We start from the raw sequence: 71,478 nt of genomic DNA, 5'->3' as shown, positions 1-71,478 counted from the left end.
AAATGACCGTCTGCTTCCTATACACACTACACTTTGTATGTTGAAGTCAAGAAAAAACTTTGTTGTTGAGAGGTCCGAAATTCGTTAAATAGAGGTAAATAAGCAGCAAAAACTCTAAAATGTCATGGGACCAGGTAAAAATTTGTCGTGTAGAGGATTTCGTTAGGTGGAGGTTTGTTATAGAGAGGTTCGACTGTATATTAGTTTGTTCAACATCTTACAGTTTATAATAGACAGGCCCTTATTCACAATTACTTGTGAATAGCTCCTCGAATAACAATGTTTTGAAATACTATTGTTCACGTAGGCTTCAGCAACACCTTTCTGCAAGAAGGGCGTTGGCAGTTGTGCGTGTGTCAAACTGGTTGGAATCTACAATCTACAAATTGACACCCTGGCTCACTAGAGCAACTGTTCAAAGGTAGTTTACAAAGAATAGCTGTCACGAAAGGCAATTCATTCATTTTAAACAAAGACAGCTCATTATTTGACATTGCAGTTGAGAGCGTATTGGAATATCAACATACAATATGATAAACAATATAAAACTAAATTTCGTATTAGGTGGATAAAACAATTCTTTTAGACTCAGTATGAGAAGCAGAAGGTGATATAATTGAAAAAAATAAAATATCCCTAATTCCATGTGCTAAAAATTTTTGTTGGAGAAGATGGAGATGAAGCCCTACCAGACTGTTCTAGGGTCCCAAACTTTGTCCAGGTATTCTATTGTCTAGGCCTACTAGGGGTGGATGCGTTTGTAATCGTGTTATCATGGTTCACTGCAGTTATCCTACAAACTTGTCCTGCACACTCGCACAAGCGCCAATTACAGAGCGGAGGTGCTCAATTAATTAAATTATTAATTAATTAATTCACACCTAATTTACTAATTATTAATCAATTATTTATAATCAATTAATTAAATTGAGGTGACATGGTCAATCACTTTATTATACAATTTTCGTTTGGAAAACTATTTATAAACCTTAAAGATAACAGTAAATCTTTTAATTACCATTGTATCATAAAATCAGGAAACGGGTATTCTACTTTATATGGTTATGAAATGTTTCATAACTATTAGTTCGGAGAACAGTAGAACTCGCTACACTCACTAACATTTATACTCATACACGACTGCCTATTCACACACAAACACACATACAAATTGGATTTAGAGTATGATGATATATGCAATAGGATCGGTGGAGAACGCTGAGAAATAGAAGTTCTCTACACTTTTGAGCTTACAAGCACGATTGGAAAGATAAAAAATCTTACAAATAGACGAACGCTGATTGACTTGAAACATAGAATTCGCTTCGCTCATTCAATAAACATACCTCAATCTGGTCTCCAACCCATTCCAGCATATTGCAATTCCAAACAAAAACCTAACCCCCTAAGCTACCCAACTCTAATTTTTCAACACAAAAATCTGTAACATCAACATGCATGAGCATAACGCCCACACAGCCGCACACAATCATGAATGTTCTATTCTATCTGGTACGATTTGTAAGGTGAAAAAACATACTGTAATACCACGATAAATATGAAGTATTAAATCACTTATTTGAAATATGAAAATATAAAGATAAAACTAAGTGAAAAACATCAGTGAACAACAATATTTACAAAAAATATGCACATACTCTATCACTACGCTTGGCCCTTGATGGAAAAGCTTCCTTCTGACTTGAACGGTCTTTGGCCAAACCAAAAACCTATAAACCCTATAACCCCATTTTTTAGGGTTTGTATGCATAAGAGAAGTCCAGAACCAATTTTCGCATGCAAAATTTCCTTGTACAGAGTGGCCCAAATACCTAATATGTCTGGTTCATTCTCCAGTTCTGAGCTATTACAATCAAATCCAGTCATTGGACAAAAAAAATCCTCTCCTTTTTTACTGTTTTACTGTATATAAAATTCAGAATAAAATGGAATCATTCAGACCTCTATAACTTCAATCAGTTCTATCCTACAGTTTTTCCAAAACGAGTAGAATTTCATGGAAAATCAATTTTGATAAATCCTATAGTATTCAATCAACAATATCTTCCGATTGTCACAATTCAAAAATGTATAATTCAACATCCTACTAGGCGTAATTTTGTGCTCTACAATCTGAGAACAGGTAGAACGCTCTATCTCAAAGATTTTCAGGACACCTCAAGGATCGAAATTTCATTCATAACTTTTGATACAATGTTCGGATCTTCCCGTACGCTCTTTCTTTTCGGCTTGTCAAGGTACCTAGTTGGAAATCATATATCATGAGTCAAGTTCCTAAGAGAAATGGGAAATTTTTTGTTGAGTGTACACTGTACTTCAACCCATATTCCATACACAGAATAACGACAATTTATTTATTCAATGCTGCATATCTTATGAAATAATACAGATATAAAATCAAAATCTAGTCAAGGATGTGAGGAATTTCCTCCTCTTCTCACTCCAATCAACAATACTTTCGATTTCAATACCATTAGAAAGTTACAACCGATTGAAAAAGTGACGATTGAAGTTTTACCATTCTTTCTCAATTTTTAAGTTCAAAATCGCAATATTGTGGATTAAATTAGATTGATTTAAATTTTTTCAATTATTGAATTGAAGTACATAATGTAATAAAGTTACAAAATCTGGCCACTCATTCACTTATTGTTTTCTAGTTCTTGTTGATTAGAAATAAAAATTAATCCTCTTTGTCACTGGAGAAGCAGCGTTCATGCGATCTGGAGAGTTGAGAGTAGCAAGTGATTAGAATAAGAAAAATGAATGTCTAGTCTATGTACTATTAGCAAAACAATGACATAGACATACATGCCTCAAGCCACAAATGCTGTCAGCAGTTGTTTTGCTGGGGGGAGAGAGTGGTGTGAACTGGTTTGTTGGAGAGGGAAGTGTAGGATGCCAATGACTCCCCACTACGTCCCCCTACTACAGTACTAACTCAGCTCAGACAGAAATCGTCATTTGCGTATACAAGCGCTTTCTACCGGTATAAGTGATACTACACATAAGGCGAAACAATAGTCGGTAAGAATGTTCCCTCTGATCCCTTCTCTGTGGAAAAGGCTTAATGCAAGTTGTAGCAGTGTGACGTAGATAGCGATGGCAGCAAACATGATACAACCAACGTGATACTGTATCATTCGACAGGCAACAGATGGGAAAAATCGCGGACACTAAGGGGCGATTGCTGAGATCGGGTCTGGCTAACCCGGCGCAACGTTGGTCTAGCGCAACTTTGGTCTTCTATTCAATTCAAATTCATTTTATTTTCAGAAAGTACATTTTACAATAATTATATTCCCCTGAAAATTACTCCTCTAATATGGAACAAGTCCTTGTTTAGAGGAGGAGTTAATACAACATTTAGTACAATTTGCAACAATTGGTACAATACAAGAAAGAAGTGGTTAATCTTCTACAGCTGTAGTTTAAGCCCAGGCCACATCAAACTCGCTCCCGCGGCGGTAGCGAAGTTAAAAAACTCGCTTTCCATGTTATTAAAATTGAGCAGGCCACACCGAGCTCGCTCCTGCAGAGGGAGTACCTCGGCGGTAATTTCACTTCACCGTGCCAGGCGAACTTTTGAAACATCTGCTGGTGGTACTACCGCAGAGGTAGCGAGCTCGGCCTGCCTTGCACAATTGAATAACATGGAAAGCGAGTTTTAAAAGTTTGCCTTCGGTAGCGCATGCGCAGGATACCTAGACTCACACTTGACAATGAGTCATTCGCATGTCACATTATTTCTAAGTAATTTTAGGTCTGTTCTGGCCAGAGAACTCGAATTGTAGCGCCAGAATGCCAGACTGCAGTTCTGCCAATAGTAGGCTTGTGTTTGCGCCAGCGCAGACTGTCCTGCTGCTTTGGCCTTGCGCCAGAATGCCAGACTGCAGTTCTGCCAATAGTAGGCTTGTGTTTGCGCCAGCGCAGACTGTCCTGCTGCTTTGGCCTTGTCGTCCTAGTTTTGTCTGTCTTGTCTCGTCAGCCTGTCTTGTTGCAAGACCAAAATTGTGTTTGTCATGTAATTTCGATCGGAAATTTCTTGTAAATAATTGTTTGAGTGTTGTGTGTGTGAATTATGAATATAACAGCGTAAATAGTATTGAATTGAATTAATTTGAATTTATAAAGAATCCAGTTTGAGCTTTGTTCAAAACACAGTGCATAGCCTGCAAGTTGAATGCGAAAAGGCAGCCCGGAAGCCAGAACCTGTCTTTTCCCAGACTTTGTCCCACCCTGAATTTTGACCAAAACACCTAATAAAGGCTTCAAAGGGCAAGTAGTCAAGATTGGAATAAATTTGGTGAGTTTTGCTCTTTTTTATTGTTCATTAATGCAGAGTTTAACTGTACAAATAACCTGGCTCAAATTGAAGATTAAATTTTGCCCCTTGTTTGTATTTGATTATTTAAATAGTAAATTATAGTCCTCTGGTAGCTCTAGCCTGAGCTTTGTTCAGAACAAGGTTGCTCAAATTAATTAGCGTCATGTCCACTGTCGATCACTTCTGGAGGGGATGTGCGTAAACTTGTGAAATTATACATCAAATTGGAGAGAATTTTATGCTCTATAAGCTCATGATCAGCATGTATTTTTCCCATCGATATTCAAAAAGTTATAAGAGCTAAAATAGCAAAAAATTGAGGGAAAATGTGTTTTTTTTTCAAAAATGTCACATCTCCTAACCTGGCGCCGCAGTGCAGGATGGTTTCTTACAGCTTGGCGTTGTTGTCATTCGAGATGGATGTCTGGCTTGGAAGTGTTTCGGCCGTATTGCAGGATGACAATGGTTGCCGGAAGATCAACAGCTGGATTTTTTTCGTTATTTTTTGTGATAGAGAAATTCTGATTGCAGATTCGTTCTCAGCAACCCCAAGTTTAGCCTAAAGGCTCAGAATGTCAACAATGTTTTTAAATAATTAAAAATCATCATGAAAAGTCATTAATATGGTAGTACACCACGTTTCTGGAAACTTTTTACTGGTGACTGGAGTTTATAGGCAACACAAAAATAAAAATAATTGTGAGAAAGAAAACTGCTGATGAACGCAGATAAGACCGCCACTCCATTGTTCTATTGTCTCGGCTGCTTGGCTGAGCCTGGCTGGAGGGATCAAATAACTGACTGGTTTGATCTTTCGTCTGTCCGCTAGGCGGAACTACGCCGACCATTGCTGGGTGGAAGATGTTACTGCGGCCGCTCGCATTCCCACCAACGCTGCTATTACTTGCTGTCTCAGCGCCTAGTCCGATTCAGCCAAGCAACCAGCCTGCACTGCAGAGCTAGGTTTAGAGCGGATATCTCGAAAAGTGAAAGAGATATAGAAAAAGTTGTTCAATATTATAGGAAATTATGTAAGCTTTAATTTCTTACAAATAGTCATGTCTGTAAAATGCATAGTTTTTGAGTTATATGCGAGAAACCGAAAAATGGTACCTTTGAACCACCCCCACCCCCTTAGCACAAGTGGTAGGGGTGGGGACTTTTGATATGTTTACCTCCTCACTACCCTAAACAGAACTGCGGGGTCAAAAATTGTCTTCCAAACTTTTCCCTCTACAACACTTCGTTGACTGGGCTAATTATCAAATAAAACACTAATATATCATGTTTGTACATTGTTCAATGTACATTATTAAATTTTAATATGCCAGTTGAAAAAAAAACAATTTAATGCAAAGAGAGTTGTTTGTTGTAAGAAATTTATTTACTCTACATTATAACTAATGAAGCCTACATTAGTAATTAGATTTTCCTGTTCTTTTTGTCAGAACATCTGTTGATAACGCCTTCATTATTTATTGTTACCGTATGTCATGATGAACAAAACAAACATCATTGCCAGTCCATTGAGCCTTTCTTCTACACTTCTCAAACATAGGTATGTCTTCAGTAGCCTGAGAGTTGAGAATGATCGTTCTGCACTTGCAATACTGAGTGGAAGAGTGAGAAGAATCTTGAGCAGAGATGTTATTAGTGGGAATAAGATTGGGTGGCAGATTTCAAATGCATTCACTGGAGTAGATGGGACACTACGGCCATTTTCAACTTCATGCTTCCATTTCACACTCCACTGAAAATGCTCAGCTTCCAGTTTTGTTACAAATTCTTCTTGATCCTCAATACCAATCACGCTGGCAAATCTTGCAAAATTTCTGAAATCAGATGTTAATGGTGAAGGGTTAACTGGAACACCAACATTCTGTGCAACAATAGTGGCAGGTAGAAGAATATTTAGTTTGAAAACATCAAGCACATCATCAGAAAGTCTTCAATAATCCAGTCAAGTAAGGGAACGTGAATGTTTCTCCTGTAATACTCCTCATGATTTGTAGATGGAGCGTTAGGCCGGTTCTCTGCCTCTGAGTAATTCGTGGTACCGTAATTTAAATTCCACACCTAATGATTAGGCAATTTCAGTAGCTCGCTCTATTGTACACAATGGTGAAATCCTTTACGACGTTGGTACATTTATTCATAAGAATAGATTTTATGTTAGATATTGCATTGGAAGCTGTCTGAACATCAAGATCTTTAGTTTGGAAGAGTGTACTTAAATTATGAGTGAGAACCAGAATTTCATTCAGACAACACAGAGCAGCAATGATGCACTCACTATCAGTGATGCTCACAAGTAAACTTTGGGGTCTTGGTGGTGATGTATCCCCTTGTACATACGACCAGTTGGACACAATCTCAAGGGCAGTGGTAATTTTCTCTGTGTGTCTAATGAACTTCAAAACTGCATCATGACGTTCCACCCAATGCGTATCACATAGATGAGTAAGTTGGCCCTTTAACACAGTTTTTAGAACCATCATAATTTCTTTTTGATGATCCATTAAAAAATGTTATAACCTCTCCCAATATTCCAAATGCATTGCGTACAGATTGATGGTGATTATAGCAAGGGCATCTTGCAGCATAGACTGCAACTTTCTAAATTTCTTGGATAGCTCCAACAGTTGCATAGACTGTTTCTCAGTACCGTAGTGTATTGCTCCCGTAGTGTATATTTGCATTGCTCCCGACTTTTGTTGATCTTAGGACAATCAGGCCGCTTATGTGAAGGGTCACCACAATTATAACAATAAATCTTCCTTTTATTGAAGTTTTGTGATGTAGTCTTCTTCATTATTGGTAAATAAAGCAGAAGTATTCATTGATTCACCAGCTCTAACATGGCGACGTTCACTTTCATTCATCAAGACTAACTTAACCTCTTCTGATGAAATCCTTTCTTCAGTTTGTTGATTGATTGAATATATTAAAGCTTTGTAATTTTCATAAACACCATTCATCATAATAAATGCTATCCATTTATCATCAATTGGCACATCAATGTCTGCTAGTTTTTGAACAGTCACCAATATATCTGTGAGGTATTCTTCAATCAACAAGAAGTTGTATTGTTTAATATTAAACAATTTTTGAGTTACTTAAAAAATACTAGCCATACTCCGACCCTCATTTATGCTGTCTTGAGGTTGTTCCAAGCTTCAAATGATGTTTTGGCATTTTGAACATAGATAAAACAGTTCAGCTTGATAGATAGATAAATTTTAGCTAATGCACTTTGATCACATAATTTATCAGTTTGCGAAGTAATAGTAATAGTTCCACTCACATAATCAAAAAGATGTTCAAGTGTAAGAAACATTTTCATTGTGATGCAATGCATGTGCTCCGCACAAATGGCAGTGGACTTGAGAAAGAATCAGTGTTAAATTAATTACAACTGGTGCCACTGGGGAGCTGAGAAACTGTACCAAACATTTATCAATTGCTCATTTTAATTTTTTCTTCTTATTTTGGACGATTCTTTCGAGATTTCCATCTTGCATTTTATATTTTCTCAAATTATTGATTCTGTTTTGTTAGAGTGGTACGACTGTCTGATCGAGCTTTCTTCATCAGAAAGCTATAGAAAATAACTTTATATCTTCATTAGAAAATATATAGAAAAAGTTGTGAGATAAATATTGTGAGAAATTATGTAAGCTTTAATTTTGTATTTAACAGTCTGTAAGATACATAGTTTTCTAGTTATATGCAAGAGAAACCAACAAATGATATCTCTGAACCACCCCCACCACCTTAGCACAAGGGTAGGGACTTTTGATAAATGCTTACCGCCTTACTACCCTGAACAGAACTGCGGGGTCAAAAATTGTCTTTCAAACATTTTTCTCTACAACCTTTCCTTGACTGGACCATCATAGTTTATGAAATCATCCAAATGATATTATTAGAAATTACAACATCTTCAATAAAATATTATTTAATTTATAGTTTTGTATGTGTCTATTATTTATTTCACTTCTAAATATATCCTAGAAACGTTTTCAACAATTGAATCAAACCATAGTCAATAATGCAATTTCAGTATTTTAATTTGGTACCGTACTACTCTGACACATCTTGAGCGGCATTATTTAAATTCTCATGTCATTCAATTTTCTAATATTACAATTTATTATTACTACACCATGAATTTTCCATAGTTGTGTTGGTTAATTTCCGAAAATATTAATTTTCTTTACATTTATAGTAAATTTTATAAATTGTATTTTCAAATATTATGTATATTTTATTAGTTAGATTGCTTGTTTGTATTTTAATGAAAATAAAATTCATCTGTTATTATTTATTTAACATTCTGTGATCTTAACTGTGAATACTGTAAAACATCTTTATATATTTATATCAATGCTACTACATTATTCCACTAAACCTCTTCCACAAAACATTTTTTTGTTTAGATTGTTTTAATTTCCAAACAAACCACCTCTGCTTCTTAGTAGCAATGGATACCACCAACATAATATCTACTATCTTCCCGACCAGCTTTTGTGTATTGCTTTAGTCCATGCTAAATCACCATCTCGATTATTTTTCGTTCATCTCGATATATCAAATATCCAATGGCTTGATGAAAATAAAACACAAAAATATAATCACTATAGTCTGTGCAAACCTTAATTGGCAGCATAGAGCTTTATGGCCATGCTAATCCTTACAAAAATAGGAGCGCTCTGATGCCGTTTTTCTGTCAATTCTATCAAAATGATAGAATTCTCTTTCTCCCACTCTAGTTCACAGGCTTTCTAACAGCACTATACTCCATTGCAGTAAACTGCAATCCAATGCCTAGGTAGTCCACATATTGGTCCAGTCGCTGGCCTAGCCTGGTAAGCTTGGCCGCGTTGGTCTTGCCATCCACACTGCGTGGCCAATTCAAAATTGCAAATTGAGAATGGAGTTGAGAACTGAACATATTAACTAAAAGGAACTCAATAGAGGAGTAACACAATAACAATCCACAGAAAAACCAGCAGAACAAACGACAAAACAGGAAACAGAACGCAATGGTTGACTAGTGTGGATGTGTGGTTTGCCAGTGCTGGCCTTCATTGGCCTACACTGGACTGGCCTCCGCTCAGGACAGGCCAATGGAGGCCAGCGCTGGCAAACCAACCATCCAAATATTGGCACAGGACAACGTTGGCCTTTATTTTATTGTGTTCCTTCCAGTTAATATTTTCCAATTCTATTTTCAATTTGCCATTTTGAATGCGGCGCTCTGTGTAGTGAGCACATGCCAACGCTGGCCTTTCTTGGGCATGCAGTGTGGACGGCAAGACCAACGCGGCCAAGCTTACCAGGCTGGGCCAGGCCGTACCATTGCACACTATCATTGGTTATTGGTTTATTATACATATCATGGATAGTGACGGGCACCATATCAACAATAGTGGTTACAATAATAGAAAAAAACAAGATATTGATACACAAAACAATCAAAATTGTACATAATAGAACAACTCTCATCATAATACAAATAAGTTATATCTAAGACCTAGCCAACATTCATATCTAATGTAACATATTCAATGGTCGAGGATACTTCGCCACTCATGAAAACATTCTCTAATAGCCAACATTTTAGATTAGTCTTGAAAGAGTTTAGGGTTTGGGCAGCTTTTATATTCTGGGGTAAACAGTTAAATTTAGATAACAAAGTGTATGTCATGAAAGAACAACTGATGGAAGTGGAAACGTCTATAAGAAAGAAAGAGAGGATCAAAATGTATTAAGAACAAATTTCATAAATGCAATTGAAAAAGGAAATAATATGAGTAAAAATAAAATTTTTGAAAGATCCAAAGAAGATATGGAACTGGTGGAATCCATTTTAAACAAATTGAAGAATGAGGATGCCATTATCACAAAAGCAGACAAAGGAATAATTACTACAGTTATCATAAAACAAACAGATTATAATGATAAAGTAGAGAAATTCATTAGAGATAACAAATTTGAAAATTAACAAAAGATCCAACTCTTGAATATAGTAAAAATATAAATAATATCATATCTAAATGTAAATCAATCTCCAGAGCAGAACAATTCAAAATGAAGATGATAAATCCTTTATCTCCAATGTTTTGAGGCCAACCAAAAGTACATAAGGTTGGAATACCAATAAGGCCAGTAGTAAATTACCGTAATGCACCTGCATATAAAGTTTGCAAATATTTGAATAAAATACTACCTCAAAAGACAATAATGACAGAAAACCATAGTATAAAAAACACATATCAGTTAGTTCAAAAAATTAAAGATATAAAAATTCCAACTGATGCTATTATCCTAGCATTTGATGTAACCAACATGTACACTAGTATTTCAACAGATGAAACAATTAGTATTCTGAAACAAAATTTGATAGATAATAATATAAATAATGATGAAATAGAAGATCTAATATCATTGACAACAGTATGTGTAGATCAAAATTATTTCAAATTCAATGAGAAAAATTACAAACAAAAGGAAGGTTTGGCAATGGGATCTCCTTTATCAGGTTATTTGTCTAACATAAACATGAACAATTTAGAAAAATCTAAAATAATGAATGATAATAATCCTCTAAAGAAAAATATTATTTATTGGCGAAGATATGTTGATGATATAATATGTCTGTATAATAATGAAGATAAAACACATGAAGATTTTGAATTATATTAAATTCAATATCACCTTCTATAAAATTTACGATGGAAGCTCAAGAACATGAAATAAATTTTCTTGATTTAACGATTAGTATGAAAGATAACAAACATGATTTTAGCATTTATAGAAAACCCACACATTCTGATTGCAGATTCGTTCTCAGCAACCCCAAGTTTAGCCTAAAGGCTCAGAATGTCAACAATGTTTTTAAATAATTAAAAATCATCATGAAAAGTCATTAATATGGTAGTACACCACGTTTCTGGAAACTTTTTACTGGTGACTGGAGTTTATAGGCAACACAAAAATAAAAATAATTGTGAGAAAGAAAACTGCTGATGAACGCAGATAAGACCGCCACTCCATTGTTCTATTGTCTCGGCTGCTGCTGAGCCTGGCTGGAGGGATCAAATAACTGACTGGTTTGATCTTTCGTCTGTCCGCTAGGCGGAACTACGCCGACCATTGCTGGGTGGAAGATGTTACTGCGGCCGCTCGCATTCCCACCAACGCTGCTATTACTTGCTGTCTCAGCGCCTAGTCCGATTCAGCCAAGCAACCAGCCTGCACTGCAGAGCTAGGTTTAGAGCGGATATCTCGAAAAGTGAAAGAGATATAGAAAAAGTTGTTCAATATTATAGGAAATTATGTAAGCTTTAATTTCTTACAAATAGTCATGTCTGTAAAATGCATAGTTTTTGAGTTATATGCGAGAAACCGAAAAATGGTACCTTTGAACCACCCCCACCCCCTTAGCACAAGTGGTAGGGGTGGGGACTTTTGATATGTTTACCTCCTCACTACCCTAAACAGAACTGCGGGGTCAAAAATTGTCTTCCAAACTTTTCCCTCTACAACACTTCGTTGACTGGGCTAATTATCAAATAAAACACTAATATATCATGTTTGTACATTGTTCAATGTACATTATTAAATTTTAATATGCCAGTGAAAAAAAAACAATTTAATGCAAAGAGAGTTGTTTGTTGTAAGAAATTTATTTACTCTACATTATAACTAATGAAGCCTACATTAGTAATTAGATTTTCCTGTTCTTTTTGTCAGAACATCTGTTGATAACGCCTTCATTATTTATTGTTACCGTATGTCATGATGAACAAAACAAACATCATTGCCAGTCCATTGAGCCTTTCTTCTACACTTCTCAAACATAGGTATGTCTTCAGTAGCCTGAGAGTTGAGAATGATCGTTCTGCACTTGCAATACTGAGTGGAAGAGTGAGAAGAATCTTGAGCAGAGATGTTATTAGTGGAATAAGATTGGGTGGCAGATTTCAAATGCATTCACTGGAGTAGATGGGACACTACGGCCATTTTCAACTTCATGCTTCCATTTCACACTCCACTGAAAATGCTCAGCTTCCAGTTTTGTTACAAATTCTTCTTGATCCTCAATACCAATCACGCTGGCAAATCTTGCAAAATTTCTGAAATCAGATGTTAATGGTGAAGGGTTAACTGGAACACCAACATTCTGTGCAACAATAGTGGCAGGTAGAAGAATATTTAGTTTGAAAACATCAAGCACATCATCAGAAAGTCTTCAATAATCCAGTCAAGTAAGGGAACGTGAATGTTTCTCCTGTAATACTCCTCATGATTTGTAGATGGAGCGTTAGGCCGGTTCTCTGCCTCTGAGTAATTCGTGGTACCGTAATTTAAATCCACACCTAATGATTAGGCAATTTCAGTAGCTCGCTCTATTGTACACAATGGTGAAATCCTTTACGACGTTGGTACATTTATTCATAAGAATAGATTTTATGTTAGATATTGCATTGGAAGCTGTCTGAACATCAAGATCTTTAGTTGGAAGAGTGTACTTAAATTATGAGTGAGAACCAGAATTTCATTCAGACAACACAGAGCAGCAATGATGCACTCACTATCAGTGATGCTCACAAGTAAACTTTGGGGTCTTGGTGGTGATGTATCCCCTTGTACATACGACCAGTTGGACACAATCTCAAGGGCAGTGGTAATTTTCTCTGTGTGTCTAATGAACTTCAAAACTGCATCATGACGTTCCACCCAATGCGTATCACATAGATGAGTAAGTTGGCCCTTTAACACAGTTTTTAGAACCATCATAATTTCTTTTTGATGATCCATTAAAAAATGTTATAACCTCTCCCAATATTCCAAATGCATTGCGTACAGATTGATGGTGATTATAGCAAGGGCATCTTGCAGCATAGACTGCAACTTTCTAAATTTCTGGATAGCTCCAACAGTTGCATAGACTGTTTCTCAGTACCGTAGTGTATTGCTCCCGTAGTGTATATTTGCATTGCTCCCGACTTTTGTTGATCTTAGGACAATCAGGCCGCTTATGTGAAGGGTCACCACAATTATAACAATAAATCTTCCTTTATTGAAGTTTTGTGATGTAGTCTTCTTCATTATTGGTAAATAAAGCAGAAGTATTCATTGATTCACCAGCTCTAACATGGCGACGTTCACTTTCATTCATCAAGACTAACTTAACCTCTTCTGATGAAATCCTTTCTTCAGTTGTTGATTGATTGAATATATTAAAGCTTTGTAATTTCATAAACACCATTCATCATAATAAATGCTATCCATTTATCATCAATTGGCACATCAATGTCTGCTAGTTTTTGAACAGTCACCAATATATCTGTGAGGTATTCTTCAATCAACAAGAAGTTGTATTGTTTAATATTAAACAATTTTTGAGTTACTTAAAAAATACTAGCCATACTCCGACCCTCATTTATGCTGTCTTGAGGTTGTTCCAAGCTTCAAATGATGTTTGGCATTTTGAACATAGATAAAACAGTTCAGCTTGATAGATAGATAAATTTTAGCTAATGCACTTTGATCACATAATTTATCAGTTTGCGAAGTAATAGTAATAGTTCCACTCACATAATCAAAAAGATGTTCAAGTGTAAGAAACATTTTCATTGTGATGCAATGCATGTGCTCCGCACAAATGGCAGTGGACTTGAGAAAGAATCAGTGTTAAATTAATTACAACTGGTGCCACTGGGGAGCTGAGAAACTGTACCAAACATTTATCAATTGCTCATTTTAATTTTTTCTTCTTATTTTGGACGATTCTTTCGAGATTTCCATCTTGCATTTTATATTTTCTCAAATTATTGATTCTGTTTTGTTAGAGTGGTACGACTGTCTGATCGAGCTTTCTTCATCAGAAAGCTATAGAAAATAACTTTATATCTTCATTAGAAAATATATAGAAAAAGTTGTGAGATAAATATTGTGAGAAATTATGTAAGCTTTAATTTTGTATTTAACAGTCTGTAAGATACATAGTTTTCTAGTTATATGCAAGAGAAACCAACAAATGATATCTCTGAACCACCCCCACCACCTTAGCACAAGGGTAGGGACTTTTGATAAATGCTTACCGCCTTACTACCCTGAACAGAACTGCGGGGTCAAAAATTGTCTTTCAAACATTTTTCTCTACAACCTTTCCTTGACTGGACCATCATAGTTTATGAAATCATCCAAATGATATTATTAGAAATTACAACATCTTCAATAAAATATTATTTAATTTATAGTTTTGTATGTGTCTATTATTTATTTCACTTCTAAATATATCCTAGAAACGTTTTCAACAATTGAATCAAACCATAGTCAATAATGCAATTTCAGTATTTTAATTTGGTACCGTACTACTCTGACACATCTTGAGCGGCATTATTTAAATTCTCATGTCATTCAATTTCTAATATTACAATTTATTATTACTACACCATGAATTTTCCATAGTTGTGTTGGTTAATTTCCGAAAATATTAATTTTCTTTACATTTATAGTAAATTTTATAAATTGTATTTTCAAATATTATGTATATTTTATTAGTTAGATTGCTTGTTTGTATTTTAATGAAAATAAAATTCATCTGTTATTATTTATTTAACATTCTGTGATCTTAACTGTGAATACTGTAAAACATCTTTATATATTTATATCAATGCTACTACATTATTCCACTAAACCTCTTCCACAAAACATTTTTTGTTTAGATTGTTTTAATTTCCAAACAAACCACCTCTGCTTCTTAGTAGCAATGGATACCACCAACATAATATCTACTATCTTCCCGACCAGCTTTTGTGTATTGCTTTAGTCCATGCTAAATCACCATCTCGATTATTTTTCGTTCATCTCGATATATCAAATATCCAATGGCTTGATGAAAATAAAACACAAAAATATAATCACTATAGTCTGTGCAAACCTTAATTGGCAGCATAGAGCTTTATGGCCATGCTAATCCTTACAAAAATAGGAGCGCTCTGATGCCGTTTTTCTGTCAATTCTATCAAAATGATAGAATTCTCTTTCTCCCACTCTAGTTCACAGGCTTTCTAACAGCACTATACTCCATTGCAGTAAACTGCAATCCAATGCCTAGGTAGTCCACATATTGGTCCAGTCGCTGGCCTAGCCTGGTAAGCTTGGCCGCGTTGGTCTTGCCATCCACACTGCGTGGCCAATTCAAAATTGCAAATTGAGAATGGAGTTGAGAACTGAACATATTAACTAAAAGGAACTCAATAGAGGAGTAACACAATAACAATCCACAGAAAAACCAGCAGAACAAACGACAAAACAGGAAACAGAACGCAATGGTTGACTAGTGTGGATGTGTGGTTTGCCAGTGCTGGCCTTCATTGGCCTACACTGGACTGGCCTCCGCTCAGGACAGGCCAATGGAGGCCAGCGCTGGCAAACCAACCATCCAAATATTGGCACAGGACAACGTTGGCCTTTATTTTATTGTGTTCCTTCCAGTTAATATTTTCCAATTCTATTTTCAATTTGCCATTTTGAATGCGGCGCTCTGTGTAGTGAGCACATGCCAACGCTGGCCTTTCTTGGGCATGCAGTGTGGACGGCAAGACCAACGCGGCCAAGCTTACCAGGCTGGGCCAGGCCGTACCATTGCACACTATCATTGGTTATTGGTTTATTATACATATCATGGATAGTGACGGGCACCATATCAACAATAGTGGTTACAATAATAGAAAAAAACAAGATATTGATACACAAAACAATCAAAATTGTACATAATAGAACAACTCTCATCATAATACAAATAAGTTATATCTAAGACCTAGCCAACATTCATATCTAATGTAACATATTCAATGGTCGAGGATACTTCGCCACTCATGAAAACATTCTCTAATAGCCAACATTTTAGATTAGTCTTGAAAGAGTTAGGGTTTGGGCAGCTTTTATATTCTGGGGTAAACAGTTAAATTTAGATAACAAAGTGTATGTCATGAAAGAACAACTGATGGAAGTGGAAACGTCTATAAGAAAGAAAGAGAGGATCAAAATGTATTAAGAACAAATTTCATAAATGCAATTGAAAAAGGAAATAATATGAGTAAAAATAAAATTTTTGAAAGATCCAAAGAAGATATGGAACTGGTGGAATCCATTTTAAACAAATTGAAGAATGAGGATGCCATTATCACAAAAGCAGACAAAGGAATAATTACTACAGTTATCATAAAACAAACAGATTATAATGATAAAGTAGAGAAATTCATTAGAGATAACAAATTTGAAAATTTAACAAAAGATCCAACTCTTGAATATAGTAAAAATATAAATAATATCATATCTAAATGTAAATCAATCTCCAGAGCAGAACAATTCAAAATGAAGATGATAAATCCTTTATCTCCAATGTTTTGAGGCCAACCAAAAGTACATAAGGTTGGAATACCAATAAGGCCAGTAGTAAATTACCGTAATGCACCTGCATATAAAGTTTGCAAATATTTGAATAAAATACTACCTCAAAAGACAATAATGACAGAAAACCATAGTATAAAAAACACATATCAGTTAGTTCAAAAAATTAAAGATATAAAAATTCCAACTGATGCTATTATCCTAGCATTTGATGTAACCAACATGTACACTAGTATTTCAACAGATGAAACAATTAGTATTCTGAAACAAAATTTGATAGATAATAATATAAATAATGATGAAATAGAAGATCTAATATCATTGACAACAGTATGTGTAGATCAAAATTATTTCAAATTCAATGAGAAAAATTACAAACAAAAGGAAGGTTTGGCAATGGGATCTCCTTTATCAGGTTATTTGTCTAACATAAACATGAACAATTTAGAAAAATCTAAAATAATGAATGATAATAATCCTCTAAAGAAAAATATTATTTATTGGCGAAGATATGTTGATGATATAATATGTCTGTATAATAATGAAGATAAAACACATGAAGATTTTGAATTATATTTAAATTCAATATCACCTTCTATAAAATTTACGATGGAAGCTCAAGAACATGAAATAAATTTTCTTGATTTAACGATTAGTATGAAAGATAACAAACATGATTTTAGCATTTATAGAAAACCCACACATACAGATTGTATAATTCCTAGAGATTCAAATCATACTTGGCAACAAAAAATTTCAACTTTCAATGCAATGATATACAGACTAATAAATATTCCCATGTCAAAATGTAATTATGGATAAGAGAAGAAAATAATAAAATATATGGCAATAAGAAATGGATATAATACCAAAACTATTGATAGAATGATTTACAAACAAAAAGGAAAATTAATACAGAATAGAACTCAAAATAATCAAGGGAATGGAGGAAATAAAGAATATATTTGTGTTCCATATAACACAAAATTTAATAAAGCTATAAGAAAAACCTTTACAAAAAATAAATTCATTCTAGGTTATAGGACAACAAATAATGCATTCGAACTGATAAAAAAGAAATCAAATTTAAATGTACAGCAAGATAAGTTCAAAAAATCTGGAATCTATGAACTTAAATGTAGTGATTGCGACAAATTCTATATCGGGCAAACGGGTAGAAATTTCCATATCAGGTTTCGAGAACATAATTATCCAAGCACTAAAATCTAAAAATTATACACAAAAGTCGGCATTTGCTGAACACTTGATAGATTCAGGCCATAATTTTACAGATATAAATTCCAATATGAAAATTCTCAATTATGGTAATAAAAGTCAAAAACTGAAAGTCAAAGAAGAATTTCATATTTATAAAGCAGAAAATTAAACAGAGATAAAATAATAAACTTAATCCAATTAGACACCAATAACCCCCATTTTTGATAGAATCATGCGAATTTAATCCCAAAATTTACTAGTTTATAAAAACATATGAATACACTAACATATGATCAAAATAAGAATCTTCCATTAGTATTTATTTATTTAATTCATATCACTTGAAAATGGCATAAATGACCGAAACATGTTGTGATAAAATATTTTAAAAAAAGGGTACTGAGATTTTTATTTATTTTCTTTATATTTATAATAGTAATGAAGATAACACAATTTAACATAACTTATTGGATTTTACGAATGTGGAGCTGATTGTTCAGTATGGCGCATGATACTCTCGACTTTGGAAGCGGTTTCACGGAGAGCATCAGACAACTCTGGCAAATCAGGCAAGTCGAGTGTGATGTGTGCCGACAATCGCTTGTACACGGACATAGTAGGCTCCTTCTTTTGCCTGTCACAGAAATACATTTTCAACACTTTGAGAGAATATTCTCTAGCCTATAGGAGAAATGTAATGATGAATTACAACAATGAGGAGGAGTACTAAGGCAACATTCTTGGTATAGTTATCAAGTAAGTCTAAGTCCCTAAGTAAAACCAGTTACACGGTCCAGTTAAACCAGTAAAATCAGTCATTGATTTTTTGACATACAATTTTATGCTGTCCTTATAATGTTTTTACTCACTTGCAAATGACATTATTGTTGAAACATGTGAGTAAAATTAAGAAAACGGTACTTGGCTTTCTTATTTTTAGATAAAATATATTTATGTTTGTAGCCAATATGATAGAACTACTATTACATACAGAGCGCATGCTCTAACATGAGTGTTTGTGTTTCCCTCTCAACTGTCCCTTGAGATTGAGCATAACTTGACAAACATATATCATATTATATTAAGCGAGCAATTTCTATATATATTTATATGGTTATTCATCTATGTCCAACGGATCTCGAAAACGGCTCTAACGATTTTCACGAAATTTGGAAGATAGTAGGTTTATGATATGAAAATTCGATTGCACTAGGTCTCATCGCTGGGAAAACTCGCTGATGGACATGAAAAGGATAATAATTATTCATGCTTGGAAAAACAGATGATAATTTCGTCGTCTGTCGATAACAGAAGATGAGTGTGCCTGTGTGGGAGAGAGACAGAATTATGTTCAGCTGTGTAATCAATCAGCTCATCTCACGAGAAATATATAGAAATTTTAATCAACTTGATCAAAATAATCTGATTTGTTGATATGACATGGTTTATCATTCTAAATTAGAGTATATCATCATTTTCGAAGTTAATAATTATTTTACAGCTTTAAATGATTAGTGAGTGTTATTTTGTTAATCAATTTAGTTTATAAACAATCTAAATTAGAAAGTTTCTGTTTTCAAATTTTTGGACTGGAAATTGGACCTGAATTCAAGTGTATGGAACATAATCTACTTTTTGGACTATTTATAGAGTACAAATCGAAATTCGGGGAAGAAACAGTTTTGGGCTGTGCCTGTTAGTCCTTCCCCAATCATTTTTAAGAATTGTGTTCTGTATATCAATAAAATATCGGGGCACCGATCTTCACTCGTTATTTTTATTTATTGATAAACAGAACACAATATTCTCTAAAATGATCGTGTTTATTTTACAGCTGGCTATACGTCAGCTTATGAATTTCGGGGATGCCATATTTTGATTTTCCACAGAATCAATCACTCACTTTTTACTATCCACAGACGACGAAAGTCTCAGCTGTTTCAGCCAAGGATGAATTATCCTTTTAATGTCGTTCAGCGAGTTTTCCCAAGGATGAGACCTAGTGCAATCGAATTTTTATATCATAAACCTACTATGTTTTAAATTATGGAAAGTTGTGAATAAAATTTATAATAAGAACTCTAAAGCTGAAGTCTTCCAGAGTGAGCATAGTTCTGAAGTCTTCAATGATTTTTTCATTAATAATATAAATAGGATAAGCAAAAACATACATGTAAGTGATAAGGATAGCAGATATTACCTAAATAAGTGTCAATCTAATTCTAAGAGACTTTTTAAATTTAATCATGTAACGGTGGAAACTATGTATTCAATTATATGTTCCTTGAGCAATAGTAAATGTTACGACATTTATAATATTATTTGATATTGAAGATAGCTTCTCCTTAGGCCTATATATGTGAGGTACCTATATTTATTCAATTAGTGTATTGATAAAGGCGTGTATCCAAGTAAGCTGAAGAATGTGAAGGTATTACCTATTTTCAAGAAACGAAGCAAAAAGGATTTAAATAATTATAGACCAATACATATTGTACCTATTTTTTCTAAGTTATTCGAGTCTCTGTTGCATAATCAACTCTCTGAATTTTTTTAAAGAAACAATTTGTTCACTGAAACTCAATTTGGCTTCAGACCAGGTAGGGGAACGAGTCATGCAGTTTCTTCTCTTATCAGCTCTGTTGTGTCTGATTTGAATCAGGGGTCGAGTGTTGGATTCAGATCATACGATATGACAAAGGGATTCGATACTGTAGAGCACAAACTTCTGTGCAATAAGCTTAAACATTATGGTTAGATACAACCTCAGTTAAAACTAGCTTATCATACTTGAGCAATAGAACGCAATTTGTGTATGCAAATGGTAGTCTTTCTAAAGGTCGACACATAAGTTATGGAGTACCTCAAGGGTCTTCATTGGGACCTATACTCTTCAATATATACATTAATGATCTTCCTGACTCTATTGCAAGTGAATCTCATTCTGGCTTTTTGTTTGCTGATGATTTTGGCTTAAAGGTTAAAGGTAAGACAAATTCTGAAGTTGAAAATGCTCTATCCAATTACACACCTGATTTAAAAGATTGGTGCTCGGCGAATAACCTTTCATTGAATGAGGACAAAATTAGTGATATCTATTTCACGTTTAGAAAAAATGATGATTCCAGTAACTGCCCAGTAGCAATCAAGTTTCTTGGTATCTGGATTGACAGACACCTGACATGGAATCATCATATTAACTATGTAATAGTCTCAAACGGTCTTTATCTTATTAGAAGGTTGAGCACATGTGTAGGAGTTGAAATATTGCTCAATGTTTATTATGCCCATGTACACAGAGCCTCTTTGTTACGGTGTTATGTTCGGGGGGGGGAATAATCCTTAGACAATTAAATCATCAGGTTGTAAAAAAGATAATGAGGCTCCTATGCAATGCAGAATACCGAGAAAGCTGCAAACCTTTGTTAAAAAAAATGAGAGTGATGACATTCCCAGCTCTCTATATTTATTTCACAGTTGTATATGTACTCTTTAACATTGAAAAATTTGATGTGAATAGAAACCACCGTAATTATGCAACAAGAAATGAAAATAGGTTAAGAGTTCATAGGTATCAGTACATCTCAGCACAGTACATCTCAAAAACTAAATCCCTATATGGCTGTGAAACTTTATAACTATTTGCCTGCCACTATAAGATATTTATGTAAAAGCGCTTTTAAGTTGAAAGTAAAGGAAGCTTTAATAGGAGAAACCCCATATAAAATAGCCGACTATTTTTCTATAAACTGGAAAATGTATATATAATTAATATTATAAATGATATATAAGTAGTTGATAAGTGATTGGGATAGATAATTGATACCTAATTTAGAGTGTAATGGATGTATTTAAACTTTGTAAAATTGACTATGAGTGCTTGTTGCAGGCTCATGTTTGCCTTGTATTATTTACTAGAGTTACCAACCAGAAATTTCTAGCTTAATATAATAGGATGAATAAAGAGCGAAGCTCGGTGCTTCGATATTTATCAAATTATACATTAACATATCATATCACATGTGTTTGTCAAGTTCCATTCAATCTGGTAGAATTTATAAGAACAGCGGAAAATCGTATGTCCAATAACAATGTGTGTGTAACTGGCTTTACATCTGGGGCCTCCATTTTAGAACACGAAGTGTAAAGTTAATCACCAGTAGTCCAGTCACTAAATACATTGGTGCTTGCAATATATATTGTAGTTCTGATTTTTTAAAATATATTATTTGGATACATGAGAAAAGTCTAGAACCAATCTCTTCATGCAAAATTTACATGTGCTAGTTACAGATTGGCCCAAAACCTCGTATTTTCGGTTCATTTTCCAGTTTTCAGCTATTTCCGCCAAATCCATTAATCGGAGAGAAAAATTCTGAATAAAATGAGATCATTCGGAACTCTCTATATATAATGAGTAGTGAATTATAATTTTTCAAAAAAATGAGTAAAATTCAAGGAAAAAATAAATTTTTATGAATTTTTGTTTTTGATCAACAATATCTCCAGATTGTCACCATTTAGATGTATAATTCAAAATCCCTCTAGGACAGAGGTTCCCAAACTGTGCGCAGCATCGCCCGGGGGCGCCGCGAGCTAGTGCCAGGTGCGCCGCCGTTGTCTATCAAAGAGTCACACTCTTTAAAGAAGAAGAAGAGGAAAACATTATGACTCAGCACTTATTTAGAGTACAGGGACATTTTGAAGACTACCTGCCAAAAGATGAAATAAAAGCGCAGCAGTAGGTAAACGACCCTACATACAGTGTAGTCTACAGCTGATTGACATTTCAACGGACTTGTCATTGAAATCAAAATTTCAGTAGCTATCTCTGAGTTTTGAAAGTGAATTTCCAGTGTTGAGCAAGAAGGCTTTGCGTGCCGTTATTCCACTGGCAAGTTCTTACCTTTCCGAATGTGGGTTTCCCGCTGTTGCAGTCATAAAATCAAAATATAGAGCAAGGCTTAACATTGAAAAGGAAATTCGGGTTGCTATATCAAAATTTACTCCCAGGTACAATAAACTTATCATGAAAGCCAAACAAGTGCATCCCTCCCAATCAGACTCATAACTGCTGCCATGGACTTTGCTCATTCAAGTGTAACATTTTTCAAGTAAGCACTTCATTTTTATGTAACTTATATCATACAATTTCTCAAAAAGAGAGCCATGTTTTTCTTATGGGTGTTTCAAGTTGATGTTTTTTCCAATAAATCAAGTACAATACAACCTGTGTGTTTAATGTTGTTTATTAAATCCTGAGGCATGTATTGTTGGAAAAATAGTAAAAATCTTAATTTACAATGTTATGTAAAGTATATCAATTAACAAATACCTTTTAAGAATATAAACTAAAAATTTGATTTTAATGAATAATGCAATGGAAAACAAGTTATACTAGGTGCGCCGCCAAGCCATTCCTGTGATCAAAGGGAGCCGTGGGTGAAAAATGTTTGGGAACCTCTGCTCTAGGCGTATTTTTGTGCTCTTCAATCTGAGATCAGGTAGAGCACTCTATCTCATATAGATTTCCAGCTACACCTGACAACAAAACAATGCTCCCTGTATTGTGAAAAACACCTCATTTTCAGCTTCATACATCATCACCAACTGCATTGTCCTCACTTTGATATTTCGCACAATGGTATAAGTTTATGAGATTATGTTCTATGAAAATCACCCGTTAGATGCACATAATTTCAGTATTTCTTAGAAGAGAGGCGCCCTTAAGGACACCTAAAGGATCAACATTTTACACAATGCTCGGATCTCACCGTACTACACTTCATTCTTTACAGCTCGTAAAGGCGGTTCAAAATCATTCATCATAAGTGAAATTGGGTAAAACAAAAATAAAAATTTTTCTTTTGAGTGCTCTCAAGCTCATATTCCATACACAAAAAATGGCCAATTTTAATATTCAAAGCAGCATATCTTGTGAAATATACTTCAGATAAAATTTCCAAATCTTGTGAGGATTTAAAAATGTTCCTCTTCTTCCAACTCCAATAAATAATACTTTCGATTCCAATAACATTCGAAAGTTAGAAGATTTTAGTTTTTTCGTGACTCTACTGTTAATCAAGAGTTTCTAACGAATCTGATAGATCATAGAAACTCACGATTGATTTCAAATTGTAGATAAATTCATCCTCCAGAGCTCATCTGCCTAAAATCCATCTTGAATCACTTTTGCCTATCATACAACTACCAATACCTTTAATATGATGAAAATATCTACTATTTCCAGGTTTTTTTCAACAATTGAAACTTACTTTACGAACATATTTTTTCATGAAACGTTTACAGCAAATAATAGAAAAAATTCTATTGTACATTTCAAAATCAAGTAATGTTTTTTATAATAACGGGATACCGAGATACATAGCTTTGAATATAGAAATATGTCATTTTTCTGTATATTGAAATACCATTTGAAGAACTGTCAACAATACATTTTCCATTTTTCAACCGAATCTCTTTTATGATGTATGATTTTAAACCGCCCAGACGAGCTGAAAAGAATGAAGTGTAGTACGATGAGATCCGAGCATTGTGTCAAAAGTTATGAGTGTTTGAAATGTTGATCCTTGGAGTGTCCTTATGCGCGCCTCTCCTCTAGGAAATACTAAAATGAAGTGCATCTAACGATTGATTCTCATAGAACATAATCTCATGAACTTATATCATTGTGCGAAATATCAATGTGACGACAATGTGGTGATGAGGGTTGAAGCTAAAAATTGGGCGTTTTTCACAGTACAAGAAGCATTGTTATCAGGTGTACCTGGAAATCTATATGAGATAGAGCGCTCTGCCTGATCTCAGATTGTAGAGCACAAAAATAAGCCCAGAAGGATTTTGATTGAATTATACATCTAAATGGTAACAATCAGGAGATATTGTTGATTAAAAACTGAAATTCATCATAATTGATTTTTTACTTAAATTGCAATCATTTTTGAAAAATTATAAATCAGTATTCATTAGAGATAGAGAGTTCCGAATGATCTAATTTCATTAAGAATTTTTTAATCTAAAAAAAGGCGAGAGCAAATTTTTCTGTCCGATTAACGGATTTGGCGGAAATAGCTGAAAACTGGAAAATGAACCGAAAATACGAGGTTTTTTGGCCATCCTGTATCTAGTACAAGGAAATTTTGCATGAAGAAATTGGTGTGGACTTCTCTCATGTATCCATATGATATATAAAAAAACCCAGAACTACAATATATATTGCAAGCACACCCCCTTTTTATGGTTCCCTACCAATACTCTAGGGCAGGGATGGCCAACTTCTTCTGCCCCAAGGGCCACTTCCATACTTCCGCTAAAAGCAGGGGCCGCACAACAACTTAAGGGAAATTTAGGCTATATAAATCAATGTATAAAAAAATTCTATGGTTATTGAACATACTTTAATGTTAAAATAATATATACTAATTATACAAGAGTTTAGCAGAACAAAATCAACAATATTCTACTGAAAAAACCACTAGAGAGAACAGGCACTGAGGGCGGGCACAATCGTTCACAAATTTGTCAAAATCAATTCTTGTCGTGGTGGTGGCCACCTTAAGCAAATATTGAAGATGGTTGTTTGTTACGGTGAGTTGATGAGTTGGCCATCCCTGCTCTAGGACATTGTTCCTGGGTAATAAACTTATCTAAATATCATATTTAAATTGTCCGGAAGTCTTCAGTTACTCACACAGTGGCCATTTTACTTTTTTACTGATTATTTTTTTCTAAATGATGGTTAGACATACAAGATTGAAATTTTGCAGAATCATTTATAACAACTAGACAATGCTACAAAAAATTATTATAATATTTCAAATTTATTGAACAAGATTAAAAATTTGAAATTTGGTTTCTCAAATAACTCAGAAACCGATGGTTTTACGAAAACTTTACATGAATAACTTTTTTTAGTGAATTTAATTGCCTATCGATTGGTACCAAAATTTTGGACCAATATTAACTGAGATATGGCAGCTTTAGTGGCTGGTGACCAATCTTTAGAGGGTTATGTAAAGTTTTCTATTGTTTGAAATGACCTAAAATCGCATACTATTAACATGCAATGCGAATAGAGATTGTTGCATCATTGAGGCGAATCTATCTCAGGCTGCCATAGCTCAGTTAATATTGGTCCAATCTGAAAAATCAGGTACTGATTTTTAAATATAAATAGGTAATAAATAGGTAATTAAATTTACTAAAAAATTTATTTTTGTATTTTTTTGTAAAACCAACGGTTTCGGAGTTATTTGAGAAACAACATTTTAAATGACCGCCATTTTGTTTTATGAATTAGAAAAATTATTATAATTATTTTGTAGCTTTGTCTAGTTGTTATTAATGATTGTGAAAAGTTTCAATTTCGTATGTTCAACCATTATTTAGAAAGAAAATAATAATTGAAAAAAGCAAAATGGCCACTGTGTGAGTAACTGAAGACTTCCGGACAATTCAAATATGATATTTAGATATGTTTTTTTACCCAGGAACAATGCCCTAGAGTGTATTGGTAGAGAGTTCGTTAACACTCTGTATATTGACTGGACTACAGTACAAGTATGTATTGTTACTAGTATAGGTTAGTACATAGTTTAGGTTAGCATATAGTTTATATGTTAGTATATACGTTAGTATATAGCTATAGGTATATTAGTATTTTGTAGTTATCGTCTTTCAAAGAAAACAAACCATAAAATAAATTCTGCAACAATCTTCGAAGGCATCTAGGTTCACAACTTGAGAAGTGATTATCCCTTACTAGCCCTAGAAAAGAATTCATTGACTAAATCATAATGAATGCAAAATCATTATCAAAAATAGGAAAAATTAAAACATGATCAGGATTACTGAAACAGGAAAAATTACTACAAAAACTACACAGAGTGTTTCAGAAGTAGTGTCGAACATTTTAGGGTATTGTTCCTGGATGATAGGATACTACAAATGTCGTATTCTAAGTGTCCAAAACTCAGCGGTTATCCTTATAGCTGCCATTTTGTTTTTTTCACTTGAGAATTTTCATCTCAAGAACGAAATGATGTATTGATCTGAAATTTGGCATGAATATTTTACGTTATCGTAAAGCATGCATGATCATGAACAAACAAGATAATCTGAAAAACATTGTAAAATCAGCTGGATGGCCATTTGGAGCCATACCGAGTTTCAAAGCTTCATCTTAAGATACAATAATTGGAATTAAAAATGTAGTATTGATGTTTAAATTGTGAAAAGTGGCCATGCATGCAATACGAAAATAATTCATTTCTCTGTTATTCTCTGATCAATCTTAATAAATGAGGTATTCTTGAAATCTTGATAAAATTTGCTAACTTTTTTGTCTCATGTGAATTTTCTATAAACTGAACAGTTTTCGTGAAATTTGCAATCAATAATTTAAAATGACCGCCATTTTGTTTTATGAATTAGAAAAATTATTATAATTATTTTGTAGCTTTGTCTAGTTGTTATTAATGATTGTGAAAAGTTTCAATTTCGTATGTTCAACCATTATTTAGAAAGAAAATAATAATTGAAAAAAGCAAAATGGCCACTGTGTGAGTAACTGAAGACTTCCGGACAATTCAAATATGATATTTAGATATGTTTTTTTACCCAGGAACAATGCCCTAGAGTGTATTGGTAGAGAGTTCGTTAACACTCTGTATATTGACTGGACTACAGTACAAGTATGTATTGTTACTAGTATAGGTTAGTACATAGTTTAGGTTAGCATATAGTTTATATGTTAGTATATACGTTAGTATATAGCTATAGGTATATTAGTATTTTGTAGTTATCGTCTTTCAAAGAAAACAAACCATAAAATAAATTCTGCAACAATCTTCGAAGGCATCTAGGTTCACAACTTGAGAAGTGATTATCCCTTACTAGCCCTAGAAAAGAATTCATTGACTAAATCATAATGAATGCAAAATCATTATCAAAAATAGGAAAAATTAAAACATGATCAGGATTACTGAAACAGGAAAAATTACTACAAAAACTACACAGAGTGTTTCAGAAGTAGTGTCGAACATTTTAGGGTATTGTTCCTGGATGATAGGATACTACAAATGTCGTATTCTAAGTGTCCAAAACTCAGCGGTTATCCTTATAGCTGCCATTTTGTTTTTTTCACTTGAGAATTTTCATCTCAAGAACGAAATGATGTATTGATCTGAAATTTGGCATGAATATTTTACGTTATCGTAAAGCATGCATGATCATGAACAAACAAGATAATCTGAAAAACATTGTAAAATCAGCTGGATGGCCATTTGGAGCCATACCGAGTTTCAAAGCTTCATCTTAAGATACAATAATTGGAATTAAAAATGTAGTATTGATGTTTAAATTGTGAAAAGTGGCCATGCATGCAATACGAAAATAATTCATTTCTCTGTTATTCTCTGATCAATCTTAATAAATGAGGTATTCTTGAAATCTTGATAAAATTTGCTAACTTTTTTGTCTCATGTGAATTTTCTATAAACTGAACAGTTTTCGTGAAATTTGCAATCAATAATTTAAAATGACCGCCATTTTGAAAATTTACATCGAAAATGTTTTATTTTATTTTCTAAAGTTGAGTCTTTATAGCATAAATATTCATGCCAAATTTCAAATCAATTCATCATTTCGTTCTTGAGATAAAAATTCCTAAGTGAAAAAACATAATGGCAGCTATAAGGATAACCGCTGAGTTTTGGACACTCAAGCTACGTTTACACCAAAGTAATCTTCATAGATTCTATTAGATTGAATATAACTTATCATACACATGATGAACACATGCGTTTGACAAGTTCCGTTCAATCTAATAGAATCTATAAGGATTAAGTTATTAACATTTTGTTAATAACTTTGGTGTAAACCCAGCTTTAAAATACGACATTTGTAGAGTTTCTCTACAAAAGTGACTATCTCCAAAATTATCGTTTTTGAGTTATACATCCAGATCTATAGATTTTTTGACGGCGAATCCGAATTTGCTATTAGTTTCTCACAAAACTGACGATTAACATATAAAAAGTCATGTTGAAAATAGCGATTTTTTACAAAAATGACTATTTCCTTCTAGAAAAACTGAATGATTCTCAACAAAACGTACGTTTTCCTTGTTCGATCAGTATATGACAAACATGACTTTTTCCATAATCAAGTAATTCGGATAGCTTGATTTCTGACAAAACGAACTATTTCCAGTACAGCTGACTAAATTTTATATTATTTCCCCCGCTGTTTCTGCCAGTATTGATACCATTATTTTTATAATATAAAATATTACGACTAGCAGTCAATTTTTACAATAAAAAATTCATTCACTCGCTATGACAAATTCATTAATTGTAACTACGGTACCGGTAGTCATCATATTTTATACTATAAAAAATCTGGTGTGGAGCACTCACACAACTTTCCTTGCCGTTATGAAAATTGATCACCTGACGCTAGTGTTCCCGCGCATCTCAAGTCTACTACTATTCAAAGAGCCAGCTGGTGACAGGACAATAACGCTATAGACACACGAGCTCTGCTATCTCTTCATAGTGAATGATTTAATAGAATCAACAGTTGTCAACAGTTTGCAAATGAAATAATCACATTTTCTCGAATTTCGAGCTTATTTTCAATTTTAGGTGAAAATGTTACTGAACATTAATTGTAGAGATTTTCATGCTCAATCTTTTCCACTTGAATTTTTCGTTTAAATTGTATCTGAAGCCTGATAATTGGGAATCTAAAATCAAACTTAGCCTAGATGGGACGGAGCTCCTGAAATTTTTACAGATATGGGACTCATGGCAGTTGATAGAACCTATCAATGACTAATTGAGGTATGAATCTGATCAAAATCGTTGGAGCCGTTTTCGAGAAAATCTCGAAAAACCCTGTTTTCGACAACATTTTCGCCATTTTAGCCGCCATCTTTAATTGAATTCGATCGAAATTGTTCGTGTCGGATCCTTATATTGTAAGGACCTTAAGTTCCAAGTCATTCCGTTAATTGGGAGATGAGATATCGTGTACACAGACGCACATACACTCATACACACACACACACACACACACACACACACACACACACACACACACCAGACCAATACCCAAAAACCACTTTTTGGACTCAGGGGACCTTGAAACGTATAGAAATTTACAAATTAGGGTACCTTAATTTTTTTCGGAAAGCAATACTTTCCTTACCTAGCCAAGGAAAGTAAAAAAGTGTCAAAGCAGTTCATGATGGAAACCAACAGTTAAAATTTTTTTTATAGTGAAGCAAATAAATGTCTACGTCAACTATATAACTTAATCATAATATTATAATACTTTCATTCATATTTAAATGCGGTATGTTGTTTCCAGCTTATAAGCTTCAAAATATTGGTAAATTTCAATTTAGTATCCAGTTTAAGTTCTTGTAGAGTTTTCAATAAAACAAACTATTATTTCTGTTTGTTTTTCTTTTCTTGATAAAATCGGTTCCCTACAAGTCAGTCTGTGGAACAAGCAGAAGTATTGAGAGTGAATATTCTCAAAGAATTCGAATTGAGAAATAATGGATTTTATACAAAAACTATTCAACGTACCGTCATAAAGCATCATAATATTCTCAAAGAATTCGAATTGAGAAATAATGGATTTTATACAAAACTCTTCAAAGTACCGTCATAAAGCAGTGTAATCTTCTCAGTACCTAGCTAATAATTGTCATCAACTGCTATTAATATTTATAAAATGAAGACAGTTGAATAAGTAATTTCATTGAACATTATATAATTGAATAAATATGATACATCATAATGAATCTTATTTTCAACCAGAAAGACACCATAAGCACCGCATGACATATAGGTACAGCTGATGGAAGCTTCAAGGGATACATTAGAGTTAGATAACTTGAGCTATTTTTTATTCATTATTATTTGTGCAGGCAAGCACATAATAATTATACAGAGTACAAAATAATGATTGCGAAAAATAGCTGATTCTATGCTGAAACTCTACCAAGTTGGTATAGTAATGGTAAATACTAGAATTTTCCAGGAAATAGTCATTTTTGTCAAGAGTAGAATTTTTAAATGCCTGGAAAAGCATTCTATTTTCATTTTATAATCACTGATTTTTTTTTAAAATTTCTATGAAATTTGTTATATTTCAAAGCTACTGAACTACCATAAGACCATTTCACACTTCTGGGGTGTCATAATCGTTTTTTGCTTCTCCCTGAGAAATTACGTTTTTGGAGATAGTCACTTTTGTAGAGAAATTCTACACATTTTTAGTCTCCTATCATCCAGAAGCAATACACTAAAATATTCGACTACTAAATATACACTACTTCTGAAACACCTTGTATATTCACTGAGAAGTTATTATTCAACATTTTATGTTAAAATACTTGTAGTATAGCAACCAAATGACCAAAATTGGAGTTCTGATTACTCAAGATAACTCATTAACCTTCATCTTTAATTTCATTTCTTTTCAGAATAGCTTGAAAATTTTCACATCCAACTCAGATGAATTGGTTTTTAAGCAAATCATATAAACTGCTCATTCGAGAAAAGCAAATTTTGTAGTGTTTTACAAAAAAAATTCTCAAACATCAATATTCAGCATTCAAAATACATCATTTTTCTACAGTAAATTGAAAATGATTAAAAAGATACGGCATCACTTTGCATAAACAAAATTGACTCATTAATGTTCTGATTTTGTGTAACTTGAAAATATTAATAAATTGAAATGGCCGGAAATCTTGCATAAGCAAGTCATTCAAGTATTCTGCATATAAATTACTCAAACTAATATAAAAGTGAGCTAAATTATCATCTTCATGCAAAAATCAACATATTCTTGATAAATGCTAGTGGTCACCAGTACCACTGTAATGTGTAGACCTATGACCGCTACCGGAGTGGCACAACTTTTAACCCGCTGTTAAATAATTATTGAAATTGTTGCCATCGCCGTCCTGCAACGCAACGCCTTGTGTGCACTACACAAGGCTTAATACTGATTTCAACTATTTATAAATCTATTTGACTGTGAACACTTTGAAAAATGAATTTAAAAGAATGTTGAAAATATAATAATGTTCACCTCCTTGATTCTTCGTACTTGAGCTGCTGTCTCAGAAAAATGGCATTTCTTAGTAGATCTTGGACGTCGAGGAATGTCCGGTCAGCACTCTCCATTGATTTCACAGCGCTGTAAAAATAATTCATTCATGTACAGTGAAGAACTTCATGTGATTATTTGATGATACTTTTTTCACACCATTATTTTATTATTTATTTTTAATAATTCATCAAAGACAAGCAAAAATATCATAAAATTATTGGAAATGAAAAAACAACTAGTTTTTATTAAACTTGAAAATGATTTCAACTATTTTTTTAATCTATTATAGCACCTAGTTAGACAGAAGCTATTCTAGTTTTACCAAAATTAAATTTATTTCCACAAAGAATTATAAGACATGTACAAAATACATTGGTTACAATATAATAATAAATGGTAAATTACATTACTGCATTTATTGGGAAACCGAGCTTTGCTCTCGAGTACAAAAGCATGGGAAATTTATCACAAAAGAGGAAATCATAATATATTTATAGTTTATACACAAAGGTTATAAACAGAGATTGCTCGTTGAATAGTATAGAATTGTAACAATATTGAAAAGTGGTTTTCCCCAGAAGACTATTCGTCTGTGAAAGGGCCAAATATAGTGTAGTAATAGGATGAATGGAAAAATAGTAATAAACGAAATAATAGATATAGTAAGTAAAGATAGATAACATAATGATAATGAGTACAACCTACAGACTTGTACACCCCTACTATTTTTGTCACTAACTCATTTTTTTGGAGAGTGTGTGATCAAGATAAAAGTACCTGAAAGGAGAGATAGAGAAAAAATAGCAAGAAACAATATAAACAAAGCAAGAGGACCCTAGACCGTGATGATGTATTTATTAAATTGAAGAAATTCCAGAACTGCTTTGCCAAGCATAGGAATGGAGTAAGCTCTCGGCTCCAACCCTACCTATGCCAATGAGCTATTTCACAAACCTTCCCTCATACACCACATCGCTGCAACTCTCAGCCCCCCCTGGTGTCATTAGGCAAGTTTCTATAAAAAAAAACTGTGCTAGATACTGAGGTGACCTGAGCTCTAATCCGTGATATAATGAGGTGTTGAATATCCATGATTATTTCTGTTTGGTCTGATAGTTATGTTGAATATTGGTTAGTAGTTCACCAATATGACCCCCAGATATTTCTATTGATCTACTCTGCTAATTACTCCACAGGAGTGATCCGTGGTCTAGTGGATAGAGTGCTTGCGTAGCAGCATAGAGATCCCGGGTTCAAACCCCACTGAGAGCCAAAAGTTTTTTAAACAGATCACTCCCGTGTTATCGGATGGGCACGTTAAACTGTCGGTCCCGGCTGAAGTATGACAGTCGTAAGGCCCATTGACGGCTTAAATTATATATTCAGGCGGTGGAACATTCCCGCAAGGAACTCCCCACCAACAAAAGCCATACGAATTGATTTTTGATTACTCCACAAGTACAGGCTAAAGATACAACATCCTCACATGAGTGCATTTTTGCTTTTCCTGTCTTATCCCTGGGTCTTGTTTCTTGTAACAACTGGCAAGTACTTGGTTTTGTCATATAGAAACAATAGCTTAAGTAGATATCCCATGGTATAGGGCGTTTATGTCGCAACTTTTACTGTTATCTCAAGCCGATTACTGTCGATTTTTACTGTTTTGACCGGGTAAGAGTGTATGAACGTCACAATATGAGAGACTACCAGCGTCATAAAGCTCCACAGGAAAGAACTACGTGGATTATCAGCTTTAGATAACAGTAAAAGTTGCGACATAAACGCCCTATACCATGGGATATCTACTTATGCTATTGTTTCTCTATGGTTTTGTCTAAATTCACTGTGAGGTTATTTCAGATAGATCTTTAGTGGAAAGCTCTTCCAATTGAGATAACCACTTGTTGAGATAACCACTGTATCATCGGCAAATGGGAATATCCTGCTTGTAGTATTGAGCCGGGAAATATTATTCATGTATATCAAGAACAGTACCGGACCCAGCGTACTTCCTTGAATAACGCCATAGTCTACCCTAACAATCTCTTCTCCATCAAGCTGAACATATTTTTACGTTTACAAAAATAACTCCTAAACCACTAAATAGAAGTGTCTTTAACAACAAATGATAATGATATTATTTATAAAGGTATGACCCATTGGTTTAGTCTTCAATATTAGTTGGAGATAAAATTATTGATTATCTTCAACAAATTAGCACTAAACTAATTTGTGCAGTTTTCTGCGTTGAATCTTATCTTAATCCATGTATGTTGAGCAGCTGGATTGCTTCCTCGTTCACATGTTGATACAAGCTTTTCTGAAAATCTTTGCTGATTTCACTGATGGCTGACGTCACTACAGAACCTCCAGTTAACTACAAGCATCTACAGATGGCCTAACGAAAATATTGACTTAGATTAAAATTGACTGAAACTCCTGCAATTCTATCTTATTGAATTTGTGTTGGTTTAGATTTTCTCTTAGAATAACCGCACTTCCGCCTCTAGCGCTGTTGTATAGCCTACCAAATTTGCATTCTAAAGAAACTATTGTACTGAAGATTTTGCTGTACCTGATTGCATATTCAACATCGTAACAGTGGCCCTGCAGCCTTTGATGCAGGCGAGCTACGTCGACTCTCTTCTCGACCATTGGCGGTAGGGCCTTGCGAACATGCTCCTGCAGTCGGTAGAAAGCCAGTGATGGCTCATTCGCCACTATGTGCATGTTTTCACTGATTCGTTCAGTTGCTGCAACAAATCAATTGCTCTATCAATACCAGATAAAACGTTAATTACTGTACCACTGTATGCATATTCATGTAATTCCTAATACCTTTTTCTTCATCCACATTATCTGTGGGATCGAGTAAAACCACAAAGAATCCTATAATATTAATCGAGCAATTTCTGTTTAAATATCTGTATGTCACCGGATATCAAAAACAGCTTTAACGATTCTCACGAAATTTGGAACAAAGTAGGTTTATGATATAAAAATTCAATTGCACTTAGTCTCATCCCTGGAATAACTTGCTAAAGAACATTAAAAGGATAATTCATCCTTGGAAAAACAGCTGAAAATTTCGTTGTCTGTCGTTAATGGAAGTGAGTGAGCGAGTGCGTGTGTGACTCAGCAGTTGAACTATTGCATTCAATTTACTGATCTCAAGAAAAATATTATCCGGCAAGAAATTAAATGAATGAATACTTCACAATAGTTGTGAGCTACATGTTTACTTCAAAAAGTCCAAGATGCTATTAGTGTAGAATAGTATACACATTGTATACTATACATTATACATTATACTATACATTATACACAATGTATAATAATATACATTGTATATTAACAAAAATATTTAAGTAAACATAGTAAGTTATATCATTCTTAATATAATAAACTACAAATATATTATAATTTCGTCTTTTGTTATCAATTTTTCATGATTTTGTACTCCAGAGCAAAACTCGGTCCTCAAATATTACTACATGATCAGTGTATGAGCACAAAAGAAGGAAGTGGTCCCCTAGTGGTAAGAGGTTTTGAATCTTGGTGTCAAACCATAAAATTCACCCTTCATAACCTTCTGCCGCTTTAGTTTATTTCTATAATACAAATAATAAATTAAACCTTTCAACCATAAAACGTTCTACTAGTTTACATTATCTCAACTATTCAGTCATGTTTATTCAGTCATGTCATATCATTATTCAGTCATGTCTGAGACGTCGCCGAGGAAGGTAGCTAGAGTTGAGCGCTCCGTTATCTGTGTTCAAGCCACAACTTGACTATTGTGTATTATGTTCAATTCGCTTTGATAAGAGTGCTGTCGGTAGAATTATGCTATTTCTATCGGTCTGTTCCTGTTTGAATCTGTTGTATTGTTTCTCGTCTATTTTAATTTGACAATTTTACTGCGATTTTTTTGCTGAATTCGGTGGTCGTAGTTTTTTGAATTATAAACATGTCTTCTAACTGTGTTGAATGTAAATCGAAATGTGCCGCACGTTCATCGATTTCTTGTAGTGACTGCAGTAGTTTCTGCCATTTGAAATGCGTGAATATGACCAAAGACGAACTGGATTTTATTATAAGTGAAAAACAAATTTGGCGTTGCCCACCGTGTGCTGCATCAAGAAGATCAAGTATGCAGGCTGTGAGTGATGCTGAAAAAGGTAAGGCCAGTATCTCACAGGTTATATTCATGTTAGAGGAAGCAAAGAATGATCGTAAACGTATGGAGAAGGAAATGAACACTTCGTTTGAATTTTTACATAATCTGGTTAAGGAACAAAAAGAAACGTTGGATAAACAGGCTATGAAAATGAGTGAATATATTGCAGTTATTGAAGAACTCAAACAGGAAAAAGTTAATTTGTCAAAGAAGGTGAAAGATTTGGAACTTAAGCTGGACGAGAGCGAGCAATACTCTAGATCTAATAACATAGAGATTCATGGTGTTCCGGAACAAGGAAACGAAGATTTGTATGAGACAGTCGCGGGTGTTTCGGCAGCTCTAGGTCACAAAGTGAGTAGGGAAGCCATAGACGTGTGTCATCGGCTGGGTAAGAGGAGTGATAACGCTGGTCCAGCAATAATAATTGCGCGATTCGTGAGGCGAGAAGATAAACTGAAAATATTGGAAAAAAGGAGAGTCAAACGTGATTTCAGTACTAATGACATTGGTCTCTCTTGTGCTACTGCTCCTGTTTACATCAATGAAAACCTCTGCTATGGACGCCGAAAAGTTTTTGCAGCTGCCCGACTAGCGAAGAAAGAAAAGAACTATGCGTACTTATGGATACGTAACGGGAAAATCCTAATGCGGAAGGAGTCATCATCCCCTGTACGTGAAATTCTATCTATGGAAGACGTTGCCAAACTGTGATGAGGGAGGTCAAGTAAGCTGTTATGTTTAATTGCAAGGTGACGATTTATGTTTTTCATTTTATATATTAATATTCATTAATATGTCAACTGACTAATGAGTTCAATAAGTGATGATTCATTAATATCTTACCAAAATATAGATGACTCTTTTATTTTGATGAATTATTTTCTTTCTAATACGTGCGCAGATGGGCTAATTATCATGAATCAAAATATCAGAAGTCTGAGAGAAAATTTTGATCTTTTTTTAATACACCAAAATTAAATTTATTTCCACAAAGAATTATAAGACATGTACAAAATACATTGGTTACAATATAATAATAATGGTAAATTACATTACTGCATTTATTGGGAAACCGAGCTTTGCTCTCGAGTACAAAAGCATGGGAAATTTATCACAAAAGAGGAAATCATAATATATTTATAGTTTATACACAAAGGTTATAAACAGAGATTGCTCGTTGAATAGTATAGAATTGTAACAATATTGAAAAGTGGTTTTCCCCAGAAGACTATTCGTCTGTGAAAGGGCCAAATATAGTGTAGTAATAGGATGAATGGAAAAATAGTAATAAACGAAATAATAGATATAGTAAGTAAAGATAGATAACATAATGATAATGAGTACAACCTACAGACTTGTACACCCCTACTATTTTTGTCACTAACTCATTTTTTTGGAGAGTGTGTGATCAAGATAAAAGTACCTGAAAGGAGAGATAGAGAAAAAATAGCAAGAAACAATATAAACAAAGCAAGAGGACCCTAGACCGTGATGATGTATTTATTAAATTGAAGAAATTCCAGAACTGCTTTGCCAAGCATAGGAATGGAGTAAGCTCTCGGCTCCAACCCTACCTATGCCAATGAGCCATTTCACAAACCTTCCCTCATACACCACATCGCTGCAACTCTCAGGCCCCCTGGTGTCATTAGGCAAGTTTCTATAAAAAAAAACTGTGCTAGATACTGAGGTGACCTGAGCTCTAATCCGTGATATAATGAGGTGTTGAATATCCATGATTATTTCTGTTTGGTCTGATAGTTATGTTGAATATTGGTTAGTAGTTCACCAATATGACCCCCAGATATTTCTATTGATCTACTCTGCTAATTACTCCACAAGTACAGGCTAAAGATACAACATCCTCACATGAGTGCATTTTTGCTTTTCCTGTCTTATCCCTGGGTCTTGTTTCTTGTAACAACTGGCAAGTACTTGGTTTTGTCATAGAGAAACAATAGCTTAAGTAGATATCCCATGGTATAGGGCGTTTATGTCGCAACTTTTACTGTTATCTCAAGCCGATTACTGTCGATTTTTACTGTTTTGACCGGGTAAGAGTGTATGAACGTCACAATATGAGAGACTACCAGCGTCATAAAGCTCCACAGGAAAGAACTACGTGGATTATCAGCTTTAGATAACAGTAAAAGTTGCGACATAAACGCCCTATACCATGGGATATCTACTTATGCTATTGTTTCTCTATGGTTTTGTCTAAATTCACTGTGAGGTTATTTCAGATAGATCTTTAGTGGAAAGCTCTTCCAATTGAGATAACCACTTGTTGAGATAACCACTGTATCATCGGCAAATGGGAATATCCTGCTTGTAGTATTGAGCCGGGAAATATTATTCATGTATATCAAGAACAGTACCGGACCCAGCGTACTTCCTTGAATAACGCCATAGTCTACCCTAACAATCTCTTCTCCATCAAGCTGAACATATTTTTACGTTTACAAAAATAACTCCTAAACCACTAAATAGAAGTGTCTTTAACAACAAATGATAATGATATTATTTATAAAGGTATGACCCATTGGTTTAGTCTTCAATATTAGTTGGAGATAAAATTATTGATTATCTTCAACAAATTAGCACTAAACTAATTTGTGCAGTTTTCTGCGTTGAATCTTATCTTAATCCATGTATGTTGAGCAGCTGGATTGCTTCCTCGTTCACATGTTGATACAAGCTTTTCTGAAAATCTTTGCTGATTTCACTGATGGCTGACGTCACTACAGAACCTCCAGTTAACTACAAGCATCTACAGATGGCCTAACGAAAATATTGACTTAGATTAAAATTGACTGAAACTCCTGCAATTCTATCTTATTGAATTTGTGTTGGTTTAGATTTTCTCTTAGAATAACCGCACTTCCGCCTCTAGCGCTGTTGTATAGCCTACCAAATTTGCATTCTAAAGAAACTATTGTACTGAAGATTTTGCTGTACCTGATTGCATATTCAACATCGTAACAGTGGCCCTGCAGCCTTTGATGCAGGCGAGCTACGTCGACTCTCTTCTCGACCATTGGCGGTAGGGCCTTGCGAACATGCTCCTGCAGTCGGTAGAAAGCCAGTGATGGCTCATTCGCCACTATGTGCATGTTTTCACTGATTCGTTCAGTTGCTGCAACAAATCAATTGCTCTATCAATACCAGATAAAACGTTAATTACTGTACCACTGTATGCATATTCATGTAATTCCTAATACCTTTTTCTTCATTCACATTATCTGTGGGATCAAGTAAAAACACAAAGAATCCTATAATATTAATCGAGCAATTTCTGTTTAAATATCTGTATGTCACCGGATATCAAAAACAGCTTTAACGATTCTCACGAAATTTGGAACAAAGTAGGTTTATGATATAAAAATTCAATTGCACTTAGTCTCATCCCTGGAATAACTTGCTAAAGAACATTAAAAGGATAATTCATCCTTGGAAAAACAGCTGAAAATTTCGTTGTCTGTCGTTAATGGAAGTGAGTGAGCGAGTGCGTGTGTGACTCAGCAGTTGAACTATTGCATTCAATCACTGATCTCAAGAAAAATATTATCCGGCAAGAAATTAAATGAATGAATACTTCACAATAGTTGTGAGCTACATGTTTACTTCAAAAAGTCCAAGATGCCATTAGTGTAGAATAGTATACACATTGTATACTATACATTATACACAATGTATAATAATATACATTGTATACTAACAAAAATATTTAAGTAAACATAGTAAGTTATATCATTCTTAATATAATAAACTACAAATATATTATAATTTCGTCTTTTGTTATCAATTTTTCATGATTTTGTACTTCAGAGCAAAACTCGGTCCTCAAATATTACTACATGATCAGTGTATGAGCACAAAAGAAGGAAGTGGTCCCCTAGTGGTAAGAGGTTTTGAATCTTGGTGTCAAACCATAAAATTCACCATTCATAACCTTCTGCCGCTTTAGTTTATTTCTATAATACAAATAATAAATTAAACCTTTCAACCATAAAACTTTCTACTAGTTTACATTATCTGTTGTCTGAAAAATAATTAAAAATCAATAAATAACCAAGAAAACTGTAATTTTAATGTAGCTAGCAACAAATTAATAAACAGTCACTTTGCCCAATAAACTTGAAGCTTATTCAATTAGCTACATTTATTGATAAAAAAATAATAAATAAATTATGCTGGTATAATAATAGGGGGGCACTTTAGTTTATGGGCCACGGAATCTAGCATTGAGACCTACATAGATCGATAGAGGGGGTCAGATCAAGACGAGATCAACCATGTATAACATTGTTGTCGATTTCCATGGATTAGCCTAGCTGAAAAAAACATGGCGGAAAGTTTAAAATTTGTATATCAATTTTAATTTTTAATAATTTTTTTATGGCTACAATATGTTTAAAACTAGTGCAATCTTATGTAAAATTTGACGAGGAATCCAATGAAACTAATTTCAGGTTCGTAACTTCAGTAGTTTTTGAGATATTCCAAAAATGTGCAGAAAAATGCAGATTTTTTGCTTTAAAAAAGGTTAACTTGTTTTTATGATGATTAATAGGTATTTTAAACTATTGGATTTAGTAGAATCATAAATTTTAAAGTAAAAATGTTCGGTCACTTGCTAGCCTAAACTCAACATTGTTCAAGATATTTGGGAAAATAAAAAAAATTGCACACTCAATACTCTTCAATTCTCATATTTATTTTTTTTTTACTACTTTTAGTGACTACTAAATTGGCTAAATCTCATTGGGATTTTTGCAGGGAATTCATTAAAATAGATTTGAGTTTAGAAAATTTTATAGATTATTAAGATATTTGAAAAAAATACAAGAAAATGTAGTATTTTTGCTTTAGAAGAGTTCTAGATGTAGGCATAGTGCAGACCGATATTTAGGATCAAATTTTATTCAGTTCCAATGCAATTCAGAAGCTTTAAAAGATTGTAAAAATAATTGAATCAAATCAAGCTTTTCCTAACCTAAGCTTTTTCCCAATGTAAGCTTTTCCTAACCCAAGCTTAACCAATCTTACCTTTTTTCCTAACCTTTTTTTCCTAATCTAAGCTTTTCCTAGCCTAAGCTTCCCCTAACCTAAGTTTTTCTAACCTAAGCTTTTTCCTAACCTTAGATTTTTCCTAATCTAACCTTTTCATAACCTAAGATTTTCCTAACCTAAGCTTTTTCTAATCTAAGTTTTACTAACCCAAGCTCCTCCAAACTAAGCTTTTCTCAGACCCAGCTTCCCTGAACCTAAGCTTTTCCTAACCTGAGCTTTTACTATTCTAAGCTTTTCCTAACCTAAGTTTATCCGAGACCCAGCCTTCTCTAACCTAAGCTTTTCCTAACCTAAACTTTTTCCTATCTGAGCTTTTCCTAACCCAAGCTTTCCCCAACCTAAGCTTTTCCCAAACCCAGCTTCCCCTAACCTAAGCTTTACCTGACCCAAGCTTCTCCTAACCCTCCCAACCTCAACTTTTTCCTAACCTAAGCTTTTCCTTATCTAGGTTTTCCTAACTCAAGCTTTCTCCAACATAAGCTTTTCTTAGACCCAGCTTCCCCTAACTTAAGCTTTTTCTAATCCAAACTTTTCCTAACACAAGCTTTCCCCACACCCAGCTTCCCCTAACCCAAGCTTTTTTTAACCTTAGCTCTTTCCTTAACTATGCTTTTCCTAACCTTAGCTTTTCCTAAGTTGAGCTCTTTCTAATGCAAGTTTTCCTAACCCATCTTTCCCTGACCTAAGCTTTTCTCAGACCCAGCTCCCCCTAACCTAAGCTTTTCCCAACCTCAGCTTTCCCTAACCTCAGCTTTTCCTAATCTAAGCTTTTCCCAACCTAAGCTTTTTTCCTGATATAAAGGGGTACACTGAAGGAGCCTCCACGAAGATTGCAACCTACAAGTGAAAGCAAGAGAAAAAGAGAATACTAGCCAAAGCAATCGGGCGTACCCTGGGCAACGTCAAAATGACGGCCAATCCTTCAACCACCGGACTGATCAACAAAAATCGGCACTTTTCAGAGCCATCCGTGACGATAGTGAGCTTTAATGTTGAAGGCTTAACTAGATCCAAAGAAGACTTTTTATCATTGATGTGCAGGGAACAGAAAATAGACATACTGTGTATTCAGGAAACACATAGGGACGAATCCAGACCCCGACCTCGGATCTATGGCATGACACTAATCGCAGAAATCCCCCATGCAAGATACGGCAGTGCAATATTTGCTAAAACCAAGGCCCTAGTAACCTCCATAGACAGCACACACGTGGATGACATCGAAATCATCACTGTGGAACTGAGAAACTATACGGTGACATCAATTTACAAACCGCCGAACAAGGACTTTAACTTCCAAGAAACTGATAATTTCCACTCGCAAACAGTACAGTTCATTGTGGGAGACTTTAACAGCCACTCAACATCCTGGGGTTACAGAACCACCGATGACAACGGACACAAAACGGAAGAATGGGCAGAAAGAAATAACCTAACAATAATCCACGATCATAAACTACCCTGCTCATTCTACAGTCGAGCGTGGAGGCGTGGATATATCCCAGACTTGTGCTGGGTGTCTTCCAGAATTTCTGGCGAATGCGTCAAAACAGTATATGACCATATACCAAAAAGTCAACACCGCCCAATCGGTATAAAGGTATACTCAGCCCTGAAAACTCCCACTATACCCTTCAGGAGAAGATTTAATTTTAAAAAAGCTAATTGGGACAAGTTTAGCCACGAGTTAGATAATGCTGTCGCTGACCTTCCAGCCATCCCAGAAAACTACGATCAGTTTGTTAAGATTCTAAGGAAGATCTCGTGTAAAAACATACCCAGAGGATGCCGACAACAATACATTCCAGGAATGTCTCCTGAAGCTAAAGAACTGCTGGATGAATACCAGAGACTGTACTCTGAAGACCCTTTTGGCGAGGAAACAATAGAACTAGGTGAAAGAGTGACCCACTTGACAAGTATGGCCCGACAGAATAAATGGATTGAAACACTAGAACGTCTAGACATGACGCATAGTAGCAAAATAGCCTGGAATCTCATCGAAAAAGTAAGTAAGTCCTGATATAAGCTTTTCCTGACTCTAGCTTCTCCTAACCTAAGCTTTCCCTAATCTAAGCTTTTCCTAACCTAAGCTTCCCCTAACCTAATATTTTCCTGATCCAAGCTCCTCCTAACCTAAGCTTTTCCCAATCTAAGCTTTTTCTAACCTTAGTTCTCCCTAGGTAGCAAAAAATGGAGTTGCAATATTTTTATTTGCCCAAATATCTCGAAAAATTTTGAGTTTAGGCAATCAAGTGACTGGAAATTTTTTCTTTAGAATTTATCATTCTACTGAATCCAATAGTTTAAAATACCTATCAATCACCATGCAAACAGGTTCACCTCTTTTAAACCAAAAATTTGCACTTTTTCGCACATTTTTTGCAATATCTCAAAAACTACTGAAGTTACGAACCTGGAATTAGTTTCATTGGATTCCTCGTCAAATTTTACATAAGATTGCACTAGTTTTAAACATATTGTAGCCATAAAAAAATTATTAAAAATAAAAGTTGATATAAAAATTTTGAACTTTCCACAATGTTTTTTCAGCTAATCCTTGGAAATCGACAACAATATTATACATGGTTGATCTCGTCTTGATCTCCACTATCGATCTATGTAGGTCTCAATGCTAGATTCCGCGGCCCGTATACTAAAGTGCAGCCGTCTACGGTATGGTATAATAATCTACTGATGTCAAATAACTAACTTACCTTTTTTTACCTTAGCATCTAGATCCGGATCGTACTGAGGAGTTAAACCTGACATTTGATTATATTTATAATTTATTTCATAGAAAAATAACTGGATAATAGTTATTGTTTATTTCTACTAGCAAAAATCAAAAACCATCTCAGGAAAATTCAAACGACTTAGGCTATTAATCAATCTCTAATTATGATTCACTATTTCACGAGTATTACTGGATTTAAAAAAAGTTTGAACAGTAATAAACTAAAAAAATAAAGAATAACCCAATAATTGATCGATATTAATTGAAAAATTATTAAATTGTTCTTCTACAAATATCAACTATTGAGATTCCAACTAACAAACCATAAAAACAATAGTAATAGTAACATAACCTAAAAGTTCATGTCACAAGGCAAGAAAACACCGTAATGCGCTTGCGCAGGTAACGTTTCTATTCAATGATTTTTGGCTCAACCACAGAGAAGAAATTCCTTCTACTTTGAGGCTCAACTTTGTGGCTTAACTCACACGCGACTTAGGTCAAGAAGAGGTTACTCGAATCTATAGTGAGGTCCACGTTATAATGGCAATGTACGATTGACAATACTGTTACTGTCCTTTTCTATCATACAACAAAACGAGAGCGCTATATCTCTCTAGCTTTGCGATGTTATCTGTTTTCCAGAATATTTTATTTTTAAGTGACTCAGGTCAAGAAGAGGATACTCGAATCTATAGTGAGGTTCACGTTATAATGGCAATGTACAATTGACAATACTGTTACTGTCCTTTTCTATCATACAACAAAACGAGAGCGCTATCTCTCTCTAGCTTTGCGATGTTATCTGTTTTCCAGAATATTTTATTTTTAAGTGACTCAGGTCAAGAAGAGGATACTCGAATCTATAGTGAGGTTCACGTTATAATAGCAATGTACAATTGACAATACTGTTACTGTCCTTTTCTATCATACAACAAAACGAGAGCGCTATCTCTCTCTAGCTTTGCGATGTTATCTGTTTTCCAGAATATTTTATTTTTACTTTTGACAGTAACTGTACAAAAGTAAACAAAGAATTCTCAGCCCCAAACTAGGAGTACAGGTTCATTGCTGACAAAAAATGATAGATGTAAAATAGGAATAGACCCAGTTTGTCTTTCACTGTTCCACTTTGGTTGCATCCGTAAGAACTGACCATTTTTTTGTGAGTGGCGGCTTTCAGTGTAGGTGGAACTCTGGCGACCCGAATTTCTACATTGTTGATAAACGATGTGGCAACATCGCAATGCGTGGAAGAGATAGCTCCATCTGCTTTGTTGAACGATAGACAAGGATAACAACACCATTGCAAATCACACACTGCCATTATAACGTGGACCTCACTATATAGTGAGGCCCACGTTATAATGGCAGTGGGGAAAGATAGGAGAAAAACGTTCTTAAGTCTCTCCATTTTGCCACTGAGTGTTCACAGCTGTTACTCAATTCATCCCATTAAATTTGATCTAATAATAATTATAATTTCCTTGATAAAATAATCAATTTGATGTCAAATCAATCAAGAATATATATTTTTTCATAGATTTTATTTTTATACAAACCTGAAATGGCAATTCTCTAGTACCTACTGGACTGACACTTCTGGCACTATAGTTTCACCACTATTCTGTTCCACAAACCTATCTCTTGCAGTCATTGACTATTTATAATGAATAGCTGGCTTATACATGTACAGAATAGGAAAATTATGTTTTCATCACGTCTGAACTGCTGGACTAATTAACTTGAAATTTCACATATAGATTCTTAATTAACCAAGGATGGTTATAGGCCAATTTTTAATTCTTCAAAATTTTATTATGTCATGTTTTCAGTTTGTTAAATAATGATTATATAGTAAAAATGTACTACAATAATAAGATAATACTTCAACCGCACAAAGGGACAGGCAAAGGTTTCAAGAAGTTTTTAAACACTTTAATAGTTTGAACATGAACATTTTAATTTTTTAAAGTTCTAGTTCTCAAAAAATTCAAACATTCAAAAGATTAATCCAAATATGAAATCATAAATCATCTCCACTAATCACCCAATAAAATACGAGGAAAAGGAATCTTGTATAGTAAACTTCACTGAATTTCAATTGTCATTCAACAATCTTATTTATCCCTGCAAGAGCAAGAAATTGGATAAAAACCTGTTATTTTAACAATTACACACCTTCAAGAATGAATATCTCGGAAACTATTGGGAATATTACAAAATTCCACTGAACTGAAAGTGTAGAGAATCTATCATGCTTCATTTTTGAATAGTTAGTTAGTCAGTCAGTCAATTGTACTGTTCTCAAGATATGAGCGTGGAAGAAAAATGCTTAAAAATGCAACTTCAATCTTCAATCTTCATTTGTAGGACCATTAACCAGCCAGATGAGCTGGGTAGGTCATCACGTCAAAAATACAATTTCACACAGAAGCTTTTGACAACACTGTCACGTCAAAAAATGAAACATGGCATAGATGGCTAAACACAGTGATGGCCACTAAATGTCAACTGTAGACTCCTGAAAAAATTCACTCAAGGAGTAGTATGGTCTGGCACGCAGCCAGGACTTGAGTCTCCTCTTACTCTGTCTGTCACTCCTGTAAACTCACTGTCACTCAAATGACACACAGATGGAGGTAGCATATTGAACATTTTAATAGCAATATTGGGATAACAGTTCTGAGCCTTACTTAGCCTACATCGAGGAACATTGACTTTGAGAGCATTTCGAAGTGAGTAGGCACTCTGCAACCCCCTCAAATTCACTGTAAGATTGATATTCCTAATACCAAACAGGGAAGCAAAGATGAACTGGCTAAAAACTGTGAGAATCCAGAGTCTGGCGAAGAGTGGCCTACAGTGCTCCAGATGACCATATCCGAACTGCCTTCTTCTGCAGCATAAGAATACTCTCACAGTGTGAAGAGTGTCCTCACAGCAGTATTCCATAGATAATGTGGCTATGGAACAGTGAATAATAGGCCATAATCAAATGTTCCTCAGTCAGCAAGCACCTCAGTCTTCTCAACAGGTAGATCACACAAGACAATCTTCCACATACAGCATCCACATGAGCACTCCATGTTAACTTTGGATTGATGTTAAATCCCAGAAGCTTCACCGGTTCATTCAATGAATGATTGAAGTGGTTTCTCAGAGTGCACATGATATTCTGTGTCTTGCCGACGTTGAGCAACAGCTTGTTCTCCTGAAACTAGCGTTCTGCACCAGCAAAGGACTCCTCCAACTCAAGGGTGGCAGCTGCAGGCGAGGATCCTCTCCCAACAAGGGTTGTGTCATCTGCAAACAGCAGCTCACTTCTGCCAACTCTCAAATCGTTCATATGCAGGATGAACAGGACCGGCCTCAGGACAGAGCCCCGCGGTACCCCATGCCGTACATGCAGCTCGCCAGATGATGCACCCCGAAAATCCACTATCTGCCTTCTGTCAGAAAGATAAGACTTGAAAGTGTCAGAAACAATGTCCTTTATACCATACTGACTCAACTTTCCAAGGAGAAGCTCATGAGACACACAGTCAAAATCACGTGACAGGTCACACAGCCTCACTGCCACAGAATCTCCACTCTCGAATGCATCAATGACTTCGTTGATCAGGGCCAGCAGGGCGGTTTGTGTGGACTTGGACTTTCCAAAGCCATGTTGTCTATCAGACAGCAAACTATTCCTCTCAAGATGGTCCATTAGCTGATCCTTCATGGCAACCTCTAAGATTTCTCCGAGTAAGGGGGTAACATTAATTGGTTGGAAGTTATTCTTGTCCTTCTCATCTCTCTTTTTATATATAGGTACAGTTTTACCCAACTTCAAACAATTCGGAAAGTAGCCCAGTTTAAGACACTGACTAAAGGCACTGGCAAGATGAGGTGCCATCTCATCAACCACTGATTTCAAGAAAGCCACAGTAAATCCATAGATGTCCTGAGAAGGTGAATTTTTAAAAGCAGTCACTATTTTCAATACATCATTCTTCGAGACTCTCCTCCATACAGAAAAAACAGTGGGTTGCGCTTCTACATCTCCAACACCATTTGGCTGAGTCACTGGAATCTGTTGAAGAATGGCCTCCACGGAGTTCAGATAGTGACTGTTCATAACATCTGGACTGAAATCACATTGAGGCTGTGTAGACGCTCTGCACTTGTTAATGAGCTTCCAGGCCGATTTACATGGGTTCTGAGAGTCAAGTATAGCATCAGCATTTTTCCTCTTAACTGCTTGGTCCACCTCCTGATTGAGAAGCTTCCGTGCCCTCAAATACCTGCTAAATGCTACTTCTTTAGCCATCCTGTCCTGAGTCAGCTCATATTTCTGGTACAGAAGAGATACAGCAAACTTGAACATGTTCAATTCATGTGAGAACCAGTCTCCAACATTTTTCCTTCTAGCTCTCCTGGTTTGGGCATGAGAGCTCATCCGGCTACTTCTTGACTTGACTGGAAAAATAGAATCAAAAACACTGATAATTTCACAGAAAAATTTATAAATTTTTACAGTGGACACCTGGTCATCATGTAAAATGGGCACAATCTCACTTTTGAAAATTTGAATGAAATGATGAACAACACCTAGATTGATTTTTCTGTAACAGAACTCATAATCAGCATGCCAATCAGTGGCTTTCTCGACCTGTGTACCAACAAGCAGTTTCACAACAATGGCAAGATGATCTGCAACCTGGGGATTTGCCACACTGACTTCAAAAGCACCACTGCTTAAATTAGTTGCAACATTGTCGATGCAATTTGGACCTCTAGTTGGGAGTCTATTGCAAAAATATAGGTTTAAACTCCGGAGCAAATTTTCAAGTCTGTACTGCGCTGGTAGACTGTAATTGAAATGACTATTAAAATCACCACTCACAATAATCTGCATGCTAAAATTTGCTATATAAGCAAGACAGTCATCCAATCGACTCAGGAACTCTTCAAGTTCATTTCCAGTATGGTACACAACCAAAACAATAGTACTATGATGAGTCAGAACTATGCCAGTAATTTCAATTACGAACTCCCTACAAAAAGCTTGTAGATTTAACTCCTTGAAATTCAGTTCCTTATTAACGTAGATAGCAACACCACCATGACCATGCACTGTGCGGCAGAAAGAGTTAGCCAATACCAAATCACCTATGGAGCTGTAGAATGGTATCTCCTCAGACTTCAGCCAATGCTCACTTATGCACAAAATACTAATAGCATAAGAACAAGCAAACAGGTCAACAAGATTAAGCTTTGTGCGCAGGCACTGGACATTAATATAGCCTATACTCAACTTGACATTTGTTTTCACTTGTAAAGGTGGCGGTTCGCGCCGCGACAGAGACAGGAGACCGAGACAGGAGACTGAGACCAGCGACCGAGACAAGTGTCTCGGTCTCTTTGGCATGTACTGTAGGTCGAGACTGAGACTGAAGATCGCGACAAGTGTCATCAAGCAAATGCTCAGTTCAAGAGAGTCTGTCGATGAAGTCAGTGGTGTTTTGTATCGTGATGGAAAACCTAGTAATGAAGCTGCTATTGGAGGAAGAAGAAGACGACGATTTGCTCTTATATTATTATTACAAATACAAAACTGAAAGACGATTACCTATTAAGGATTTATATTTAACTAGAGGTCAAGAAGGATCATTTTCGCTATTAGTAAAGAAGCACCTGATGTTTGATGACAATATATTCAGGAAGTATTTTCGGCTCAATAAAACACAGTTTGATTACGTATTAAATTTAATGAAAAAAACAATGCAAGAAAAGGGAAGAATATCAGTGAAAGAAAAATTAGCACTAACTTTAAGGTAAGTTTGCCAATTCATTGATATTGTTCTGGTCAATTTCACCATAATTGATTAGAAATGGTTCACTCGAAATATTTGTCAATCCAGTCTGTGTTTGGTGTTCTGATGAAGCTGCACTTATCGGAGAATATGAATTGTATGACGAATTTGAAATATATGAACTTGTATAGGGACGTTCAGTTTGACCCTCGATATCTCCAATCTCATACTTCGAGACAATATTAAATATTTCAGTTTTTGCCATTGCTCTTGAATGTGGGCTCAATTTTCTTAGCATCATTTCAATATGCTTTGTAAATGTCGATATATCATCAACTGGATCTTGAGATTTCAATAACTCCAGCTGTCTATTTCGGTTTTCCTGTCTGTCCTTCATAAATTTTATAAATTCATCTTCTTTTTGTCTCTTTCTCTTTGTATTCTTGGCGGTCGATTTTTCAGAAATGTTACTTAGTGGTATATTAGATCTCTCTTGTGTAGATTTAGAAGTGCCTGGTAACTCATTTGAAGGAGTGTTGAGTGTTGAGTTATGTACTGACGTGTCTGCGGCTTCGTGAGGAGTATCTTCATGTTCTACTCCTGGGGAGGTATTAGTAACTTCTTTCTCTACACTGGCGGAGCTTTGCTGTTCTTGTTCTACACTGGTGCAGCTTTGCCGTTCTGATGGTGTGTTTTCTAAAAATCTTAAGCGTTCATAAAACTGCCACTTTGAATTTTTAGCTGGTGCTGCAGATCCCGTCGATTGTTTTTGTTTGCGCTTGTATCTGTTGTAGGAGTCCCTGATCAGTTTCCATTTTTTACGGCATTCCGAATCTGTAATAAATAATAATATTATTAATGTTTTTATTTTCAGATTCATGGCGACTGGAGAAACATATGCTTCGCTAGCATTCGTATTTCGTATATCACCTTCTTATATTTCACAAATAGTCAAAGAGGTGTTAAAAAATTTAAAGACTGTTTTGGTGCCAATTTTTATGCCTATTCCAAAAGAAGGTGATTTTAGGCGTATATCTGAAGGATTTTGGGACAAATGGCAATTTCCCAATTGCACAGGTGCTATTGATGGGAAGCACGTAAGAATAAGAGCCCCTGAAAATAGTGGGTCGCTGTATTTTAATTATAAGGAGTATTACTCCATTGTTCTTCTGGCTATTGTAGACCATAATTACAAGTTCATTGCAGTAGACGTTGGCTCTTATGGCAAAGAAGGAGATAGTGGAATATTCCAAAAGTCTACAATGGGGAAACAAATCATGAAAAATGAATTTAATTTTCCAGAACCAAAAAATCTACCAAATTCGAACATATTATTACCCCATTTTTTAGTTGCAGATGAAGCATTTAGTCTTGATACTTTTATGATGAAACCGTACGCTAGAAGAGTTGCAAAAAACGATTTAAGCAAAGAAATATTCAACTACCGCCTTTGTCGTGCGAGACGAGTATCGGAAAATGCGTTTGGTTTGCTGTCTCAGGTGTTTAGAATATTTTACACTCCTATCGGAATAGCGCCAGAAACATGCACTGACATGATCTTGGTTGCCTGTTGCTTGCATAACCTATTAAGAGATGGATTTCTGGAATCTGCACAAATGCCCGTACATCAATGGAACCGAGAGGAAGAAAATTTGCCTTCAAATTTTTTTTCATTACGTGGAACAGGAGGGTTTTCGAACAGCAACGGATTCGATATTAGAGTAAAATTAACCAATTACTTCACGTCACAGCAAGGAGCAGTAGACTGGCAAGAACAACATGTCACACGGCTTGTTTGAACTGATTCCACACCACCTTTTCATTCCTGTTATATGTTTCCTTCCAAATATTAATTTTTGCAAAATAAATAAAATAAGAATAACTCACCTGTTTTATTTATGCTTTCAGCTATGCTTTTCCAAATATTGTCCTTCAAATGTTCGTCTCTGTAGGAGTCTAGTTGTGCATTGTATAGCGGAGGGTGCTGCCTGATTAGTTCAATCAGATTCTCGCAGTCCTCGTCAGAAAAACTCATTTTTAAATATTGTGATTACCCTTCTTAAAATGAAAGAATTTGCTAAAGGAATAGTTAGCGACCGAGCGATAAAGCTTCCTTATCAGTAACTGTATATCAGATAAGAGTACCGTTCTGTACTGAATATTTTCTAGAGAATTATTTAATAGAATTATAATTATTCTGCAAAATAAAGCACGAACCATTTATGAATTGCTCATTGAATTTTGAGGTTACACTTTGTTTGATCAGATGTTTTAAAGTAGCTCAAACACAGCTGACTGATTCAACATATTGTAAAATGACATGCCAGATTCATGCAAGCTATAGGTCTAATATTATTTCTAAAAAGTAAAAACTATCAATAAAGGACCAAGAATTTCGAATAAAAAATAAAATGTATGTATTATCGTTGAAATTATTTATTACTTAAAAAATTATATTATAATGTCAAGTATTATTGTAACTAACTAGGTCATAGCATGAACATTATATTATTGATAAAAACAGCAGAAATTAATTATAACAGTCTCAGACATAATAAAAATTGTATAAGAATATTTAATTATTAATTATTATTTCAACTGAACCACATGGTGATTGAATCTCTTTGGCAAGTCTAAGCCAATCATAGTACATAGAAATAGCACCAAAAAGGTGATCGTTTGAAAACAACATATGTTAATCTGCTATCAGACAACAAACCTGCCTTATCATATACGCTAGCACATGTACATTGTATAAGAGGAACTATGTCTAGGAGATTAAGCAGTTTTAAGAATTATACAAATTGGATTATTATCGTAATTAAAGGAATTATATTCCGAACGATATCTGGTCCTTGTACCCTATCTTAATCTTCGGAACTTATTAGAGACGCAGTCCCGTAAATTATCTACATCGGGATTTTTGCTCGACCTGTATGATTTTATGTGTTGTTTCATCACAGGTAATAATTTTAAGACTTCAGTATTCAGTGTTTAGCGACCGCTACACTACATATAAAAATTTCGTCACCATACAATCTGTCATAAGAAGAATCAAGGGTGAGCGAGCGTTTAGGCCTCCTGCGATTCCGACAATTGTATTGAATCTTGTAGTGAACCAATCAGTCTGGTGTACACTTAGCGTCCACGCACGCAGTTACAAACTTTATAATCTCAACACCGTTGATTCAGTACAAGATTCACTCTACGTATGTGAGGCGTGTAAAAAAACCGCTTTACAATACTAAACACGTGTGCTTTCACGAGCGCGACGGAGACACTACTGATCCGGAGCAGCGACCGTCTCTCTGTCTCCTGTCTCGCGTCTCGGTCTCCTGTCTCTGTCTCGCTCGCGAACTGTCGCATATACATTGCCTAATGTCAAGTGACGGTCGTGGTCGCTGGTCTCAGTCTCCTGTCTCGGTCTCCTGTCTCTGTCGCGGCGCGAACCGCCACCTTAAGAGTTCAGCCGTTGATCTGGACTTCTCTGAAAAAATGCACGTTTATTGCTTGTCTTTGGAAAACGGTTGTCGCAAAGTACACCCTCCGGCCACAATGTTCAGGATTCCCGAGAATGGACTTGTCTTCTTCAGATATTGACAATTTGAATGATTTGTAATGAGTAAACTTCGAAGGTACCTCCTCACACATTACATTACTTTTACAATGGGCCATGGCAAAATCCTTAGTATCATTAATACCAACCTTAGGATCAATCCTAGAAACGAACAAGTGATTCAACTTATTATCCTTTGAGCTAACAAATGGGCAAATGACTTTATTAGTGCCAACAACACGGCTACTTGACTTCTTGATTTCCTTCAAGCTATCTACACTGGTTGGTTTCCGTTTTGTTTCTTTCGACTTTTTACTCCTACTAGCAACAGCGCTCCATTCCAGCACAGGATCAGTTTCAACAATAGGATCAACTAATTTTTGAATTAACCTTAATTACTTTATGCTGAATACTGGCAGAGTTTCCATTAATTAATTGATCATTGTTTTACAAATTGACCATCCATCAACGTTTGAACATGTAAATCTACACTATTGCTTGTAGTATTTTCTGTTGAGGTTAAATTATTATCCTTCAAAGAAAGATTTTGTTTCTTTCAAACTTTCAAACCACCTTCATCCCCTATAGTCTATCTAATGTAAATAGTTCTTTGAGTGTTACTGTTTCTGCCCGCTTGGGTGCGCTGCAATCGATTCTGCTTCTGCCTGTTACGAAAACACGCCTTCAAGAACGAATATCTCGGAAACTATTGGGACTATCGCAAAATTCCACTGAACTAAAAGTGTAGAGAATCTATCATGCTTCATTTTTGAATGGTTAGTTATGTCGGTTGATTGTACTGTTCTCAAGATATGAGCGTGGAAGAAAAATGCAACTTGAAAAACAACCTTCATCCCCTTAGCACATGAGTTAGGAATAGGGACTTTTGATATGTTCTCCTCCTAACTAGTCTCAACAAAGCTGCAAAGTCAAAAACTGTGTTAAAACATTCCCTCTAAATTACTTTGTTGTTGCAAAACTGGCGTTTTCACACTCAACACTAAAGCTGCTGCAACAGTTGTAGGGAAATGAGTAAAAGTGTGAAATTATAAATCAAATTAAAGAGAATTTAATGCTCTATAAGCTCATAAACAGCATAGATTCTTCCCATCAATTTTTAAAAAGTTATAAGAGCGACCCTTAACAGAACTGCAGGGTCAAAAATTGTCTTCCAACCTTTTCCCTCTATAACCTACCCTTGACTGGACTATTTTTATTCCATAGAAATCATTCAATGTGAAATGCATTTTGGTTCTTCATAATGAATCAAAGTTACCTTTATTTTTATACATGTAGAGAGATTACCATAATACGAAATAGTGAGAGTAACATACTAAACAAAATCATGAGAAAAAGGAAAATAGGTTTAGAGTTACAGGAAAATCTTTTTGACCCCTGAAAAGTCAACACAGGCTGTAGTCATTTGGGTAAGCCTAATTGGTTTTGATCAGATGAAGCTACTATTAATGACTGATGTTTAGTGGTACATCTTTATCTTTTAATTCAATAATTTCACTTCAAACATTTTTTACCAGGTTGGTCAAGGTCCATCAATTTAGACTTAGTGCTAGATGAAGTTTGGTTGAAATAGATTGATAAATATTTAGAATCGACCTCCTATAATGCAAAAATAAGTACAAGAAATCTTCAGTGGCCAGTCGAGTGTACCTCCACCTAAATAAATTATGTAAGGCAGTGGCGAATCAGTTGCAGCTCCACTATAGTGAGGTCCACGTTATAATGACAGTATTTGATCAACTTTGGTTTTGCTATCCTTGTCTATCATTCGACAAAGCCGGTGGTACTATCCATTTCTAGCTCCAAAACGATATCAATTATGTTTTTGATAGTGTAGAAATATAATTAATCAATTCAGAGAATCGGCATCGCTATTTTTCTATCTTCATCCACTGCCATTATAACGTGGACCTCACTATAGAAGCCAGTTACAGCTCAGTAACAGCTATCATTGAACGGAACTGCTTTAACAAATACGTGACCAGCGCTTGCGCATACTCCTCTATGCTATAGCAAAATTCCTTCAGCGAGACGCACGTGCCATCCGGCTCCTTCACGGCAAATACAACTATCAAGGAGGAAAGTTGAAACATTGTTGTTAAACTTGTCTTTCAGTTTTGGTTTTGCTGGTTTTAAATTATATTATTTATCATAAGAGTAAGTAAAATTACTTATCTTTCATTTTTATATTTATTATTCCTTTTTATAATAGTAGGCTATTCGATTTATGATTTATATAGGTGGTCTGATATTGTAGCAATACAGAATATACTGTAATATTCATTTTTGAAAAGCGGGAATCATTTTCTATAATATTATTATAACTAGCTTACCCGGCAAACGTCCTATCGCCAAAAAGTCAATTACTTTTTATAATAGTATTCGATTTATGATTTATATAGGTGGTCTGATATTGTAGCAATACAGAATATACTGTAATATTCATTTTTGAAAAGCGGGAATCATTTTCTATAATATGACTAGCTTACCCGGCGAACTTCGTACCGCCAAAAAGTCAATGTATCTCATATCACACTTGACTATTTGGTGAATCATGAAATTATCTCACAATCAATATTTTCATTTATATCTCAATATGAACTTCATATGTGCTCAAAAACGTTTTAATAACAGTAAACAATTTTATCACAGAGTGACGTGTTTATTACATCTGGTAAGTTTAGATGCTAAATCATGTTATCACAACATGATCTTGAATCATGATGATCTTCCCGTTCTACATTAGCCGTTCGGCCGACAATTTCGAAAACATAGGTCTGTAAAATGGATTGATATATAATTAGGCCTATTATTAGTCCCCCTATTAAAATTTCTGGTCAGAAACCATCCCCAATATTCACACACCTTATATTCCCAAAGTTTCATGCCGTTATGTTTTCGAGTCTATAGGGAACAAACAAACTAACACACAAACAGACATTCATTTTTATATGTAGATTATTTTAGAGGTTATATTATTATTATCATCATCATCATTATTAGGCCTATTTTGCTTTTGCTATAGGTGGTCTGAAAATAATATTCATTTAGGTACCGTATAAAAAATAATATTCAATTTTGAAAGGCGGGAATCAATTATTTTTAGAGGTTCTATTGTTATAATTTTTTCTCTCAATTCAAACTTTACTACGGTAATACAAAATTAGAATATCATTAGTCTATTATATTTATGCAAAATTTCTTAGTGAGAATTACATTTTCCTTATTTGATAAATTTATACTAAGCACTTTTTGTACACTTTCCAATTGAACATAGTAATTTCATAACGCAAAGTATTTAAGTTAATAATTTAATTATTGTATGAAAAATCTGTAAACATTTTAAATATTCTTCAATGTTGTTTTCCTTCACAAACTGCTTATTATTTTTTCTATTAGAAAATCTAACTGGTAGACGTTTTTTCTAATAGCATTTTTAATATATTGTAAAAGTATTATATTTTGTAAGCAATGTAGTACAGTATGTTTTATGTTAGTACTTGGAAAAATGTACTGCCAGTTCCCTAATAATTATATGCAATAGTGTGTATTTTCTTGAACAGTAGATCTAATCAACAACAATTATTCAGAGGCCCGAGTAAAATATGTTTCTCGTGCCACATCCCCACACCCGTATTTTGGATGGTCACGTTAAATTATCGGTTCCGGCTGCAAAAATCAGATGTTCAGGATCCTTGAAATTGATCAGGTACGCCTGAAAACATTAGACCTGGGTCAGCCAGGTCCCTTGATATTATTATTATTAATCAACAACAATGTTAGGCAGGCGTACATAGAAGCACATAAGCCTATGATAAACCAGATTAACAGAAATATAGTTTTTACATTTTTTAATTCCTTTTAAATATCTAACTTACCTTTTTTACATTTATTAAAATGTGTACTAGTGTAATAAATTACTACAGTATTTATATAATAGTAAACTTTGTTAAAAATGAATTACATAAGAAATTGCTTGATTACAGAATAAAATAATACCACCTTGTGATGATGTGAAAATGTCATGCTCCAGATAATCACAATAGGATTATAAGGAGAAATGTCGTAAGTATATTTTTGTTGATACCGTACCTTGTTCATAATATAGGTAGTCTGATGCATCCTCGACATGATTATACAGTTATACTATCCTATCTTACTCATTTACTTATTTGTACTTGAGTTTTTCGTTGCTGACTGGGAAAACCAGATGGTCTATGTCGAGGGTCTCGGCGTATCTCCCCTTAGACTCTGTTATGGCAGTGGATCTTGGAGAATATAGAATCATATCCAGTTCTGCCAGTAAATAGATGGGCTGTTTACCAGTTGCTCCTTTACATGCGCTGAAACTTATTATTTTCAGCATAGGCTACTCTACAAACTTGGGGAGCTGATTGAATGATTTAAGTGCTGCTAAGAGTGCCAGTCAATCTGCCACGAGAGGTACCGGTAACTTATATTAACATTTCCTGCACCTCAAGTTTGGTAAACATGTACATTGCTCATGCTTTTCTTTAGGCTGTCTACTTTGTCTTTTTGGTATAGTAATGAGTAATATTTTAATATGGATGAATATTTTCTATTTTCTGAAAGTGACTCACAGTGAGCGAGGCGGTCCAAGAAGTTATAATAAATTCTGATTGCTTTTTTTAAGCATGTTCCTATGTCAAAATTCCACAGGTATTACTGTGGAAAAGTGAATGGTATGACCACAGTAGATATTCCATTGTTACCACATATTTTTTATTTTAATTTGATGAGTAGGTAGATGAAGTACTATTGAGCTTCATTCAAGTCCGAGTGACGTGTGTGTTTCAAATCACGATTTCACGTATTATAATTGCAATTTCTTGATATTTTCTATAATAAATATGTTGCTGCAAGCCATATAAATCTCTTACATGTTTGGTTAGCAGATTACAATAAGTATCATTCCAAGCGATTTATTTATATTGAAACTTACTGTTGAATCAACAATGTTTTTTTCAACTATGTCATTTTCAGAGAGCTAGACAATGAAATGTCATGGTCCAAGGTATCAGAGACCTTGCTGACATCACAAAGTGTCAGACCAGCGAGGCCTCCCCTCCAAAGACTATATTCAAATAACATTCAAGCTTATGAATTCTATAACTTTAGAAGTTATAGAATAACCTTTCCCCTCTAAAGACTATATTCAAATAACATTCAGGCTTATGAATTCTATAACTTTAACTGGGAATTTCCCCGCTCTGAAGCCAAAATGTGTAGTATCTGCAAACAAAGTAGTTTTTTACAGAATTCATAAAACTGCTCGGCTATTATCATCTAATATCAAATTTGGCATAATTTTTTGTTTTTCATGAATAATCGTAGCTAAGATACTAATTTTTTTTCTTACGAAGATTGCAGTATGGTGAACAATGGTGAACTTTTGAATTTCTTATTCTGAACTTTTGAATTTCTAATTCTGAACTGTTATATTCTCGGCGTTTCAGTTGAAATTTAGTTTCATATTCATTATTATGTATTTGATTATGTTTATTTGTGGGCTGAGCTGTGTTCAATATTTATTATGTAACATTCATATAACTAATAAATAAACCAAATCAAATCGATGATTAGTGCTTGGTGGAGTTTTGCATAATCGTTTCACTTATTCTCAGGTGTGAAAATAGCATGGATGAGAAGGAGGAGGAGACCGCCACTGTTTGGGCACTTTTCAAAACCAATTTCTCCTATATTTTTCGTGAAGACTATCATGGTGAAGATGTCAAGAAAATAACCAATGTTTTGAAAAATCTGTGCTGTGTGCAGTCTCAAACAGCACTGTTTGTTCCTTCAAAACAGAAAGATGAAACCGAATCTGATTTCAAAAAACGATTTCTTGTGCGAATAGGTATGTTATTTCACCATTTTGTAAACTTTTAGAATGATATTGAAGCAGTTTTTGAGCAGTGCTAATATTCGTCCTTACATAACACCAATCCACCTTGCTATTCATAAATTATTCTTCACTGTTGGAGAGAGTTAATCATATAAAATATGATATTCAAGTAATGTCTATCCAAGCGTTTTCCTATCAATGAAATAAATTTTCCATTGAAAGTCCAATATATCTCTACTTCTAGAAACTCATTCAATCCATTGTGTATTCAAAGTCCAATATATCTCTACTTCTAGAAACTCATTCAATCCATTGTGTATTTAAAGTCCAATATAACGCTACTTCTAGAAACTCATGCAATCATAATCTTTGTTATATAACGTTATTGGTTAATGCTCCTTATGAATATGAATATTTTCTGTCCTTCAAGTTCAAGTCGAAATTACTTTTTCAGCTCAAGTTATCTGGCTGCTGGGCCAACTGATGCAAATTGCCTGCCGTGAAAGATTATCAAAATTGCATCAAGTTTCTGTGGAAGCTCAAATCAGTATTTTGGGACTTTTAGCTGAGAAAAGTAATGTCATGTTCAAAGTTCTCATAACGGAGTACATTCAACTATTCGAAGGTAAGCTTTTTTTTGTTGATTGATTTGAAGTTGGTGGGTTCCTTTTTCGTCTTTGTTTGCATTTTAATCCTTTTCTTGAATGTTTTATTATCGTCTCATTTTTAATTGAAAATGTTGATGGTTTGTGATATTTTACCAACAGCTGCCATTCTGCCATTAAAAAATAAACACCTTTTTATTCCAAATAGGTTAAATTACAACATAGCAGTCTTATTTTTCTATGATTAAAAGATTTTCAAGTGTTGAAAAAAGGCCCAGCGTCTGAAAGCGCTCCACAAACGTGAATAGAGCTAATAGCTTTTAATCATAAAAATTAGATTGCTATGTTGTATTTTAAATATTTGAAAGTGGTTATTAACAAGCAGTTTGTAATAGAGAGAAACATTGAAGAGAAATTTTAATTTTCAAGTTTACAACATTATATAGAGCTAATAGCTTTTAATCATAAAAATTAGATTGCTATGTTGTATTTTAAATATTTGAAAGTGGTTATTAACAAGCAGTTTGTAATGGAAAGAAACATTGGAGAGAAATTTTAATTTTCAAGTTTACAACATTATTTCAAGAAACATTGAAGAGAAATTTTAATTTTCAAGTTTTCAACATTGGGGCTCTGAATATCTTATGATAAAATAGCCTATGTACAATTTGCCTAATATAAGCAGGACTGTCTCACATGTATTTAATTCAACTCATTTTATTGCAATTGTAGTCATAGCCAAGTTATTTTACCACTGATTTGATAATCTGGAGGTCATAGAATCGTTCCCAGTTCTGGTCCAAAAATATTCCTTGGGCCACTCCCGTGCTTTTAATAGAGATGTTGAATCTGTCCATTTCAAGACTGTCTAAAACTTTTGTTAAGTCACTTAAGAGGTGCTAAAATTATTGAGATGTAATCTGGAGAACTGTGCACCAGTTCACAACCAGCCAGGTTACACGATATTCTTTGTTAAATTCCTCTTTCCTATAATTGAAATATGTTCCTTCTGTCAATATTATAATATTGATTCAGCCCAGTTCACTCAAATATAGAATGTTTATAATTTCTTCATGGTTTCAAGTTCCATATTCATTAAATTTTTCATGTGTATTATTTAAAATCATTGTTTAATGAATAAACTTACAGAGATTGGTCAGTCGAGTAATACTATAATAAGCAAATAATTCCAACTTTATTTTGCTGTTTCAAACTATTTGTAATATAAATTCATATCCTGTCGATTTCAGATATTTCGAACCTAAGAGATGCAATTGGAAAATCGATGGAATTTAAAGAGCATAAGATTGAAAGGTTTCATCCGAACAATATGGCGATTCTGCCTCCTGAAAGCGCGTCTGAATACAGCAGTGAAAATTATCCATTCATCATATCTTCTCGCGATGATTGCTCTCTTTTATTGGAAAAGTTACTGCCTGTGAGTAACGATAATTCTTTTTTCACGTATGATTCCTGTTGGAATCACACGTTTAACATCAAATGTATATGTTCTATTAATGAAAAATTCTTATGTTTCTCGTATGTCAGCTACTGAGCTGATGAGATTCCATATTAGATGTGAAAAAACATTCTATGGCATTCTGCGAATTAATCATTCCAATAACAGTGAAATACAGTGAAATCTCATCTAAAACTATATTGCAGTATTTTTTGTAGAGAACATAATATATTATATGAACACATTACTCAATGATAACGAGCTCCATTCTTGCCGTAGTTAATGTAGGCAGTTTGTTGTATACGAGTACATTTTTGACAATTTTTATATCAATTATACTTTATAGATTTTCAAAATATAATTCATCTCATCAACAAAAATGATCATGAATTCAATTTCAATTTATTAAAACACAAAACAAAATGACAAAGAATTACAAAACAAATAAAATACAATAAAATTTTTACAAATATAAAAAAACCATGGGCTTTGTGATTGGGTGTGTTGGAGAAGAGAAAAAAGAGAGGAAGATACCTAGCCAAGATACCTATGGTTTCCCATATAATAGGCAGGCAAAGAAGAGAAGAGAGAAGAGATGAGGAAAAAAGGGAAGGGAGAAATGGGGGGAAGGAAGAGAAACAGAGGAATAGGTACGCAAAATAAAGGTAAGCGAGTCAACTGAAAAATGGAAAAAAACAATGCTGGAGCAGAAATCTTGAGTCTTATACATCTAAATGGAATATGAAATTACTGTATGTCCAGTTTTTTATATCCAGTTTAATTTTCCGCTGATCTTATTGTCCATGAGAAAGTGATTTGGAATAAGGTTTATTATTTTAGTACCTATGTAAATTAACTGCCTCCATGTACATTCAATAGTGTTATAGGTAGAATATTGTTATAGGTTACATCTTTGTTAGCAGTGGCCCTTAGATTATAATAATTAAGTGTAGAGTTTAATGTGAGAGGAAAATCGGATCTATATTTTATTAAGTATTCAATTACGGTTTTTATGTATAATTGACGTATAGTCATGACCTCAAAATCACTAAAAACCATATCCGTTGGATAGAACCTGGGTTTGCTTAATATAGTTTTAATTATCAGTTTTTGTGCTACAAAGAATTCAGCAATATGGCAGTTGAAACAGCCCCCCAAACAACTATGCCATACTGCAGAATTGACTTGACTAGAGCATGATACATCATTTTCAGGTAGGTTTTATTAAGAATTCTGCTAACTTGGTAAAATTTAAATGATAAATATCTCATTTTTCTACATATGTATTTAATATGAACATCCCATTTAAGGTTTTCATCAATTATTATGATTCCCAAGTACTTATTATTAGTGACTTTTTCAATGGTGGGACAATCACAATTACCCAAGTTTGAATTGCACTGAGAATGGAGTCTCAAATCTTGATTATCGTTAGGCTGCCCTACTCTATTTGCAGAGAAAGTTCTGTAATTAGTTTTTTCAATATTTAAACATAAGGTATTCTTATCTAACTACTTCTTAATTAAGAGCATATTATGTTCAGCTATGGCATGAACTTCATTCCATGAATTTCCATGAAAAATATCTGCAGTATCATCTGCAAAGGATATCACAGTTGAATTTAGAAGTCTTAAATTTAAAAAGTCATTTACATAGAGTATGAAAAGGATGGGGGAAAGTACATTACCTTGACGAAGACCATAAGAAGTTAAGTTAGTTACATTAGATTGATCATTTATGGTTAGGGACTGGGTTCTATTACTCAGATAGCTTTTGAACAATTTAAGCGAGACTCATCTGAAACCATAGTACTCTAGTTTATTGAACAAAGTATTATGAGGTATTGTATCAAAAGCTTTGCTTATATCCAGGAAGACCGCAATAGTTTTCTTATTGGAGTTTATTTTATCAGATGAAGTATTGATGAATTTTATTAGAGCGTCAGATGTACTTTTACCATTTTGGTAACCGAATTGGTTCTTGTTGATTATTTTGTTAAGATTCAAGAAAGAAACAACTCTTGACTTTATTAGTTTCTCCATTATTTTAGCAAGGCTGCTGATAAGACTAATCAGTCTATAAATACAGAATTACTGTAATTAGATTCGAACAATTGGTAGAAAACTAGCAATGCTAGCTGTGGATAGGCGTTTTACAATGATTCTGTGAAAAATGTTACACTGAACTGACTAGTGATATCACTGTATGAGTTTTTTCATATTTCATAGTGTATTTCTGTTGTGAGTGAAATGAGATTTGTATGATGCATACAGATTTTTAAAATTTCACACAATTTAGAACAGTATTAAAAAACCTATTTTGTTGACAGATTATTTCGTCGCAATTGCCTATGCTGGTGAACTGTTCAGAGCCGATACCGCTGCTCTGTGATTTGATTGAAAGGTCACTGCAAGATGATTCCAAGATTGTTGTAACAGAAACGGTCAATATGCTAGCCAATTTGGCACATTCCAATGGCTTCAACTCCGAATTGTCAATTGTAAGTAATATCTTCAATATTTTTATACTACTTTTAATAGCAAATTAGCAACCATTTAATTGCCTCTGTAGAGTGCCGTTTGCCGTTTTATCTCGCAATGATATCTTACATTGTGATTGAAGTTTTCAATAAAATTGATTTATTCATTATATGCAATTATTCTACTAGAATATACTATATTATCCAAAACATTAATGTCATAAAGATAAAAATAAATTTTTCGCCCCACTTGGATGTAATGAGCTGGTTTACGTGCGTCATATGGAGACCGAAAGTGATTGTTTTCTGAACAGGCCGGTAAAATTTTTTCGCCCCACTTGGATGTAATGAGCTGGTTTTCGTGCGTCATATGGAGGCCGAAAGTGATTGTTTTCTGACCAGGCCGGTAAAATTTTTACGGCCCTAGGGCTGTAAAATAACCTTGAAGTCAGCTGATTCTGATTTGATGTGAACGTGTTTACAAAATAGTTTATGAAACGGAATCAGTTTATGCTTCTAGAATTGAATAAAGTATTTGGCAATAAGATACTATCATTCTATTTGGATAAATGAAATACAAATAAGATATTATAAACTATTCAAATTCAATTTTCAGAGTATAATAGAATCTAACCTCAAACCTCCTAGTAAAGCGTTTATCACGGAACATGGTTGATAAATGGAATCATTTTATGCTTCTAGAATTCAATAAAGTATTCTGTAATAATATATAGGCCTTCTATCATTTTATTTAAATGAATAAAATACAGATAAGATATATATTATCAACTATTCAAATAATTCGATTTTCAGAGAAGGATAGAACTTCTAACCTAAACTTCCATTGACATTCAGATCACATCAAATTTGCCAAATTTAAAGTGTGCTAAAACAGCTGATCAAAAACTTTTTCAAGTGTGATAAACCAGCTGATCAGAAACTTTTCATTATTTGTGTTTATCATTCAATAATTAAAACATTTATAATAATATCATCTTATTGTCATTTGGAAGAATAAAAAGTATAAACTCAACCTCTTACATAATTGAACATAATCATTTAGGTTATTTAGACAAATCAGAATAAAAAATAAAAATACTTGGACAATTTCTTGATATTCAGATTACCTCAGATTTGCTAGAGCTATGACCTTCCACTTTTGCTTTCGGAAGTGCTTATAATAGACAACGAGAATAATTATTATTCTCATATATATTTTGTTTATTTTTCTGTGTGGCGAAAAATAACGTTCTCACCATGGGCAAAAATGTTTTTCCGGCTCTCAATCTTTTCTAGTCCTCGGCCTACGGCCTCGGACTTGAAAACCGATTTCGAGCCAGAAAAGTCTCATTTTCGGCCCTAGGTGCGAAATATACTATTACGGCCCTAGGGCTGTAAAATAACCTTGAAGTCAGCTGATTCTGATTTGATGTGAACGTGTTTACAAAATAGTTTATGAAACGGAATCAGTTTATGCTTCTAGAATTGAATAAAGTTTTTGCAATAAGATACTATCATTTTATTTGGATGAATGAAATACAAATAATGAGATATTATAAACTATTCAAATTCAATTTTCAGAGTATAATAGAATCTAACCTCAAACCTCCTAGTACAGCGTTTATCATGGAACATGGTGGATAAACGGAATCATTTTATGCTTTTAGAATTCAATAAAGTATTCTGTAATAATATACTATCATTTTATCTGGATGAATAAAATACAGATAAGATATATATTATAAACTATTCAAATAATTCTATTTTCAGAGTAGGATAGAACTTCTAACCTAAACTTCCGTTGACATTCAGATTGGCCAAATTTCAAGTGTGCTAAAACAGCTGATCAAAAACTTTTCATTCTTTGTGTTTATCATTCAATAATCAAAACATTTATAATAATATCATCTTATTGTCATTTGGAAGAATAAAAAGTATAAACTCAACCTCTTACATAATTGAACATAATCTTTTAGGTTATTTAGACAAATCAGAATAAAAAATAAAAATACTTGGACAATTTCTTGATATTCAGATTACCTTAGATTTGCTAGAGCTATGACCTTCCACTTTTGCTTTCGGAAGTGCTTATAATAGACAATTATTCTCATATATATATTGTTTATTTTCCTGTGTGGCGAAAAATAACGTTCTCACCATGGGCAAAAATGTTTTTCCGGCTCTCAATCTTTTCTAGTCCTCGGCCTATGGCCTCGGACTTGAAAACCGATTTCGAGCCAGAAAAGTCCCATTCTCGGCCCTAGGTGCGAAATATACTATTACTACACACTATTTTACCATTAACTGTTGTGTTCCGAATAGAGAATACTTTTCCATAAACCACAAATTTCTATTTCCATAGTGTGATAGGAAACTTGAACTGTCAGCATTGTTTGAATAGGTAGAATTGATGTAGATTATGAAGAGTTACTAATACTTTTTTAAATTTCATTTTACATACGGTTAGTGTCGGACGAATTCTGCCATTAATACTTGATAATGAATGGCGAGAATCGTCAGAACTAGTCGTGTATAAAATAAAATAAAAAAGGGTATTATTAGTTCATTGTAATTATTAATCTTTAAAGTAGCGCTATCAAAATACTTGAATGTAGAGTATTGATGATATAACGTGTAATGGGGTATTTATTAATATGGAAATATTGGGGTTATATTATTTAAGATATTGAGCTGGTATTATAGTAAGAATTTATAATGGGGGAATCGCTTTGCTTGTGAGAGGTTAAATTGATCTGACTCTATAACTCATGAGAAAAGGAACTATAACTTGAAAGAATAAACAAAACATAATATAATATATTAGAGAACTAAATAATCGATTTGATTTAATTGAAAACTCAAAGTTAAAGTGGAAACTAAAATAAAATATTAAGAATACATTTTAAATAAACAATATACATAAATAATAAATAAATAATTATTTAATATGTAAATATGTTATTATATAAATAGTGTATATTATATATATGTAATATGTTATTTAATATGTAAATAAATAATTACAGGATTTGTCTTCAATAAAAAAAATCTATGAATAATATATATTAATAAAATTGGGGTATGCATATAATTCTTCAAAAAATAAGGATATGATCTAGGAATCCGAAATGTTACAGGGATTGTGGACTCATATAATACTACATTATGAATTTCTTTAAATAGAGCACCGTGAAATAGAGAAATCTCTTGAGAAATTGATAATATAAGTATAAGTATAATTGATAAGTAACTTACTGAACCAGGAAAATGGTGTCTCGGAACAGAGGGGTAGAGCCGGGCCCGATTATCTGCTGTAGATAGTTCCAGGTCCCGTCCTCGTAACCGACTGCCAAGAGGCATACATTTTCAGTCCAATTTTACTTGTCATGAATTTTCACCGTCGTCGACACTTTTAATTTTTAAACAATGGATGCTCTTGGATTGTGAAAATTTCTTTTTAAATAATCGGCTACATTACATCCCCGGGTCCCCCTAAACTTCGACCCGAAGTTATCAAAACAAATTACAATTCTTTATTTAACATACTTGACTCTAACAAAATGAAATTACAATTGATGCCTCCAATATTATACAATAACATGGAATAGGAATTATCAAATGTTATACTAAATACAATAAAATAAGATAAGATAATAATTTAAAGCATTGTTGATTAGAGTCCAAAGATATTCAGGGGATAGTCCACGGCTGGAGTGCGTATTGGAGTAGACATCGTAGCTCTTGCCTTACTCCAAATATAACTTCGAATACATAAATAATTAAAGTTAAAGTCAGTAGAATTTGCCAGATTATAATTACATATATGATCAATTTAATATTTGCTCTTAGCAGATCAAAACTGTTTGGCATCTCAATATGTTTGAACAAATCGTTAGAAAATAAATTATGTGTTTCAATTGCTGAGAAGTGAATATGCCAACTTTCATTTAAAATATCTGTTAAAGTGAGATATTCAGGTATTTTCTCGTGTTCAAAAATTGGTAAAGAGAGTTTTGTAAAGTTCGTCCACATTGTGAGGAATAAAATTGATGAATTTAGGCAAGGGATGGGAACGGGAATCATAGGGATAGAGTGTGCTAATCATAATGTCGTTGTTGTCTAGAAGTTCGCATGCGCAAGGGATGTGAAGAGACAGTGTTCCTGGTCCGCTCCCTGGGATTGTTTTGGTTGTATTTCCACACCGAATCTTCATAGTCTCTCTTGGGTTGTGGAGTAGAAATGTATTCTCACGAAGGCGTGCGATCTGCGTTTCATTGTCGTTTGGCTGACAATTGAATTTGCCGACTTGATGCAGTTTTGAGATTTCACTTCAGTTGATAAGAGATGTAGACATGTCTTTGTGGCCATTTCAGATGAAAGTTCAGTTCTTGGGATCAAGCAGAGTCCTTTCTGCTTGAATTTGCAGTCTTCTTCTTCATCTTCGGAGAGGATTTTCAGGTTGCTTTCTTGTTTCAAAATGAGGTGATGTTGGGTGGTCAAGTGACAGGTATGTCCATTCCAATGAAGCGGTATTGATTGTATCTGCAATAGTGCTGTTGTCAAATTCCTCGTTATTGGTATTTTGAGTCACCAATATTTCGCTATCTGTTTTTCTGTAGGTTGTCAGTTTCAAATTTCGAATCTTATCCAGTTCTTCTGTTGCTAGTGTGTAGTTGTTTCGTTTGATTGTCTGTTTCAGTTGTTGAAGATCTTTCTGTGAGATGACATGACGAGAGAGCTGTTGATTGTGGCATCTCGTCTCTATATCTTGATAGTTCTGGTTGAGCGTCGTCATGTACATGAATATCTTGTCCTCAGTTGAGTTTTCAGCAAGTCGACTGTAGAATTCTCTTTTTGAAGTTTATTCTGCTTTGCGGTTGATTGTTGCCAAATAATTAGGTCGTGTTTCATGTAGTTCAGTACATGTTCTACGGTGTGAGCCATGTCGTTCATCTTGCGTGTGTTGTTCACCAAATCTACATGGAATAGAATAGAGTAGAATATTTTTATTTGTCCAATAACAATTACATGATTGCATGAGACATTGTCAAGATAGTTATAATATTCAATTACATCTTAATATATTTCTGTACAATATAAGTCATAATAAAATCAAACTATAATTTTTTTAAAAGTCATAATACATTCATATATTCACTTCTCATAGTACTCTTTCAAACTGTAAAAGGGATTTTTGACTAGAAAATTGTAAAGTGCATCTTTAAACTTCAAAAACGGGAAATTTCTTATTTCTTGAGGAAGGTGATTGAAGAGTCTCAAACCTACATTTACATGGCTTCTTAAGTTCTTTGATAACCGTACTTGTGGTATATGCAAATTTGCATAGCTTCTTGTATGGTGTGTGTGGATGTTTTTGTTGCTGGTTAGATTTGTTTCCTCAGACTTGACATGTAGTAGCAGGGTGTACATGTACAAACAAATAACTGTCATTACTCTACTTTTAATAAAAAGTGGCTTACAGTGGGCTCTCATCTCCGAATTGGTTATAATTGTAATTGCTTTCTTTTGTAATAACAAAACTTCGGATACTCTTGCACAATTTCCCCATAGAATAATACCATAATTCAATATAGAATGTAATAGAGCATAATAGATACTTATGAAATAACTTTCAGGTACATGGTATTCCAAAGTCTTTAACAAATAAATAACCTTTGAAAGCTTACTACATACTGAATCTATGTGCTCACCCCATGTCAAATGATTGTCAATCTGAACCCCCAGTAATTTAATTTTTCTCACATATTTTTCTGGAAACTTGGATCTGGTGTTCAATGAATAAATGGCCTTTGTGTTTTTGACTCATTGATGACAAAACTATTAGCTTTGAACAATTTGACAGCTTGATTTAAGGTTTCATTAGCAATCCTGTTTAGAGTTTGTAAGTCTCTGTCAACAGAAAGAAAAGTTGTATCATCTGCGAACATGATTGTTTTTGAAGACGTTATACTATTAGGAAGATCATTGACTATCACTAGAAACAACAGTGGCCCCAGTACTGAACCCTGAGGCACACCAAACTTGACATAGGAAGCAGATGATTTGTTTCCATTCACATCAACTATTTGCGATCTGTTATCCAGATATGACTTGAAAAAATTGAAACACTCCACATATTTCCAAGTGATTTAATTTTTGAAATAGAATTGAGTGATCTACACAGTCGATTGTATATGCATATAATTCTTCAATAAATAAGGATATGATCTAGGAATCTGAAATGTTACAGGGATTGTGGACTCATACAATACTACATTATGAATTTCTTCAAATATAGCTCCGTGAAATAGAGAAATCTCTTGAGAAATTGATAATATAAGTAACTTACTGAACCAGGAAAATGGTTTCTCGGAACAGAGAGGTAGAGCCGGGCCCGATTATCTGCTTTAGATAGTTCCAGGTCCCGTCCTCGTAACCGACTGCCAAGAGGCATAAATTTTCAGTCCAATTTTACTTGTCATAAATTTTCACTGTCGTCGACACTTTTAATTTTTAAACAATGGATGCTCTCGGATTGTGAAAATTCATGTCAAATAATCGGATACATTACAAACTTATTGAAAAGTTGATGTTATTTATAAGGACTGCTGGAAGTTTTAAGTGACTCTATAGTGCTTCCCCTTTTTCTTGATAAATATGGAATATTATTTTCTAGATACATCCTACTGACAACCTACAAATATTGTTCATAAACTGATAACTTCTTCTCTTGTAGGCCAACACTGCTTCCAACAGGATTTATGAAATTAATTATCTTTTACTCATAATTCCAATACCTTTTTCAGTCCACACTGAAAATATGTCAGAAGCTTGGTACCTATATGAGAGCATTTGATACGACTGGTGATGATACTTTGCTGAATCGGGGCTTGGAAGCATTCAAAAAGTTATTTGATGCTCTCATCGAGACTAATGGTACGTGTCATCCAACTCTCAACAAGATTCTACTCGATTCATTGATTCCTCTTGTTGAAAAAGATAGTCTATCCATGAGATCTGGTAAGTACACATTTTTCATGTATGAGAGTACCGTAGTCCGTAGTTTTTATTTATTTTTAGTAATCATGAACACTTGTTCATGTTTTAGAAAAGAAAATTATGATCACCCCAACACATGTTATTAGTGGGGTAACAACACATGTTATTAGCACAAATTATAGTGGGGTATCATAGTTAGGATTAAGTTACTTATTAGCAACTTCTTTTGTATGTGTATTATAATTATTATATATAAATTAAAACAGGAGACACAAGATATAAATAGATTGAAAACACTTGAAAACTTTTAAACATTATAAACGGAAATTTTCGGGAACTGAGTTCCCTTCCTCAACCGTGTTTTAAGTGTTTTCAATCTATTTATATCTTGTGTCTCCTGTTTTAATTTATATTACAAACTTTAAAGTGTTTTCTGTTATGTGCTACAAATAATTATTTTATATATATATATATATATATATATATATATATATATATACATGGTGTCCCAGATAAGGAGTAAACCCCGGCTACCATAGATTCTACATGCGAT

General features: G+C 34.2%; 3 protein-coding genes and 1 long non-coding RNA gene across 5 annotated transcripts; 1 reads left to right on the top strand and 3 right to left on the bottom strand.

Annotated features, from left to right (window-relative positions):
• Nucleotides 1-3,289: 3,289 nt before the first annotated feature.
• On the top strand, nt 3,290-4,632 carry LOC120350123. The gene is made up of 2 exons (XR_005570643.1): nt 3,290-3,784; nt 4,490-4,632. It is a non-coding gene; the product is annotated as an uncharacterized LOC120350123 (long non-coding RNA).
• A 13,115-nt stretch (nt 4,633-17,747) lies between these two features.
• LOC111063692 (BLOC-1-related complex subunit 8 homolog) lies at nt 17,748-44,501 on the bottom strand. Of its 2 annotated transcripts, XM_022351376.2 has the most exons (4): nt 44,123-44,501; nt 39,291-39,468; nt 32,129-32,236; nt 18,359-18,629 (listed from the first exon to the last, which is right to left on the bottom strand). In XM_022351376.2, the coding sequence occupies exons 1-4, from the start codon at nt 44,175-44,177 to the stop codon at nt 18,470-18,472; spliced, it is 501 nt and encodes a 166-aa protein (XP_022207068.1). In that variant the 5' UTR covers nt 44,178-44,501; the 3' UTR covers nt 18,359-18,469. The 2 variants fall into 2 exon arrangements, with proteins under 2 accessions (XP_039278459.1, XP_022207068.1); XM_039422525.1 differs by lacking the exons at nt 39,291-39,468; nt 44,123-44,501 and adding an exon at nt 34,725-34,922 and having other exon boundaries at nt 17,748-18,629.
• A 2,861-nt stretch (nt 44,502-47,362) lies between these two features.
• LOC120349666 lies at nt 47,363-49,603 on the bottom strand. The gene has a single exon (XM_039420160.1). It carries the CDS (start codon nt 49,601-49,603, stop codon nt 47,363-47,365), a length of 2,241 nt encoding a protein of 746 aa, XP_039276094.1.
• A 160-nt stretch (nt 49,604-49,763) lies between these two features.
• LOC120349665 (transcription factor Adf-1-like) lies at nt 49,764-51,978 on the bottom strand. The gene is made up of 2 exons (XM_039420159.1): nt 51,831-51,978; nt 49,764-50,777 (listed from the first exon to the last, which is right to left on the bottom strand). The coding sequence occupies exons 1-2, from the start codon at nt 51,976-51,978 to the stop codon at nt 49,960-49,962; spliced, it is 966 nt and encodes a 321-aa protein (XP_039276093.1). The 3' UTR covers nt 49,764-49,959.
• Nucleotides 51,979-71,478: the final 19,500 nt, after the last annotated feature.

This window comes from Nilaparvata lugens, chromosome 2 (genome assembly GCF_014356525.2).
Source record: "Nilaparvata lugens isolate BPH chromosome 2, ASM1435652v1, whole genome shotgun sequence".
Lineage (NCBI taxonomy): Eukaryota > Metazoa > Arthropoda > Insecta > Hemiptera > Delphacidae > Nilaparvata > Nilaparvata lugens.
This window is presented reverse-complemented; position numbering and strand designations above follow the sequence as displayed.

Excerpts from the sequence above, each read along its gene's own strand:
- LOC111063692 (XM_022351376.2), bottom strand. The coding sequence starts at position 44,177 with ATGTCAGGTTTAACTCCTCAGTACGATCCGGATCTAGATGCTAAGGTA. Across the intron at positions 39,469-44,122 it reads AGATGCTAAGGTAAAAAAAG|CAACTGAACGAATCAGTGAA; the intron begins GTAAGTTAGTTA and ends GATTTGTTGCAG. Across the intron at positions 32,237-39,290 it reads GATGTTGAATATGCAATCAG|CGCTGTGAAATCAATGGAGA; the intron begins GTACAGCAAAAT and ends TTATTTTTACAG.
- LOC120349666 (XM_039420160.1), bottom strand. The coding sequence starts at position 49,603 with ATGACACTTGTCGCGATCTTCAGTCTCAGTCTCGACCTACAGTACATG.
- LOC120349665 (XM_039420159.1), bottom strand. The coding sequence starts at position 51,978 with ATGAGTTTTTCTGACGAGGACTGCGAGAATCTGATTGAACTAATCAGG. Across the intron at positions 50,778-51,830 it reads TGAAAGCATAAATAAAACAG|ATTCGGAATGCCGTAAAAAA; the intron begins GTGAGTTATTCT and ends TATTTATTACAG.